This window comes from Cornus florida, unplaced genomic scaffold (genome assembly GCF_030987335.1).
Source record: "Cornus florida cultivar Cherokee Brave unplaced genomic scaffold, ASM3098733v1 CherokeeBrave_3.0.0_Hap2_Chr02, whole genome shotgun sequence".
NCBI lineage: Eukaryota > Viridiplantae > Streptophyta > Magnoliopsida > Cornales > Cornaceae > Cornus > Cornus florida.
Genome location: NW_026775572.1, coordinates 70,168,742 through 70,240,830, shown reverse-complemented (window position 1 = coordinate 70,240,830; position 72,089 = coordinate 70,168,742). Strand labels below are relative to the sequence as shown.

Genomic DNA, 72,089 nt, shown 5'->3' with positions numbered 1-72,089 from the left:
CAACAACTACCAGTGAAGTTTAATAAACAAAAATGTATAAAAACTCTCCCTTAAGTAAATATTCAAAATCAAAATTTCATCAAAATGTCATTTCATCTCCACCTTAACATCATATTTAGTTTGGGTTTATCTTCCCTTTTTTGTAACAAATTGACAAAACGTAGAGATAAATAATAGAACAGGTAAGTCCAATCCAAAGAAGTTAAGTAAAGCACATTCTAGATAAGCATATTGAAGTTTTTGAAAGCATATTCCAGGAATATCCAAAAACATAGACAAGTTGTGCAATAATTAAACAAAACATGATGTCATGATGCATGAGAAATGATAAGCACTGAAAAGTGCGCATTTAAACCCCTTAAGATTAGGTATTCTAGGACCTTTATCTATCTTATTTTTCCGTCTTAGACTAATTTCATATTATTACCCTTTTTAGGCACTTATCCCAAAAAATAAGCTAATTCAGCCAAATAAGAGCTTAAAAGAAGCATCTCAAGCTGAATGGAAGAAAGAAGCAAAGTGGTGGAAAAGCAGCAAGTTCGATTGATCTCAACAATTATTTGATCGATCTGGAGGTGATCGATCTAGACATTTCAAGATGGGTCCAAGCCTTTGTCCTTATCCAAAAGATTCCACCACCTTCGATCGATCCAACTTTCCTCAGATCGATCGAAATTGATTGATCTTATCCTCACCTACCACCCCACCTATCACTTTTGTCTTTTTCCCAAACTATCTTAAAATATCTTAGAGATATGTCTTTATTCAAAAAGGCGCTGCCAAGGATGATCGATCTCTACAGCATTCGATGGATCTCACCTAAGTTCGATCGATCTCACCACAGTTCAATCGATCGAACCTCCTCAAGTCCGAAATAAAACAAATTTCAGCTCACTAAAAGTTGGCTCGTGGTGCAATCATTGCAAAGACCCTAGTGCACGAGTCCAGACCATAGGGGGTGACACTTGAGCCTCCTATATAAGGATTTGGAGCCATTTTAAGAGCAACATTCATCATACTTACACATCTCATATCACATATCTTGGAAAGGAGGCTAGAGACTAGAGAGAGCTTCACACATTTTGGGAGTTCTTCCATTCTTCTAGGGTTTCCATCAAGAAGGAGGTCATTCCTACCATGGAGATAGCCCTGAGGGTTGGATGACTACTTCAATGAGTGGCTAGACATCTACTTGGGGCTAGAGTATCCCATAAGTTTGCTTCCTTGACCTAGTGCTTTAAATATCTTTTGGGATTTACTTGTAACAAATGTTTTGATCTTGGATTTATATATATATATCATGTGGTTTCTACTTAATGTGTATGGATTAATGTTTTCAATTGATTATCTATTTCTAATAATATATCTATGTGTGCTAGAATGGATGATTCATATGCTTTTTTCTAGATTTAATGGAATTTATGCATGTCTATGTGTATATCTAGTGATGATCAAACATAGTGCTTAATTGAACACTCTTGTAACTTATTTGATGGTTCATACTTGTTTTTTGATGGATTGTGCCACACCTTTAGCTTACTTAGTTTAATTTCCATGTCTTTAGTGTAGATGTAGTGTAGTTACTTTAGATTCATAGATAGGTGGACAATCTATTCTTGTTCCTTGGTGTTCCATACTTATGAATGCAAAGGTGTATGTTTCTAGATAGTTATGTGTGCATAAATTGTGGTTTCATTGAATGGATTTTGGTCTCATTTGATAGGTTGTGATTTTCATTTGAATTGGCTAGAGAATCTACACTTATTTTCCATCCATGCCTAGTTTCAATTAATGTCACACACACACACATGTTACTATTCAATTTCCCCATTGATATACAATTGCCAGCGTCTAGTATAGTCAAGCTTAGTGGTGAGCTCTAGTACCCCAAGTCCTCTCCTCTATATCTTTTTCCCTACTTTCTAAATTGTTACCTTTTACTTGTTTTAATTTCAATTGCATTGTAGTTTAATCAACCAAACAAACCATCTTTTGATCACTCGACTTACTAATCCTATATATTGTTTCCATTGCAAACATGCCCACAATCCCTTGGGATGATCCCTACTCACCTTAGCTATATTTTTAGTTAGAGGTAGTAGTGGCATTTATAAATTTAAAACTTGACCACATTGCACATTCACATTCTTAATACATTTTTAGGCTTGGTCCGACGACACACCAAGAAATTAACATTAAAAGAAGCACCATGTCTCCTCAACCACTCAGAGATAAGAAACATCATCTCTAGTCTGCACCACTCTCCCCCTCATCCTCATCTTCCTCATCCGTATCTGTATTCTCATCCTCATCCTCATCATCTTCCTCATCTTCAGCTCTCAGAGATGGATCTGAAGGTATAGGCCTATAAACATCCTCATCCGAAACTCCTGAGGATTGTCCTATAAGCTGAGTCATCTGGAGATTGAGATCACGGATCTCAACCATCATCTTGGCAAACAATGAATTCTGATGCTGAAGTAGATGAGAATACATGATATTGGCATCGACTTTCATGAAAGTCCCTTTTGGAGTAACTAACTGAGTAATCTCTGAAACTTGTGACGGCCCCTCATCAACAGATCTCCTTGCCTTTCTAGCATTCTCCCGAGCAGTCTTTAATTTGTTCAAAGCGTGAGGATCCAATTCAGTCATGATAGGCTTATGATTAGCTCTTAGAGGAATCGATACATTCTTCTTTTTCAGAATTTCCATGATGATCATTAGAAATGGAGAAGAATATTTGCGAGAATTTTTCTTATAATGAGCTATTATAAGCTGCACAATAGAGTGGTCAAGCAAAATATTCTTATTGTTTGCAAGAAAATACAGCACTTGTGCTCGCTCAAGAGATAATTCATCCTTCTTCCCAAAGTAGCCCAGATTAGCTATAGCAAATAAGTTGAAGAAAGCAGCTTCATCTGTCAGAAATCGAGCTGGGATACTATATTGGTTCACAGAGGAGTTCGGCACACATATCTTTAGAACAATCCAGGAAAAAGCAGAGCCCATAACTGTCAAAGGCAGAGTATGTCCCGACAACTGACGATTTTCCAGAAGGCCAAGGAAAGTCGTAATATCCTGCTCATCAACTGTATAATCAACTCCAAACAAAGAAACAATGAAGTAGGAGTCATGAACCTCACGGATATTAGTCTAGAAATAGCTAATCATATTCGGACAATAAACGCCTTTGCCAAGCTTAGTGAAGAAAAGCCAATTATGTGACTTGATGTAGTTCACTAGTGCTTATCCTGTAATGTCTTGAAGTTTCTGAAGATTAACATTCCTCTCTGTCTTTATTGGCCCATCCTTGTAAACAAAGAGATATACCTTCCTAGTTTCTTCATTGTAAAAATGCGACTCAGTAAATTCAATCCTTCCAGTGCTAGAAACTGAAGGATATCTCATTAAAGCCATGCTAGGTGCTTGTGAACCATTTTGGGGTTCTTGAATGGAGATACCGGTTCAGGATCTTTTTGGTGGTCTAGGATTAGCAATTCCTTCCCCTTTGTTTCCCTAGTCAATTTGGGAACCATGTCCTTTAGAAAAAATTTCACTTTGAAGCTTGTAACTCTTTCAGGAAATTTATCAAACATTTGGTGTGCAACCCCAAAAGTGTTTATAGAAAAGCTTGTTTTGATCTTCCATCCTCCCCAAAGTCAACAAATAATGTTATGTAATCCCAACAAACAACTAAGAAGCTTCAATCTCTTCAATCAACCAAGAACTTAACCAATCCTCTTAGATTTAAACCCAAACTCCACAAAACTCATTGAAACCCATTTTTTGTTTTTCAACTTCAATCCTCACAATCTTCAATTCTGGTCTTCAATCTTATATAAACTATGTAATGATAAATTATATATCATGGATGAATGACAAGAAATTGATATGATGCATATGGATATGTATATGCGAGATATAAAGTGAGAGAGAGCAAGAGAGTTAAAGTAATGTTGCAAACAAATGAGGCCTGAAGCAATTTTAAACCCAAAACCCGTGCTCTTGAACCGGTTTAACCTACTTGAACCAGTTCAAGAAGGACAGTGTGCAATATACACAAAACCTTGAACCTGTTCACCCATCTTGAACCGCTTCAAGATGGACAGTCTCTTGAGACATGGCCAAATGACATGCTTGAACCGGTTCACCCCTATTGAACCAGTTCAAGACCCCCAGACTTGAATCAACAGTGTATTTTTGAAAAAATTAAAAAAAAAAAAAATAACTTTTCTAATGAATTTCCAGAATCTTTTAATACATCAGTGATTAAAATTATCAACAAAAACAAATTAAAACCAAAAAATCAAAATCTTTTTGAATTTTCCAAATTTTTCAATTTTTTTTTCTTGTTTTTTTTTTTTTTTTTTTTTTCCCCAGTAAACCTAAAACCTAAATCACCAATCATTAAAATCATCCAGTCAACACACGATTCAAAACCCTTTAAGAGAACTTTAAAAATATCTCATAGAACAAATATTTGACTCCACATATTCTTCAAATAATTTCAAATCTCAGAAAGTAATCACAACATGAAATCAAACTTGCAAATTTTACTGAAAAGTTTAGAAATTAATCTAGCAAGTTCATGTGTGTTTGTGAAATTCAATCTAATCCATCTTCAGTTGAATTTCAACAGATCATTATTTAAACCTTATTGATCGAAAAACATCAAAATAAAATTGTTTTGAGCAATTTTTCTAAGTAAAGCGGCTTTCACTCTAAAGAGTAGTAAGCAATTCCCCAACTCAACTTATCTTCACTTTTCGCTTCAATTCACAGTTTAATGGGAGCTTTCAATCAAATCTCAATAGGTAGCCTTTTCCTTAGCAAAGTATTCAGCAAATTTTTTTTTCTTTTCAGGCTGAATATTTTTCAATTTTTTTTTTTTAAGCTCCTATTTTTTTTTAGACAATAACCTTTATACCTTTTGTGAACAATAAACCCTAGTCAACAAATCAAAAGATTTTCAACCAAATTTGTCAGAGATGGACTAGTGCACAAAAGTCTATGAACTTAAGAGTTGCAAATCTAAAAATCCTTTAAACAATGCAAATCATCTTTCAATGTATAGATTACAGACCAAGAATCTATTTTTATTCAAATTATCATATGTCTCAATTTGCATTCAAGGATAGACCATAAATTCATTAAAAGAATTTTCACATGTATAACAAGAAGATTATGATCAGAAATTTAAAACCCTAACCAAACCCTAACAAGTAATCCAATGGCAACAAAATTTTCTTTTAAACACAAGCCATGATCATTGAATTTTGGAGGACTCAATTTGAAGGTGAAGGCCTTTTGGAAACTAGTTCCACAGACTCAACAAGCACATAATTGATCAAATCAGACTTTTTGATCCACATAGCTTTCACTCTCACTTCCTGAAATTCTCTTTCATTCTTTACCTCTTTTTTAGGCAAATTTTCAGCTTTAGAAAACTTAGGTGACACAAAAACCTTTTTCTTTTTAGAAAACATTTTTTTCTTTACATGAATATCATGAGAATGAAAATCAGAAAAATCTTTCTTTTTCCAGTGTGAATTCCTTTTAGCACGAAAATTTCTATGTTAATTCCAATTTTGCTTCCTAGCATGAAACCTATTTTGTGTAAAGGAATTATAACCATGAAAATCATAAAAAGAATTATCTCTTTTCTTTGTATAACAATAATGTTGACTATGTCTAGTTCTACCACAATAAGAACAATAAAGCACATTGGACATATTCTTAGCATGCATAGGCTCAACAAAAACTTTAGGCTTAATAATAGGCACATTCAAGTTCATAGGTTTAACAAAAACAGTTTGTCCCTTTTTTTCTACATGAATCCTCATTAAAACCTAATCCAGTTTTATCACTTACATGCTTACCAACACTAATCATCTTATCAAGCTTAATCAGCCCAGAAGTAAAAGCAATTAATTTCTCTTGAGATTTTTTCAATTCAAGTTCAATAAAATTAAATTTGGCAATAAAAGATTCTCTAGCAGAATTAGCTTAACTTACCTCACTCTCAAGGAATTTTACCTTGTCATGAAGATTTTGAATTTCAGATTTGTTCTCCTCAAGTAATTTCTGCTTTAGCTCATTCTCCTTTTTTAAGGAATCATTCTCCATCTTCAAGATATCTCTTTCCTTTTTCAAGGCATCATTCATGCTTTCTATTTCTCTCAACTTCTTAGATTACTCATTGACATCCTTGCTCAATAACTCAAGTTGGGAAAGATTTCCTACACACAAAGAAGAATTATTAGCAGTATCATTACCAACATGCGCAATAAAAGCAATAGAAACATCTTTATTATTTTCCTTATCTTTCAATTTAAAAGGATCCCCTTTATTACAATTTATATTCTTTATAGTTTAAAGGAACCTTCTAGAATTTTTAGACATGATGAAACAATTTTTGATAAAAAAAAAAAAAAAAAAAAAAACGAATCAAAACTTTCAACAAGGATCAACTCAATGTGTAGAGATTGGCTCTAATACTAAATTGTGAGTCGTACGCAGTGGAATGTGTTTTAGGAAAGTATTAGATTTTGTGAAATAGATCAGTGTCGTTACTAACTTTACTTATTGTAACAATTAAACAGTTAATCACATGCAAATAAAATAAAGCAAAATATAAAGTTAGAGATGACACCAAGATTTTAGCGAGGAAACCCCAGTTGATAAAGTACGTCAACTGTTATAGGAAAAACCTCGTGGACTTATGTAGTCCAAAGGAAACCAATCCACTATTCTTGAAACAAAGTATACCGAACTTTGACTCTGACTCACACCCTATCGCTCTACCCAACACTAACCGCTGACGATCATCTGGCTTTGTAACTCCCCGTCCAACAGCAACTTGACCTCAAGCTTACACTTAATATTCGTATAAGAGTAGCAAGTAGATCAGATAGCACTCCGCGAATGCTCCAACCCATCTAAAGTGTGACTGCGTTTACTTCTGTTCTTCAACCGTCTGAATGATGTAGAAGAAGATATACTTAGTCTGATCGATGTTAATACGTCTGTATAATCACGATCAGGATTCGAATACCACAACTCTAACTATGTGTTTATGTGTATGTGTTCTAGAAAGATATCAGAAAAAATAACTTTGATTTTCTGCAAAAATAATATTTCTAAGGTTTTGAATAATATCTAAATAATAATGCAAAAGCTGTGAATAAACTAATGTATATGACATGGTTTATATAGAGTTTAGAATGACCTAATCCCTCTGAAAATAAGGTAAATTTCGTAAATAGGATTTGGTACAATTCTAGACCAACTGGGAAACAATTCAGAATAAGGAAACTAAAATTTTATAGCAATCAGGACATCTTGAACCGGTTCAAGGAAGCTGAACCGGTTCAAGTTTGGCAGTGACTCAAACTTGAGCTTCTTGAACTAGTTCAAGGAAGCTGAACCGGTTCAAGGTTGGCAGACCTGAATATTTGGATTCCTTTAGCCTAGTTTCATTCTACAGTGATTTTCGACCAATATGGTAAGTGTATAATGTGTCCAACCTTGTTTAGATTCCTTCCTAAAGTGGTGTTCTTACCCTTTTCTTCACAAACTCTTCAAGTATGGTAAGTTTGAACTCCTTCCCAGTTCTGTAGTCCCTGTCGAACTTGATGACTTGTAGAACAAGTAATTTAAATTACGACTCAAACTTAGACTTGTTATATCTACGATAATTGCCAAAAATAAATTAATATCTCACATTATTCATTAAGAATAATCTTTGAAAATTTTGGAAAGCTAAATCAAATTTGTCAAGATGCTAAAAAAAAAACAAAAAAAAGGTGCTGATTTTTCAATTTGTTGTAACTTTTTTCTTTGGTTCAATTGTCCATGTATATTTCTATCTGAAAATATATATTCAATGTGCGTATAGTTTTAGTCATCTCTAATGAGATGAAGTTGGTACGTGCCCTTTTTGTGCAAGGTATTTATTTTTTCGCAAAAATAAGATACTAGTATTTACAACAATTACACCCGCAGCAATTGCTCTCTTTTTGGCACATAATGTCTACCATGAAATGATAAAACCACTGTTTTATGTACACATATCTCAATTAATCTAAATTTAAAAGAGCTTACCAGAATGCCACCTAATTATAAAAATTTCTAAGCAGACATATCTTACCGAGAGGAGTTGAACAAGAGAGAATACATCCACGGAACTATAAGGGCAAAAATGGATAGCTTCAAGAGATACTTACAAATGTTTGAGATTTATAATTCTTATAAATGTATAGCTTCAGGATATACATACAATCTTGGAAGATTTTGAAAGTTGTTAATGTTTCTTTTCATAGTGTTAGCCCCAAAGTTTCATCCCGATGGTAATTAAGTAATTTTGACTATAACAAACTGTTGTCTAGACAATGACTCAAGGGGAGGGGGTTGAATAGAGTCTTTAGGCTAGTTATAGAAGTTTTTGGTTGTACCCACCCCATTTCGCCTCCCCTTTTTTAGGCCAAATCGGTGGAGACCGACACCTCTGAACACCACTCAGGAAAATCAATCCATCGATTAAAGAGCTAACTTCACCATGACATCTAAGAATATTTCAAAACTTTTAGATTAAACTAGAGATGCTCTCACATAGCAACTCTTGGCATTTGATCATCAAATCATAAAGAAATTACAAAATTGTAATTATGCCTTCCGCACAATCCGACTTCACCATTACACGTGAGAAGTCTAAAAACTCCCAAATCCACCTTAGGATGCTAAGATAGGGCACAATGGCAAAATCATAATTTTGCATTGTCTCTCAATCCGGCAGTTGCATTGAGAAGGGTTGAAAACCTTCAAATTCATCATAAGCATGAGTCTTTCTCATAAAAGGCTGAAATCGAGAATAGTGGCAAAATCATAATTTTGTGTCACTAAAAATCCAACCCTCGGATCGGAAATCCAACTACACCATGCACCATTCTTTCCAAATCGCCTAAAAACCATGGACTAGACCTACCCATAGGTTTAATCCATATATGGGATGCATTTTTTAGGCATAAAAGTAATGGTCATTTAGTTGGATCATAAATGCGACTACACTAGAGTGCTCAGGACATCTAAATTTTTTAAGATAGTGACACAGATCTTAAAAAATTTACAGTGGAATTTTCAATGGTCAAATGATCTATGCCTGGGCGATGCCACATAGGCACCACGCAATCAATACACATGTCTCACGGTCAATGTTGCCTTTGAAAAGTAGATAATCAGTCAAAATTAGCAATTCTAGTGTCACGTTGACTCCCTGCAGTCAATTTGAGTGCCACATCAAGTCAATGGTCAAAGATAGCAAGTCAAAATTGATGTTGGTCAAAAGTAGTCTAATTAGCATATCATCATCACTCTCGTCAGGATGCCTCAAAATTAGCTTCATTTGTCACTCTGGTCACTTTCCTGAGGACACCTCAAAATTAGCCTACTTTGTCACTTTGATCACCCTGATAAGGACATCTCAAAATTAGCCTAATTAGTGAGTGTCATCACTACCCTGATAAAAATATTTAAGCCTATTTTTGAGTTGTCCTCATCTGATGAGGACACAATTCTCATAAGACACAAAAAGACACTTAGAGGGAGGTGTCTACATTACCCTGCCCCCCCCCCCCAATGCAGACACACTAATGTCATTAATGGCCTTTTGATCATTTTGCAGTCACCCCTTAAATGTCCTTAAGTAGTTCTCAATTCTCTCATTCATAAATCATCCGTTATATCTCTATGATAAGTGGATGGCGTTTGCACTTTGCAAAGATCTTCATCATAAAAAGAGATTTGTAAGCTCCATATTCTGTTATAAACCACACTAACATCCCCAACTCTTCTTAACTTGTGGGCCTGTCGCAATCGTGATTGAAGGGTGTTCTCGAACTCATCCTCCCTTCTATTCTACCATAGATCGCATGAATAAACCGAACAGGTTGGGTATTTTGATGCCCCTCTAAGGATTTGGAATTGGATCGTTTCGCTTCTCCTGATCCCTGTTAGCTAAGTATTATGTAAACTCACCCTTAGCCAACAGGGCCTTAACCTACCTCTTAAGGTTCCTGCAGTCATTCATAATTCCTAAAGTCGTTGTGGATGGCACAATGTTTGTTTCGATCCCTCTGTTCAATCAGCTGCTTTATTGGGGTGGAATACAAAAGATTTATTTTCCTTTCTTCTCCTAATATACCTTGGTCAATGTTGTTTTGAGCGGTGTAACCTTTTTCTCTAGTCTTTATCTCTTTTCTGGTGGCTTGCTCGTTGATGATTTTGGAATCCTCTGGGCTTTTTAGTTATTTACTAGCTCCTGCATTTGGTTTTCAATGGTAATCAACATTGACCTTTGTTACAGAATAGTCCCATCTTCCTCCAACCTCAAGTAACCCTACGCCCTTGAATTCAGGGACAATATTAGGTGGGGCTTTCTTTACAAGAGATGTATAAAACTTCATACCCTGGGTCATTACCATATTGAAAACTTCCACTGCTATGACTTGATCGCTCCCCTTCTACCATAGACATCTCCACATTTAACCTCGAGAGGAATGCTTATAGCATTTCTCATTTCTATTACCTTATCGTAAAGAAACTTAAGATGGTGTTCTTCTACCTCTGGTTACTAAAGTTTTACGTTATAAAAGATTCACATAATTGTTGAAATCTTGTAATTGATCTCGGTGGCTATTGCCTAAACTAGAAGAGGGTAGTCCAGTCAAGCTTGTGGGGATCACCTTAAATATCAAGTGTTTGTCTCTTATGTCTAATGCTATCTTTTGATTTACGTGGTAGATATGCTCCATTAGATGCTTAGTTCCAACAAAGAAGGTAAAGACTGGTATAACGAACTTCTTCGGATTTTTTGCTTAGACAATGTCGGCTATGAATGGGAACTTGATCATTTTGGATGATACCTTAGCGACAAGGTCGGTGGGCATTAACGTCTTCAGATCTTTCATCTATTCACCAACTTCCTTCTGAACTTGGGCTATGATACCCGAAGCTGGGTTTTCTTTGAACATATAGTCCCAAGAGATCCTCTGATCGTGTGATGGCTCGACTCCACTCTTTTTTCTTAGTTTTCCGAAATGCTCTTGCGACCATTCTCCTCTCAATTCTCTTAATTGTTAGGTTGTCCCGACGGATCAAGTTATCCCCTATCTCGTGGTTGATCATATTGGCTAGATTCTATGCGCCCCTCTCTTGGTGGACCTTGTGTTCTCTGGCTTTTGGCAATCTCAACCTTGCTCAAAGTTTTACGTTCTCCTGGCGAAGGGTGTCAAGTTGTTATTGAAATTTTTCCCCTGGCTTTCTACAGACCTCTTCCTATCGCCACGGGGTCCTTCGCGAATAGGGCCTCAACCTGCCTCCTTTGAAAGATCTATTTGTCGTTGTTCTCCTAATATAGCTTGGCCAACGTTTTTCTTTGCGATGTACCTTTCTTCTCTAACCTCTGTTTATTTTCTAGTTGCTTACTCACCGATGATGATGGACTCCTCTGGCTCTCTAGTTGTTTACGTGTTCCCTGTGCCTTAGAATTTAGGGTGCCCATATCAGGTGGGATTTTCTTTACTAGAGATGTATGAAACTTCGTGCCTTGGGTCATTGCCATCTTAAAAAGCTTCCACTGCTACGGTCTGATCACACCCGTCTACCATGGACATCTCTACATTAAACCTCGAGAGGAACGCTTGTAACATTTCTTCTTTCTATTGCCTCATCATAAAGAGACTTGAGACGATATTCTTCTGCCTCTAATTACCAAAGTACTACGCGATAAATAGTTCGCACAATTGCTGAAAACTTACAATCGATCCCGATTGCTGTTGCTTAAGCCAGGGGAGGGTCGATCGGTCCGGTCAGGCTTGTTGGGAACACCTTACATATCAAATGTTAATCTCCTATGTTTAATGCCATCTTTTGCTGAACATGGTAGATATGCTCCATCGGATCCTTAGTTCCATCAAAGAGGGTAAAGACTGACATAACAAACTTCTTCAGCTTTTCAGCTCAGAGGATGTCCTCCATAAATGGGGACTTGATCATTTTGGACGACACCTGAGCGGCTAGGTCGGTAGGCGTTATCGCCTTCAAATCTTTCATTTGTTTGCTTACTTTCTTCTAAACTGGGGCTATGATATCCAGAGTGGGGTCTGTTCCAAACATATAGTTCATAAGACATCCTCTGATGGTGTGATGGCTCAATTCCATTATTTCTTCTTGATTTTCCAAAGGGTTCCTGTAAATGTGTTCCTTTTGGTTCTCCCGATTGTTAAGTTGTCCCAGCGCATCGAGTTGTCCCCTATCTCGTGGTTGATTATGGTGGCTAGATTCTACGCGCCTCTCTCTTGGTGGGCCTCGTGTTCTCTAGATTTCGGCATGCTTAACCTTGCTCGGAGTTCTATGTTCTCCTGATGAATGGCGTCAAGTTGTATTTACATGACCTCATCTTATCGCCACAAATGCTCTTGTCCAGTAACCATCCCGAAACGCAGTTGAACCAGCAACTAAATGAGAAAACTTGTCACTTCCCATAGACAGAGCCAAAGTGTAGGTGCAAGAAATTCCGTTGACCAAAAATGGTCAAACACAATCTCAACAATCAACACTCACAAATAATAATGGAGAAAAGAACAAAAGCCAAGAAGAAGAGAGAGTTCTCAAAGAGAAGTTATTGGAGTCTCTGCATTTATTTTTACAAGTAAAACCCTAAGAGAGTTAGTTTCAGACTCTTTTCTTGTCATATAAGGTTCCCTTATTTCTCTCCTTCCTTATCTTGTTGAATCTTTCCCTTACTAGGATGTGGAATCCAGTTGGGCTCAGTGGGCCCTCTTATTGTTATTTATGATCTTACAGCCCATAGTCTTAGGCTAAATTTGTGTTTGTTGAGGCCCTTAGCCCATCTTCATGAAACGGCCTTCTTTATGGGCTTCCGATGTGAATACATATCTAGCTGTGATTAGTGCTTCTCTTTTATATATGTCATACTCTGGTTGGTGGGGAGTTTTTTCCTCTATATTGTTGTACCAATCTTTCAAACTAAGCCAGCTTAAGCAATGGCATTGGCTAATTTATCCCTTTAGGTTGAGGTTGTCTATTTCCCCTATCACTGATAGTGATTTTAGTGATTTGTTGAGCTTATGAGCTCACTCCTTTATATCATTTTAGAAATTAATTAATTGGCACTCAACAGATAGGCACATGATAAACAAAAGCTCTATTCCAATTATTTTTTTAATATTTTTTTTAGTTAGCCAGTCAATTTTATTTGAGTGGATTTTGTTGCGAGGATAACCATGTATCAAATATGAGGTCTTTTATTTAGTTGATGTTAGTATATATCGTGGACATGTTTCATTGGACTTGTGATTTTCATTGATGACATAGTCTATTAGGTTTGATTCTAGATGGTTATTGAGATTGGATTTAGAGTAATACACTAAATTTAAATATAGGACAAAAAAAAAAACCCCAATGCGTAAAATTTGGAGGCTTGACACTTGGTGTTGCAGAATAAAGCCCCTACTCTTACCAATTTTCAAAGAAAAGGTATCAGCCTAGCACCTTTCTGTTGTGACTGGATGAAAACTGAGTTGATCTTTAAATAATGTGGAAATGGTTATTTTGGGTTGTTTCAATGTAATTGGGGTCATTTGATCAGTTGGTTCAATGGTTTACCACGCACTTCAGCCATAACTATAGTAGAATCAAGCTATTTATGCAGCTCTTTACATCTTCAATTTGGAATTTGTGAAGGGTTAGAAATCAGAATCTTTATGAGTGAACATATCAGAGTATTCAATGGTTATTTGGAACTCCTTGATGCTTTGGCTTCATGACCTAACACACACACACACACTTCCCAGGACTAACTAAACCCCTCTACTGGCAAACCCAGTTTGGCTTCACTCAGATAGAGATATGCCTTTGTACACATAAATTTTGCAGTTTGTAAATAAGAAACAAAATTGAGAGCAAATATAATATTTTATTAATTTATAAAGATTGAGTACAATCCTCTGTAGTAATCTTTACAAAGAATAAGGTCCTCTGATTCGATCTTCTTTTTTGTTGGTTGGATCCAAGGGCTGCACGAGCTTGATCTTGAATCACCGTGGAATTTGGATGAAGAACGGCACGATTTGATGTGCTTGGTGTTCTTCGCTTTTGGGCAGAGTTTCTATATTTCTCTCTGGACTTCTGGATTCTGGATTCTGGATTTCTGGCCCTCTAAATTTCTGGACCTTTTGGATTTTTGAGTCTCTAGATTTCTGGACTCTGAAGTTGTGTCCCTGCCTTCTTCCTTCAGGCCTCTATTTATAGGCTTCTTGGATTAATAGGATGATGACACGTGTCATCTCCTGATAAGGATAAAATAATAACTAGGCCGGGCCAATTATATTATGATAATTATCCCTAAAAATAATTATTCCAAATATATTTTATTAAGAATAATTATCTTTTTATTTAACCATCTGGGCTGGGCTAATTAAATAATTTAAGTGGACCAAGCTTGGGCCAATTAAATTAACTTAATTAAACATTAGGCCCATATTTAATGGGTCATTTGTCAAACCAAAGCCCACTAAAATTTTAGTGTCTACAAATTGCCCACACTTTGAGTCCCAAGTTTGACAAGACTTGTCTCCTTTTTTAAATGGGACTTGAAGTATCCAACTTTCCTTTTTTTATTTTTTTTTTTATTTTTTTCCTTTCCTTTCCAACTTTGGATTGTAAAATTTCCTCTTTTGCTTGTCTATCCAACTTTGGATTAGAATTTTACTTTCCTATTTGAACTGAATTATACAAATCCTAATACAAATAGGAGGTATTTTGTTACCTATATATACCCCCAATATGATAAGGTTTGACATCAATTCCAATATTCTCTGAAGACTTGTCAAATTACAACCTCTGAAGACTGTGTTGGATTGTAGCCTTTACCTGAGCAACTAATCGGTATGAATTTTTTTTTTTTTTTTTCTTTCTCACTTTTTTTCACGCAAAATTTTTTTCATTATTTGTTTTTTTCCCCCCCCCCCCCCCCCCCCTCTCTCTCTCTCTTTTCACGTAACTTTTTTTTCCCTTTTTTTTTTTTTTTTTTTTTTTTTTTTTTGAAGGGCTTGATTGGGTATAGCAACTTGATTTTGCCAACCGTAGAAGAAATTGAAATCGTTCTTTTAGACAACACCGATAGAGCTTCAAATTTGTTTATTATTCCATCATGGTGGTATTCAAGTGTTTTATGAAACAAAAGATGACTATCTTAGAGAGTGAAAATAGTCGAAGAAGCCAAGGAACCACATTAAGCATATCCGACTCACTTCTCGGTCACAATGTCATTCTTATGCCTGATCCTAACAATGAACATTGTTCTTCTCATTGGACACGCATTCAATTGTCTGATCCTGACAATGAACACTATTAATCTCTTTGGACACGCATTCAATTGCCTAATCCTGACAATGAACACTGTTCTACTCTTTGGACACGCATTCAATTGCCTGATCAAACAATGAACATTGTTCTCCCTTTAGACACACATTCAATTGCTTGATCCTGACAATGAATACTGTTCTTCTCTTTGGACACGCATTTAATTGCCTGATCCTGACAATGAACATTGTTCTTCTCATTCGACACGCATTCAAATGCCTAATCCCGACAATGAACATTGTTCTTCTCATTGGACACGCAAGGCTATAGGCGACCTCACCAACTTTGGTCTTGATCAGATTAATGAAGAATCCATTGAACTTGATATTAAATTATTGACTTCATTGGACATGTAAAACCACTTGCGATTTCACCAACTTCGGTCTTGATCAGATTAATGAAGAACCTATCATCTCGGAAGCCTTGATACTAAATTCTTCACTTCATGAGAGAGTTGTTGAGGAAAACCAGTTTTCACTCTTGGGTCTCAATGTTCAAGCAAAGGAAGTATCATGGAGTATTCCCTGTATACTTTCTGCTGAATTGCCATACACCGAACTATATTGGGAGTGGTTAGAAGATGTCTTGACGCGTTACCATGACTTTCTTTCAAAACAACAACTATATGGTGTTATATTCGCCTCCATATTTTCATATGATCGCCATAAAGATATATTCAAAGCATTCCTCGAATGTTGGTGCCCAGCCACTAATATTCTTCATGGTTCTACCTGCTAGCTGTCTTTATATGATCGCCATGGAGATGTATTCAAAGCATTCCTCGAATGCTGGTACCCAGCCACTAATATTCTCTATGGTTCCATTAACAATGCCTTGTCTATCCCCCCTTTTGGGTTATGACAAAACAATGAATTTGAACAAAGATGTTGTCATTGTTTGTTTGTTTAGTCGTTCACAATTTATACTCTTACGGGCCAGGAGTATACAAAGATTTTTTTTTTCTTTTTTTGTCTTTTTTTTTTTTTTTTTTTTTTGGGCTGTACATAGTTTTAGCTCATGCGGGCCAGGAGCATAGTGCAATTTAAACTCATACGACCAGGAATATCTTCTCTAGCACCATGATCTTGGCTGCAACTTGATCCACCTTCTGATAGAAAGATCTAAATAGAACCATTCTTAGATAAGAAAGTGATGATGAAGCCGATAAACCGCAATTTGTCAACACAACTATCAAAAGGAAGCACACGGTGGTAATCGATCCATGATACTTGGGCCACAAGCACCACAACGAGAAGTTGTTGCAGATGTTGTAAGGATGTGACAAACGAAGCTTGCATGCCTATGCCTCCGTGTGGTGATTTGTTTTTACTTCAGCAATATCTTGGCGACGCCGTGAATTTTCCTTTACGCAATACCTCAATAGAAAACCAAATTTCTCTTTCAGCAACACCTTAGCGGCAAGCAAATTTTTTTCAGTGACTCCTCGACGATGAGTCAAAACTTTGTTGCAGCAACATTTGGATTCTTCAGCGACGCCTTGACGACAAGTCAAATTTTATTTATTTCTTCCAGCCACACCTCGATGACGAACAAATTTTTTTTTCTTTAACGATAGCTCAACGAAAATCTTTTCCAGCAATACCTCGACGGCGAGCAGAATTTTTTCTTGGCACCTACAGTCTGGCGACGAACCAATTTATTTCTTCACAACTACACTTTGCCGGATCAAAATTTCCTTTGTAGCTACAATTATGGCGACGGACCAAAATTCTTCTTTGCAGCTATATTTTGGCGGTGGGCCAAATTTCTTCCTTGCAGCTACAATTTGGCGACAGACCAAAATTTTCTTTGCAACTACACTTTGGTGGAATACCAAGTTGACAGGTGCGACGAGCACTTTTGATATCGCATGATGAATGACAACATCTTGAGAGCGAGCCAAGTTGAAAATTTGTGACGAGCGACAACAATATCTTGACAGTAAGCCAAGTTGATTAATTGCGACTAGTCCTTTTGATATCTTGTGACTAGCACACTTTGCCATTTTGCATACTCTGAGGATTTTTTTTTTTTTTTTTTAGCGTCATACTAAACTTAAAATAAAATTCTAAACTGCCTACGTACCCTCAAAAGAGGGATCAAGTCATCATGTAGTTCAATAGAGACATGAGTTTTTCCGAAAAAGTTTATACTAGTGTCAAAGAGTTTTTTTTTTTTTTTTTTCAAATAGTTTATATTCATATCAAAGAGTTCTTGATTTTTTTTTCTAGGTAGACAGTTTAAGCTCGTGTCAAGGAGTGCTTGATTTTTTTTTCTTCAAATAGACAGTTTAAACTCATGTCAAGGAGTGTTATTTTTTTTATTTTTTTGGGAGATAGTTTAAACTCATATCAAGGAGTTCTTGATTTTTTTTTTCAGGTAGACAGTTTAAACTCGTGTTAAGGAGTGTCATTTTTTATTTGAGAGAGTTTAAACTCGTATCAAGGAGTTCTTGAAAAAAAAAATTCCCAGGTAAATAGTTTAAACTCATGTCAAGGAATGTCATCGACAGTTTAGACTCGTATTTGGGAGCACTTCAACTTTAATAATTTTCTTCAACTTTGCAAGAATCAGACGACAATCCAAGCTTATACTGGAGGGCATGGACTATCTCGTCGTCACTTTGAGGATTTTCTTATTGGTTTCCTTGACTTAATGCCCCCTATGATTTTGCACTTTTGATTGAAGTCATTGTTGTAGCATGGTGCATTTCTTGATGCAAGTCTCTCGAGTTGATGCTTAGAATGAAAGATGATGCTACTTCGTCATCCGAGTTAGGAAGTATATCGTCTTCTTCTTCGGACTCACTTCCCTCATCTTCTTGAAGGTTGTCTGGTATATCTGAAACATCTTTCCTAGCACCATGATTTTTCATGCTAAGCTCCATGTTGTGGGCTCGAGTAACAAGCTCTTCAAATGTGCGAGGCTTAATCCCTTGTAGGATGTAAAGAAGTTCCGCGCATACCTTGCATACATGCTTCAACTGCAGAAATTTCAGACAAACGATCCTTGCAGTCAAGACTTAGAGCTCGCCAACAGTTGATGTAGTTAACCACGGGTTCACCCTTCATCTGTTTTGTATTTATAAGCTCCAGCATACTTACAATATGACGAGTGCTGTAGAAACCGTTGAGAAATTCTCGTTCCATCTGCTCCCAACTGTCAATACCTCTAGCTTTGAGGTCTGTGTACCAATCAAATGCATTCCCTTTGAGGGAACGAACGAATTGCTTGACAAGGAGATTTCCATTTGTACCAGCATTGCCGCAAGTTTCTACAAAGTGTGCAACATGTTGTTTGGGATTGCTTTTTCCGTCAAATTATTGAAGCTTTGGAGGTTGATACCCAACCAGTACTTTTAAGATGTCAATTCTTTCTGTGTAAAGCTTTGAGTACATGCAATCACTTTAAGGAACGCCACTGTATTGTTCTCTTATGCAATTCACTATCATATCTTGAAGTTGTTGGACAGAAAGTAAGGTGACGGAGGCAGCATCAATTGTTGGATTGGCGGACACGTCATTTTGATCATCAATTGGAGTGTTCTCTGGCATGGAATTAGAAGAGAAATTCGGCCTTTGCTTGACTCAGCATTGTCGTCACGCAATTTTAACTTTTCTGTCAGCGAGACAATTTTCAGATCTTGCTCCTTGAAAGAGTGTTGTAATCTTTCAATTGCATAGGCCATAGTCGTCAATTGCTCTTCGTACGAGGTAGTACTCGTCATCATGACTGACATAATGATGGAGTCAGAAAAAATCTTTGGCCATGAGTAGACCAGCCTTGAATTTAAACTTGTGACTAGAGCAACCTTTGAGGTTGTAGGAACCTTCCTCCTTGCCCCCAGCAAGGTGGAACTTGAACTTGTGACTGCAGCAACCTTTGAGGTTGTAGAAACCTTCCTCCTCAAAGTGAAGGCGGTATGAGTTTGAGTTTTTACTTTGACAGATTTGGCAGAATTAACTCTCATCGCATTGTGCAGTCTTTTGGCAAGAACGGATAATTTGACCATGATCCACATCATTGAACTTACAGAGGTGTTTGTACCACTTGACGAAGTTGCAACCTTCTTGCCACCTTTTGTGATGGTATTGATGTTATCCGTCATGACCGCGATGTCTTTGGTGGTATTCTTGCTCTTCGCCTGAATCTTTTTGGAAGTCATAGAATCTGACGATGAATTTGTTGAGAATTTGATGTAGGAGAGAGATGAGAGGCAGAGGATGTCCCACCGGGCGTGCCAGAAATTTGTACACACAAATTTTATAGTCTGTAAATAAAAAACAAAATTGGGAACAAATATAATATTTTATTAATTTATAAAGATTGAGTACAATCCTCTGTAGTATTCTTTACAAAGAATAAGATCCTTTGATTCGATCTCCTTTTTTGTTGGTTGGATCCAAGGGCTGCACGAGCTTGATCTTGAATCACCATGGAATTTGGATGAAGAACGGCACGATTTGATGTGCTTGTTGTTGATCACCGTGGAATTTGATGAAGAATGACACAATTTAATGTACTTGTTGTTAATCACCATAAAATTTAAATGAAGAACGGCACGATTTGATGTGCTTAGTGTTCTTTGCTTTTGGACAGTTTCTGTATTTCTCTCTGAAATTTTGGATTCTGAATTTGTCTACCCTCTTGATTTCTGGCCCTTTGAATTTCTAGACCTTCTGGATTTCTGGACTCCGAATTTGTATCATTGCCTTCTTCTTTCATGCTTCTATTTATGGGCTTCTTGAATTAGTAGGATGATGACACATGTCATTTCCTAATAAAGATAAAATAATAACTGAGTCGAACCGATTATATTATGATAATTATCTTTAAAAATAATTATTCCAAATATATTTTATAGGAATAATTATCTTTTTATTTAACCATCTGAACTAGACTAATTAAATAATCTGAACTGGACTAATTAAATAATTTAAGTGAACCAAACTTGGACCAATTAAATTAACTTAATTAAACATTAAACTCATATTTAATGAGTCCATTTGTCAAAACCAAAGCCCACTAAAATTTTAGTGTCTACAGCCTTGATCACTAAACTTGACATCTGATATCCTTATGCCACTTAAAAAAATAAATAAATAAATAAAAAATACAGAGATTTCTTTTTATGATTTGAACTATCAGTGGATCTATCTATCAATACGTACTAGCATTATTGACCAAATATGTCATTAGGTAACTAAATGTAGATCATTGTACTATTGCATCATACAATCATACAAGCATCATAAGCTAATCTAATAATACCAAGCACCAAAAGTGAAAACCTATCTAGTCCGTAGTAAAATCTATGCATACCCAGTCATTCCAACAGTTGAGTTTGCACGATTTGTTTTATGTGGTGCCTGAGTAGTAGTAGCCTTGGTGAAGTACATGTAGTAGTATACGTTGAGGATCATTGTTGCAACCACGAACACTGCTCCTGCAATGAAAACACCCTTCCGCAATGTTTCACAAGAGAAGTCGTGCGCGTAAATCGCATCCCGGTACTTGGTGTGGTAAGCATTCTTCTTTGCACCAGCAACTAGACATGCTTCTGCCACGAGAAAAGTCATCCTGCAGATACAAAAATGTAACAAGTTTTGAAGTTGGAACAACTTGCAATTGGGAATAGATGAATAGATATCTTGTCATCTATATCATTTTATTCAACTTAGTGCTGAGTGTATCAAAAGTTAACTATATTTTATTTTTATTTTCTCCCTGGATTATGAATGTAATGTTGCTGACCATAGCTGATCGCAGATGTAATGTTGTCATCAGTCAAACCCTAGATTCAGAGACTTGCAATAGATTGGCAATTGCAACAATGTGAAGCCCAGCAAGAAAAAGCATGTACAGTAGCAAAAAAAATCAAAATTTCTTGTTTCATTAACAAAATAAAAATGGTAATAGGAAGATGTAAATCAGACAAATCAAACCAATCAAACATCATACGGACTTCTATTAGAAGAAGATGATTCCGTAAAGTGTCTTACATTTGGCATAAAGATTCATAATATGGCAACGTGTTCCGTTGTCATCTAATTATGGTTGGATAAAGAATATGCACAAGGCATCAGAATACTCACCATGATGATACAAAATATATAATGGTCCAAGCACGATTCCCTCCAGGCGCTAATGGTCTCCCAAAACACATGCACTTTGTCACACCCATAACCAGCGATTCACTTGAGAGAAGAAACAAGAAAGCACCTGCCCCATATCCAGTTGCAACATCTGAACTGTAAACACAGTATGTAGCATTGGTATTGGAATTGTCAATCTCATGTAAAGTACCCTGTCATGCAGAAAAAGATCTTTCAATACAAACAAATAATGAATTGAATGTTAGTATGAAGTATTACAATCCAGCACAAAAGCTTCACTAAATGTCAAACAGAACTTTAATTATGCGCGAGTCCCCACGCAGGGCTGTACTACTGCAAGAAATAAAATTGTAGCTTTCAGTTAATTTGTTCAAGATGCCTTGCCAAACTCAGAAAAGGAGCTTGCATAGCATGCCAATGCATAGAACAATTCTAGTTTATCATTGGCCTGGTCAGGATACACAAATGCAAGTATGGAATGAAATCATCGGCAAGTGCGTGCCTGTTTATGCTTCCTGCATCATTGGGTATCAGTATTTCCCAGGAGCAGATAGCTGCCAGCAGCTTTTGTTGCATAAATTGAATCATAAGTTTGTATACAATTATATTACCTTTACAGAATCGAAAGTAGAGAAGATTTGTTACCCAGACACCACAAGGCCACACCTCATTCACAGAGGCAAACATGCCCAGGCATAACTGAATGCCTAGAATATACCACTAGCTATTGAAACTCAGACCATAATAAAATACCCACCCTTTAAACTGGGATCCTTTTTTATTGCTTTAGCCTTTAAATTCCTTTAAATTATTTTACTTAAATATAAACTTCTAGATGGTGTAATTCATAAATGACACCTAGCATCAACAGGCTTGCCAAAGCATCTGCTACTACCACAATGACCTAATGAAACTGCGTAACATGCATTACCTTTGATGTGTCTGTTGAAAGGATAACTAATCCTATCAGAACATCCAATTCACCAATGACATATTACAGTACATCTAATGTTATTGTTGGAAAATGGATCTAAAGCGGAAGCAAAAATCGAACCCCATCAATGCTTGTAAAGATCATATTCAAGACTAAATATGTGATTAAATTGATTATCTAGAGATATAGAGCCTTATACGTTTGGGGAATTGGTAGATTCCCAACTAAGAGAACACTCGTCTCCTTCTCCAAGCTCCTAGATCTTCCCTTCTTGGCTCCTTGCGCCCAAATGCTTCACTCCTATAGCGTCCTCTTGAAAACCGCAAGCTAAGAGTGGTGGGACTCTTGGAAGTATAGTAGGAACACTAGGAGACCTAGTTGTTAAAGGCTCAAGGCGCACCAAGGCGCCAAGGTCCCCTGGAGCCTGAGGCGCAAGGCGAGGCGCGCGCCCGAGTGAAGTGAGACGCAAGTTGAGAAAAAATTAAAAATGACATCTAATAAAGAGGCAATAGTAAATATAAAGATGCAAAATCACGTAAACCAAAAACTTGAATCAACATACTAACAAAAAAATGCAAAAGGGAACTACGTTCAATAGTAACAAACATACTAATATAAAGATGCAAAAGTCAACTAATTAAATAAAACCAAAACAAACATAGAAATGTTCACTCCTTCCTAAACTCCTAAGAAGACAACACCAAAGGATCTAAACATCATCATCATCATCAATAAACATATCACAATCTTGATCATCACTTAAAATGTGTGTGTGGGTTTATGTTTTTTGCAATTGGTCATACACAGAAGGCCTAACCTTCAACTACAGCCTACAGGGAAAAAGGCAAGTACAGAGATTTAAGAAGAAAAAAACAAACCATGCTAATAGTGCTGTGATTTCAGAAAAACAAAATAATCAGAACAGAGATTTCTTCTTCTCTCTTCTGGACTCGACTGTGGAAACTGAGGAGGAGAAGAGTAGCAGCCAAAACAAAAAAAAAAAAAAAAAAAAGACACAGATTTCAGAAAAGGAAGAAGTAGAAACAGATTTTTGAAAGATCAAAAAAAAAGAAGTTCAGACTTCAGAGAAACAGATTTGTTAAAAAAGAAAAACAGAGCTTCCAGTTCCAGACTTCCAGCTGAAGAAGAAGAAGAGTAACACCAACGGATTTCAGAAAAATAAGAGGTGCAGAGAAACAGATTTAAAAAAAAAAAATAGGGAGTTCAGTTGAAGACTGATAGCAGCCAGAAAGAACCACAACAAAAAAAAAAAAAAATAGATTTTCCAAAAAGAAGAAGAATAGTAATAAGAAAAAAACAAAATAACCATAGATTTCAGAAAAAAAAGGAGAAGAAGATAAGAGAAACAAACCAAAAAAATGAAGCGCAACTGCGCAACTTAAGAAAAAAAGATTTCAGCAATTCAGTCGATGAAGAAGAAGAGAGAGAAAAGAAGAGAGAAGAAGAGAGAAGATGAAGAGAGCTTACCTGATTCCTTCAATTCGACCAGATGAGATTATGAGAGCGAGCCCTAGTCTTCTTTCTCTTTTCATTCACTCTCTTTCTCTTTCTGATTCACTTTCCTTTTTGTTTTTATTTATTTTCCTTTTTGTTTTGGGTCAAGTTGGTCAAAAGTTGACTTCCACAGCCTGTATTAACTCTTATAAGGTATATAAACCTTTTTCCTTTTATAACCTGCAAGTTAAAAGACATTTAAAAAGAATTAATCAGGCGCGCCTGCCTTGCACCTCGAGATCCTCGCCTATGTAGAAAAGGCACACGCCTTCTTTAAGCCATACGCCTTAAGGCCTTCTTTAAGCCATACGCCTTAAGGCACTAAAGGAGCCTCAGGCGCGCGCCTCCGGTGCCTTTAACAACTATGCTAGGAGAGCAATGTATTGTGTAGAGAGAGAATATCTCAGATTGCTCCTAGCACTTCTTGCTCCCCAAGACTTAATAATCTAACTCCCTTACTTGAATATCAAACTTGGGCTAGGAAATAAGGATCTAGTTGGACCAATTCTCCTCTTGGCTCCAATGGGTTATTTAAAAGACCTAGTCATCTCATGACCCAATTAAATAAACCTGTTAACCAAACTTAACTCCACTATATAAGAATGGTTGCACTCTAGTAGAGAAAAATAAAGACACCATATTAATTTACGAGATCACCCCACTACACATAATTAGCCGTCATAAAATATAAGGCCATCAATCTAATTACCAATTAAACCTCTCTCTGACTAACGATTAATCCACTTGATCACATAAAAGCTTTTACCTTTGATAAAATAATACTCTATCTATCCCATATTAGTTGTCCTTCTTGGGGAGTAGGGCCTTTTAAGAAGACATGCAATTAATGCATTGTCCACTTTTAAAATTAATAAGTTATCCTTTTAAATTTGAATATATAAAGTTGATTTTATAAAAAAAAAAATTCAAGGGTATTTATGAAAAAATGCAAAATAACTTATTTGAACTTTTTTAGTGGAACAAGTATTTTGGGACAACCCAAAAAAGAGAGATGAAGAACTAAATTGGGACGAAGGGAGTATATTTAATAAATAAATATATAATAAAACCATTTTATCAAAAACACCGAGGGCCTAGGTTTCTGTGATCAAGCTAATCAAATCAAAGTAGATATCCTAGCATAGCTGCAATCTTGAGAGTATACGTTCCAATGCCCGTAATCAATGATTACCCAAAATACTCAGATCTTAGGTCCTAGGGTCCACCAAAATAAATCAAACCCACCACTAATAAAAAAACAGGAGTCCATTCCTCTCTCATGCTTGAGAGTCACTCGCCATAATAATGATAAGAGTAATTGTTATGACGGTTATCGCAAGCATCTCAACATATCCTTGATCCAGTTCAATGTGTCCAACACATCAACATGCATGGTTTTGAACTACGAAGGGAAGAGGGGGGGAGGCAAAGCGCAGAGGAGAGAGAGAGGAGGGGAACTTAATTGCGTGCTCATGAAGTTCCGCATTGTTTCATGGAATGTCTGTGTGGTCTCAATGACAAAGACAATAGAAAGGTGGTGAAGTTGGCGGTGCAAAAGTGACGTGCTCAATTGGTGTGCTTGCAGGAGACAAAATTGTCCTCTACTTCGGATAGGTTGGTTATGAGCCTTTAGGGTGGAAGATTTGTGTAATGGGAGGTGTTGGATGCTTCAAGAGGCATTCTTGTGTTGTGGGACAGGAGATGGTTGTCCAAGGAAGACTCGATGGGAAGGTTTTCCATATCTTGTGCTCTTACCTTGCAGGAGGACAGATTCCAATAGGTGTTCTCCGGTGTATATGGTCTTGTAAAGAACGGGGAGAGGCAATTGTTGTGGGAGGAGCTTGGCTCTATCCAAAGGAGATGGTCCCTCCCGTGGTGTTTTGGTGGGGTAATGAATATTGTCCATTCCCCACAAGGGAGGTCTACGAGGGGTAAGTGGACTTCGGCCATTTTCAAGCTACATTGATGATCTTCAAATTGATTTTCCATTGAAGGGAGTGTCTTTCACTTGGTCCAGTGGCAGATAGTCTCCTACCTTGTCTTGTCTGGATAGGTTCCTTTTATCTAGAGATCGGGAGGAGAAATATCCGGATGTGGTTAAGACAGCTTTGGCTAGACCCACTTCACACCATATTCCCTTGGTTTTGGATTGTGTTGGTTTGCGGAAGAGTAGTTCTCCCTTTGATTTGAGAACATGTGGCTTCGGACGGAGGGCTTCAAGGAGAGGGTGCAAGCTTGGTGGGCGGGATATGGGGTGGGTGGCACTCCGCGCTTCATCCTTACTGGTAAACTCAGGCTCTTGAAGGAAGATATCAAAAGGTGGAACAGGGAGGTGTTTGGGAATCTAGAATGGAGGAAGGATTAAGGCTCTTTCTGAGATAGCAGAGATGGATCGTATGGAGGGATTGGGTGGTTTGGACGAGCTCATGAGGCGTAAGAGGGAGGAGTGTCCCATTTCAGAGATCTCATGGCAGCAAAAATCTCGTGCTTTGTCGCTTAAAGAGGGTGATAGGAACACAGGGTTCTTTCATAGGCTCGCTAATGCTCATCGGCGGAGTAACCACACTAGGAAGATTCGGGTTGACAGGGAGTTGTAAAGCAAGGAGGAAGAGGTGTGTAGGGAGATTGCTGCTTTCTATCAGAGGTTGTACACAGAGACCTACAGCTGGAGGCCATTGCTAGTGGTGTTGCATTTTGATCCTATCCCCAATTCTGGTAGAGGTTGGTTAGAGAATCCATTTAGTGAAGACGGAGTACTTATGACGTTGAAGAGCTGTAACGCGGATAAAGTCCCGGATCCAAACGGTTTCACCATAAGATTCCTCCTTGAGAGTTGGAAGTTGGTTAGGGGAGAGGTGATGTGAACTTTTCATACATTTCATTCTCAAGGTCAGTTTGAAAAATGTTTGGGTGCCTCTTTTATTGCTTTCATTCCCAAGATGGGGGTAGCGTCCGATGTTAGGGATTTTAGACCTATTAGTTTGGTGGGTTGCATCTACAAACTAATAGTTAAGGTCCTAGCTTTGAGATTGAGGGCTGTTTGAGACGAGTTATCTCGAAATCCCAAAATGCTTTTGCGGGAGGCCAACAAATTTTGGATTCAGTTGTCATTGCTAGTGATTGCGTGGATTCCAGGGATGAGGAGTGGGGTTCCAGGTATCCTTTGCAAGTTCTATATTGAGAAGAGAAGAAATACAAAAGAAGAAATGCAAGATAGAACGAACAGAATAGCAAAGGCTTGAATGAGATTAATAATATCTAAAGGCTTGAATGAGATTAATAAAATATAAAGGCTTGAATGAAGCTTAATCACTCATTCACAGCTCTAGTAGTTATATACTAAAAAGAACGTATGTTATCATTACAAACTACATGTACAAACAAGCAATTCTTAAATCCACTTCGGATATGGCCCAGCGGTGTACTCGCTGGACTTTGGAGCTTAGCAAGCCCAAGGTCTGGAGTTCAAGTCCCGCTAGGTGTTCTTTGTGGTTAGCCTCCGTTACCCCTGCAGTGACTTACCCGACCCGGGTGGGGAGACGCCCTTCCGGGTCCTCGGGGATTAGTCGGGTTGTTGAAGGGACCTAAGGATTTGTGCCATCCCAGACACCCCGGGTTAATAAAAAAAAAAAAAGTAATTCTTAAAATAGACAAAGAGAACAAGCCTATAGCATACACAAATATATATATATTATAAAACTATTGAACATGCATGTATGCACAGAATAATCATGTTTCACTCAATTTTTCAAATAAAAGGATAATACATTTTTTATAAAACTAGCTTCTTCATTTCACTAATCATTGAAGTTTTAGAAATTTTATTAGCAAATTTCAGTTGTATATCAATCCCTTTCTAGTAAGTGTTCAGATTCTCTAGATTGCAAGGGTGCTTCCATCACACTCCAAAATTGGCCTCCTAATTGAAGAGAGGACTGGCATCGTAGACTCTGATACATTAGAGTATGCCAACTCCCTAACTAGACCTAGAGGGAGGGGGGAAAATATAGGTCTTTCAAGACTTTAACTAGATAACCGAATTTTAGAATCTATAACTATAATAAGCAATAATAATCAATAACAGTGAAATAACCTAAATTTAAATAAATGCAATCAAACACATACCCCATAACAGAAAAATCACCAGCCCTTAAGCTAGGCATACAATATCCAAGGGCTAGGAATATAAATCCACCATAGAAAAGGTAATTCAAAAGCTTTGCTTGTGTGATTTTGGAGTTGATCACCTTCGAAGCTCTTGAGGTTTGACAAGTTAACCCTAAAAAATAATACTCACCATCTAATGCAATATCCTTAGATGTTCTGGAGTGATGTCGATCAATCAAGATATTCGGGAAGGCAATTTCTAAGGTTTTAAACTCTGCAAAAATCCCAATCTTACTACAACTAGGTTGCCTGTATATAACTAAAGCTAGGGCAGACCTACACACCTCTGATATACAGCATAAATCTCCCATCCATACAGAGAATACATGATTGAGCATTGAGTTTTATGAGAATACACCAGTCAATCCACAGTTTTTTTTTTTTTTTTTTTCCGATAAGTAAGATTGTATTAAAGCACCCAAAAGGGGGATGCATCCCACAAAAGAAACACAAGGCCAAATGGGGCCTCTACACACTCAAAGAGCCCAAAATATCAACAATTTCGTCTCAGTTCAATCCACAGATTGACGCCTGAACAACTAGCAGCTAAGATTGATTCACTAGAGAAGCAAATTTGTGGGACGGATTCAGTTGACAAGAGAAAACACTGACTGGCGACTTTTCGCGGGAAAGTTTGGAGTCTTCTATATCAATGAGGTACCTAGGGTTTCGAGGGTCACTAAATTGTTAATCTAGGTTGTAATCCTTCTTTCTTGATAGTGGATTAGTTTGTGCAGATGGTCCCGTGAATAAGTGGACCTTGCGCAATGCTTTATCAGAGCTTTGAGTTCTAGTGCTTACTCTCTAGTACTATCAATGCTATTTTTCTCTTCTAATCATTTTTAATTTTATTTTGTAGGCATAAGAATGTTTAAATAGGCTTTTCATGAAAGACAATTAGGGTTTCTAGTGTTTAAAACAAATTATGAAACTGTTTTTTTCATTGTTCAATCAATCAGACTCACACAAAAGGGAATTGATTGGTCAATCATTTGAAAGCCCTAATGCTTTTCTTTTCTTTTCTTTCTGATAAGTAAAATTGTATTAGAAAGTGTTCAAAAGTGGAACGCCTCCCAACTACACAAGTCCAAAGAGCCACTAAACTCTCAAAGTGTCCAAAAAACAACCATCTCCCCATGGATTTACAATTTCTCCCCAAAACCCACAAAAAAATAAAAATAATAATAATAATAATAATAATAATAATAATAATAAATAAAATAAAATAGAGAACTTAAGCCTCCAATAGAACTCTCCTTGCCAACCAAAGATCTCTTATTCCTTTTTGTCCATAAACACCACCAAACACAAACACACAGAGGCATTACCCTCCAAAAGTCACGGGCTTGGACATCCACAGTACATCCTCTCCAAGTCTCACACTCCCCGGAGGACCTAGGCATAACCCAATGGACCCCAAACAAACTCAAAAAAAGACACCAACTGTCTTGGGCAACAGGACTAGGGGTGCACACGGTTCGGTTTGATACAGTTCTGTCAGGAACCGGAACCGGAACCGGTCACAACGGTTCCTTAAAAATGGAACCGGAACTGTTACATATGAAACTGAACCGGAACCAAACCGTGAATACCAGTTCGGTTCGGTTCCACAGTTCCAGAAAGTTTTTGACTGACCAGAAGCTTAATCAGTTTTGAAAGCATAGCAGAAGTTATGAAATTACATTTCTCAGCAAAATAAGAATCATAACAATTGACTTCATTGTATTTGTAGTCACCTTGACAATATGCATGCATAGCAGCAACCATAATGGACCTAGCTGGCAGGACTAAAATGGTAAATAACCATTTGTGACAACAATCCCTTATTCATCTCCCCTACGCTGGTCATATCGAACTCCTCACAACCCTTGTCAAGATAATCATCATTCAAAAGCTTCACCACAATTATACTAAAACAAACATCCTTAAAATTCGTAGTTTGATATGAGTTATCCTTCATAAATCCAGTCACTCCTTCCACAGTCATAGGGTAATTCTTCAGAGTTATGTCTAGAGAACTGAAATCAACCCAATCTGGTTCCTTAGTATTAAGAAGTGCTAAACTTTTCTCAGATGCAGAATATTTTCTCTTGCTTTCAAAGACTTTTAGGATCAAAGGATTGAAGCCTCAAAGGCTTATATAACTTATCTTGTAAATATGTATATATATATATATACGGTTTGGTTCGGTTCCCAACGGTTCCCACGGGTCTAGAACCGAAACCGAACCGTAAGCCCATAGTTCCAGATTTTCAAAACCGGAACCGTGAGAACCGGAACCGAAGCCCCAGTTCGGTTCGGTTTGGTTCCACGGTTTTTTTGTGCACCCCTGCACGGGACAGTGCAGCAAAAGATGATCTTGTCTCCTCATCTCTCTTGCACATGTAACACCAATTAACCACAATTTGTTTCCCCTCCTCAGGTTGTCCAGAGTAATAATCTTTCCTGCAACAACCGTCCAGGTAAAAACAGCCACCTTGAGGGGGGCCTAGGACCGCCACACAGCCTTCCACGGAAAAGAGGCCCTACACCATCCTTGAGGCATCTATAAAGCGACCGCACAGCAAATCTCCCCTACACGAAGAAGGAACCCAAATGTAGGAATCACAACCCTCTCCCACAATCTCCTAATGGTAAAGCAACTCCAAGAACCCTCCTGCAACTCCCAATCCTGAAAGTGCCTTGAAAAACAATGAGTGATACGGATACTTAAAATAAAACACTAGTTAAAAAGTTAGGTATGTGAAGTGTGAATTTTCCTTTTCACCTTGTCATAATTTTCAAATTTTCATCTTCAAAGTCCTTGGATCATGATGTAATATTTGGCCATAACTAACTTAACTAACATTCATAGATAAAAAATAAATTAAATTAAATGTACCGACTCCTGCTTTTGTTACGACATTTGCCAACATTAAATCCTAATAATGTAACACTAACGGCAATTATTTCCCTATTTTTTTCCCAATCGAATCCTCTCCCACTTGGCAAATATAAGATTTAAACTCTTAGGTAAAAGTAAGAGGACTATTACAATGAAGGAAACTTTGTTATAACCTTTCCGTAAAGACAAAAACTACAGTAATGAGGTATAGAGTGACAAACTGTTGGGATTGAGTGTGCCCTTCAAGCCAATGCATCTTTGTATTTGACATTTTATTATTAATAGAATCTGTTTTACATGCTTTACAGGTGAATGATTTGTATTGGTTGACAATAGAGGTGAGTCAAAGTTGTCCTTTGATTATGTGATTTGATTTATGTGCATTTCTACTTAAGATATGCATGAGAGATATAAATCATAGAAATCACATCTTCATAAATTAGTTCACATTCATGATAGAATTGGACACTCTATCTGTAAGAATGTAACATGTGAATTCCCATTTACAAAAAGGACTTATCTCAGTCATTACAAATAAAAAAATTGTACATGTTGATGTATACGACACGTTGCATAGGATCGAGTTTAAGTTGTAGAAATTACAATAGCTGTCATTGTAATTTCTCCTTATATGCGTTATACCAAGTCACTCTTAAGTCTGAGAGAGTGATGGACTTGTGTTTTGATTAGTGCTTACTTTGATTTATCATAGTGTGCCCTAGGGTCTAAATCTGGATACTTGGGGTAATCATTAATTTAGGCATGGAAACACTTATTCTTAAGATGACATCTATTCTAGCATCATTTATTATTGCCTAGATTAATTTTGATCACGAAATCTGGCACCGGTTGTTTTGATTAAATGTTTTATTATTTATTAAATATATTATTTTTTCAAAATAAATGTATAATGTGATCAAATAGAGTTAATCAAGAAGTCAATAATAAAGGATTAATTAGTGATTGGATTGATGGCTTTATATATCCAATATCCTAATTATGCATAGAGGGGTATTCTAGTCCTTCAAGAAGTTCATTACAATCCAAGTATTGAAAAAGCCCATCTAGATCCCACTCTATGATTACAACATGAGTGGTTGGATAAGACTAAAAGAGAGAGATTGTATGGAACTAAGAGAGAGGGGTGGCCACCTTAAGGGAGCGGCCCACTCTCTCTCTCTCCTCCCATAAATATATGGTTGTATTTATGTTGTTCATATACACTTGTCTACATACACATTTCTCGATGATATCAAATCAGCGAAGAGGAGAAGACTTGTTTTTGTTCTCCTTCTACATCATCTTTGATTATGACCAGAGAGATGTGACAGCGTCTGCAGAAACGTCAACCTGTTCACCACAGAGAGAGGGAAAGAAAGAGCTGTGGGTGTGGCTGAGATGATGAAATCAGAAGAGAGTAGGAACTTAGGATTAAGAAATGAAATTACAAAAAAAAATATTTTCCAATTTCTATTGGATATATTATATAATATATAAAATATTATATATATATATATAATAAATGATTTGGTTCGATTTAGTCCGGTCCGGTTTGGTCTTGTAGGACCTCAAACTGGAATCGAACCATAATTTTATGGTACCATTATTTTGAAACCATGACAAAACGAACCGTTAGGGTCAGTTTGGTGCAATGGAAAAGGGAGGAAAGGAAAGGAAAGGTGATGGAGGGTGATTAAAAAATTGTGTTTGGCGTAAATGGTTGGAAGGAAAGGAAAGGAAAGGAAAGGGATGGTTTTGGAAGGATATCACAAGGCTTAAATAGTAACTTTCTAATACATCAAGCCTCTCCTTCTCTTTCCTTCCGTTTCCTCCCAAAAATGGGACGAAATGTAATGGGAGGAAACGGAAGGAAAGAGAAGGAGAGGCTTGATGTATTATTTTTGATGCCAAATTTACCCTTACACAAAATCAAGATTACACTTGATTTTAGGATTTAGTTTGCAAAACAAGAATTACAAACTTTGATTAGTTGATTTAGAAAAAAAAAAATTAAAACAAAACCCATACATACAAGTTAGCAGTTGCAGAGAGAGAGGGGGGGGGAAGCTTGAGAGTTGAGAGACAATGGGCCAGCGGCTGAAGATTGCGAACGACGAACCCAAACTGGAACAGCGGGCTATGGAAACTGAAAGATATGGGTTTTGATTTTTTGAACAATCTGAAATGATGTGCCGATATGGGTTTTGATTTAGGTAATAGGTTTTGAACTTTTGATTCTTGCAGACAGATAGATAAACTGAAATATAAGGGTTTTGAAGATTTTGTAGTTTGCAATTGGAGAGAGAGAGAGAGAGAGAGAGGGCAAGTTCAGATTTTGAGAACGAGAATAGAGATGGAGGCGATTGGGGAGGCTGAAATGATTTGCCCTAAAAAAAAATTTTTTTTTCTTGTGGCCCATCATCCATGAGCCTATAAATTTTGAGGCCCCATAAATTTATCTTTTAAAATATAAAAGGGCATAATAGTAAATTTATTAAAATAGAAATTTATTAAAATACTTTCCTTTCCGTTCTTTTCCCAAACATGATTATTATCCTCCTTTCTTTTCCTTCATTAATCAACCAAACACGATAGGGGGTTAAAATTATCCTTCCCTTCCCTTCCCTTTCCTTTCCCTTATAACTAATGTTATCCTTTCTTTTCTTTCCCACCGTACCAAACAAAGCCTTAGAAAACCGAACCGAATTGTCCAGTCCAATTTGGTTTGCAACCCTAATTGGAAAGGAAGAGCTTGAAGATTTATAAAGATTTCTCATAGTTGGCAATCTACAAGTTGCCCAAAGGCATAAATCTTGTTTCTTCTCTTTAGGATTGATTCACAATGACTAATGGGGGGTTTTTAAGCTTCCACAAAATAGACCTGCTTTCCAACACGAACCTTCTTCAAATTATGAAATAAAGGCAAAATATTTGTTTTTATTTTATTTTATGCAATTTAGCCCATATATAGGGTTATGATTAGCTACATGTCCAAGATGTAGGTATTTTTTTAAGCATCAAGTTTATCAAATCCTCAAATCCAAAGGCGGCATAGGGATACTACTAAAATTCATATTATGTAATATTTTGTTTTATTTCCTAGAGTAAAATTTTTTTTTCTAAGAATCAACACAAGTACTTCATCTCCTTTTGAAGCAATAATGTAACAAAGAAACATAATAAGAATGTACTATGTACATTTATATATGAACTTGAATTATTAGATAGACTTCTTAGGTGCAAGTCCAGCCAATCATGTTGGATACATATCTTATACTCATGTCACATGTGTTTTAGAGAGTTCATGTAAGGAGAGAATTAGAAAAGAGTACAAAGAATTATTTATCAAAAAAAGAAAAGAGAACAAAGAATTGAAGGAGAGAACTTTATATCAGCCCCACAGAACTAGAGCTAAGTCATATAATATCCTGGAGACATAAACCCCAAGACATCCAAGACTTCCCACAAAATACATTTAACTAACTCATTGGACTCTCTATATTTGAATTATGCAGCCTTTCATTCCTTTCTGTTAGGGATTGGGGTCTGTTGTAGGGGTACGCCACTACTTATTCTTTGTACTATAATTTTCGTATTAATATGCTTTCCTTCATTTAGGAGGAAAAAAAAAACTTTACATTAGCCCATCTTATGTGTGAAGGGGGAAACAACATCCAGGTTGTCTAATACAGCCACTTGAAAGGTCCTTTCATTGGAAATGCATAAAAAAAAAAAAAAAGGGAAAGAATGGTTATTCCATTAACGAAGCAATTTCTTCCAGGGATTTATTCCTCCACTAGCGTGTAACCAGGGCCTAGTACCCAGAAGTTCACATTGCACTAGCCAAAGGACAATTTAGACTTCTGACTAAGAAACAAACGTGTAAGGTGTCCAAAATAAGTAGTTGTCTTATGAATCATAACTAGTACATGCAATTAGATGACTCATTTATCAAATTTAAGAGCAAAGTGACTAAGAAACAACCATGTGAGGTCTTCAAAAATAAGTAGTTTAGCTCTTATGTATCATAACTAGTATATGCAATGACTTATCATCTTCTTCTTCTTTTAGTAATTCTTAATTTTTGGTTTTAAAAGTAAAGCTTCAAAAGAGTGGTTAATTTATCTAGGACTAGAAAAGGAATAAATATGAATAACAAGGAAGCAATTTCGGACAGGTGGCAACTAAAAGAATTTCAAACTATATCCTTGTCATTCCTTTTCAAATGTCACAGAGGTTAATAGAAGGGAAAGAAAAAAAAAAACATATTGATTATAAAAGTGCACTGCATTACACAAAAATAGTAGTCTCTGGTCTTCTGCATTCACAACAGCAAGAAAGTTCCTTCATTGCAATAATCTCATAAGGGAAAAAAAAATTATCTCATTTTCCACTTTATCTAGATTGTTGCTGAAAGCTTCCATCCCACAACTGGGACTTGGAAGAACAAACAAAGAAATTACATTGAACAATGCTAATGATGGCTTTTTATTTGTTATATGAAGTATTCCAACCATTTGAACCTTGTATGCCTAAATTCTAAATACCTATACCTTTTCCACTACAGAAGGTAAACATATATTGCAACTTGAATTGTACTTCTAATCAATCTAGTAGATCAGTATGTAAGTCCATGTAGACCATAAGTTTGACAATGTTACCGACGGCTTCTTTTTCAAAAAATTTGACTGTGTAAGATGTATACTTCTTTCAGTATATCCTCAGCCCTTCTCACCAGCAATTTTGCTGGGCAAGTAAAACTAAAAAGGGCAAACAAGAAACATATGGAAACTTATAACTGAGACATTCCAATCATAATTGCCAAACGTAAGACCACCTTTTGATATGTCCTCAGCAATTCTAATCATCATTATTCATCTTTTATAAAATGTTAACCCCAAGCAGTTCCATTAAACAATTCCAACGACTTCTTCCAGTCACATTAAAATCAAGGTAGGTAAAACAAATAGTTACAGGAATCTCCTTTTGCTAATTAGACAATAACAAAACCGAAAACACCCATAATCAAAGGGCCATGAAAATACAAAGTCCTTCATAACACCAGAATTCCGGAAAGATGAAGAAGCAAGAATGGAAACCATCAATACCTTAAATTTCAGTATAAAACAAAGAATAGAACTACCGAAATACTTATTATCAGTGATTTTTGAGCTTTAGAGTCCTTTGCGTAGCACTATTTGGCATAATTCAAACCTACTTCTCAGTTACACAGTCAATAAATCACAGTAAAACTTGATAACACAACCAATCCAAATACACCAAAAAAGAGATCAAATCTTAGTACACCCCAAACCAAAGAACAATTTCGCTCACAATTCGGACACAACCATAAATTATGCATACTATAAACCCAACAACCAAAACAATCAAAGCCAAAACTGATAAACTTGACATTCAGATCCAAAAACCCTAATCTTACCGATAACAAACACAACAAAGCTACTGATTCAACACGGCTAATCCCAAGAAAAAGAAAACTACTCTAGAAGAAGAAGATCATAAATCAATTAAGAATAATAAAATGTGATATACAAAACCCTAAAATTTCCATTACAGTCGAAACAGTATATAAAGAGAGAGAGGATTTACAGTGCTTCTACGGCGCTCAGCAGCAATAGAGAATCCGAAAGCGACTAAGCTAAGAATGACCACCAGTAGATGAACTAAAGTCGACCCCTTTCCTTCCCCCATCTATTCCGTCTAGAGAGAGAGAGAGAGAGAAATGGGCTGCCGGAGGTGAAAAAGTGGTACACTCAGTGAGTGTGTTGGCGTTTGTTGTTTTTTGTACGCAGTAGAGTGGGAAAAGCAGTGTGAAAGCTTTGGGGAAAGTGGAATCTCAAAAGACCCACACGACTTAACCGAGCGTCCGTAACACGCAGTGGTCAAAGAACTACTTTCGGTTTTAGTCTCTTTTTTAAGAACGTTGTACTATTCAAATTGCAGCAAGTGTTATCATACAGGTTTGGTACTTCTGTTTCGAAGTTTCGCTGTAACATACGAAGCTAAAATATTCGAAGTTTCGCTGTAACATATGAAGCTAAAATAGTTGCCAAACAGTAAGTGTTAATTCGTATTCGTGGGTCATAATCGTGTCGTCGTGTTGATATAAACGTAATAATCGTATTAAAAACTCTCAATACTAATTCAACCAGTTTATTAAATGAGTAAACGTGTTAATCTATTTAATGACTTATTTATCACAATGAGACATTTAAATTTAATCAAATAATAAATAATAATAATAAATTATCACAATTAACCTAAATATTCAAAATAAGAAAAAAATTATAAAGTATAGATAAGGTTTATGTTGAAATGATTTATCTATTTATAGTAATTGAATTTGAACAGGTAACATATTACATATGTAATATTTATGATTATAATATGTTGAGTTAAACAGGTCATAAATGGGTTGAACCATTCAATCTTAATCCGATACGATTAAATAAATGAGTTAATCGTGTCAACCCGTTTATGACTTGAATCAGTTTAAAGTCAATCCCAACTTACTTATACCATATCGTGTTCAAATCGCGTTGGCGGATCATGTCGTAATTTGCCACTCCTACCAAACAGACTTTCATTTAAAAAATTAATTCTCCGAAATTAGGGATGGCAATGGGGCGGGGCGGGGTGGGGATCTCATTCCCCATCCCCATCCCCATCCCCGCTTAAAATTTCACCACCACCTCCATACTTGCCCCCGCCCCCGACCCCTTATCCCCGTCCCCACCCCCATCCCCGGCCCCTACCCCAATTAACATATATTATTTTTTATAAAAAAAAACGTATTTTTTTTTATTTTCATATATATACTAAATCTAATTTAGTAATAAATTATTAAATATAATGGTATATTAGTAATTTAACCTTTAATCAGGGCAGGGCGAGACGGGTTTACCCCATCCCCGCCCCCGGTGGATTTTCAAAACTTATCCCCATCCCCAACCCCGTTTACATAAAAGGATCCCCATCCCTGCTATAAACGGGGCAGGGCGGGACAGAGACCCGACGGGAATGAGAAATTTGCTATCCCTATCCGAAATTTACTTACAATTTTTTACAGAATAAATTACATTGACATTACTTTCCAAAAAAAGAAAAATTACATAGACATTCCCTCAGGGTCGTGAATATACACTTTGTTTGCCAAATGAGATTTGTACGAAAAAAACCAGAGTTCCTCTCTTTTGCTAACGGTCAACAATAAAAAATATTAGTCAACAATTTTGCAACAATCAAATTCCAATACTACCATTAGAAGACATCTTTATTATACTAAAATACATTACATATATATAAAGACAGAAAAGTAATTACAAACTCAACAAGTCAAATCAGTGTAATTTATCCTTTTTTATACACTTGTAATTAATTTTCCAAATTTCTATGTATAAAAATAATCCAACCACTACATAAACCAAGGTTAACCCAAGCCTAATGTTTCCAGTCCTAACTTAACCTGACCCCGCCCGAGTTGCATTCCTCTTCGGAATCAATTATGACCATCGGTTCCATCAAACATTGTCTAGGAAGAAGAATCACTATTCAACAGCCTGTTTGATATGAAAGAGAGAAGGAAGGAAAAGCCTTCTCAATTGTTTGACAGAGAAAAAGAGGGAAAAGAAAGGAAAGATGAGCCACCAAATTACTCAGTCCCAAAAAGTGTGAGGACAATATTACATTTTTTCTCTTTCAAGAATCTCTTTAATCATGACACCATGCTTTCCTCATTACCCTTCTACAAAACCAAATATTAGAAGGGAAAGAGGGATTTTCTTTCCCTTGGGAAGCCTCTTTGATCCTCCCGCCTTCACTTCGAATTTCGATTCGTCCTGCCAAACAGGGCATCATATTTGAAGGGAACTACTCTATAAAAATACATGGAAGACACCAGTGCAAGAATTTAACTTCTGGAAGGAAAAAATGTCCCTGAAATATCTGGATATGCTACTTTACATCTTGCAAAACAACAACATTTGAATCGAGTGGCTGACAAATGTGGCTCAAGCTTGAGGAGAGTCATCTGACACAGCTGCAGCTCTTTTCTTGGCGAAGTACTCTTCGGCACGCGAAAGGTTCTTAGCAACTGACGGCTTCACCCATTTCTTTCGGCCAGGTAGAACGGTCAAGGAACAACCAGCAGCCTCAAGCTTCTCTTTTGCCGCTGCTGAGAAGGCTCGGGCCTTGAAGTTTAGCTTCACCCTTAGTTGGCCATCACCTAGAATCTAAAACAAGGAGATGAATGTATAAGCAAGTTTCCATAAGTAAACATGAAATGTTCATATAATCATCTTCAGTTCCCATGTCATGTCAACACACTTTCAAATAAATACATAACCAATTTCAGGTTCTCATCTGACGTTAATCTTTCTTCTATAGTATCTAAAGCTGTGGCAGTTAAGTGGACGGGCCACGGATGTGTTTTACACTCTGAGGTGTGACTACAGATGGCTTTCACAGGGCTTCTTTACGATCTGTCATCAACAGAACCCATGGCATAACATTCATGATTGCATTCAAACTACAAATGTTACTGGGCTTTTCAAACCCCTTTCCATGAAAATCATTAGGTATGAATATGTTCGAACCCTGTGACAATTAGTACAACATAAAACTAAAAAATACAAAAACAAACCAAAAGGGGAGGAAAAAAAAATAAAAATTCAAAGGTTATTGCTTTAAAACACTTTGGTTACTTCCAGTCTTTCAAGTGGGATATCCAATCAGCTGCTTTAAATGGCTGTAAAAAAGATTGCACATCTGTGGAGACACTATCAACTACCAAAAACTAAGTTGAAATTAATGAAATCAGGTAACAAAAGTGACTTCTGAAAAGCCTAGCTGTGACTTCTACCTTTGAATTGTGAAAAATAAAATAAGTCAAGATTAAATTGTGAAAACAACAACAAATCTAAATTAGTTATAGAAATACCTACTCTAAAGCACAAAACTGTTCACCAACCAATAGAAGGACTGGATTAAGGTCTAGTGGAGAACTGTCTGGGTCCTGGGTCGAGTGACACTATTACAGGTACTTAGGAAATCTTAAGAACTTTAAGAAGAACAAATATGTTCACAAGTTTTTTATTTCAACCATTATATACAAAAATCTGTTTATAGGTTTCAGACCTCAGAAGAATTGGAGCAAGTCTTGTTCTGTACTAGATGTTTGATTTAGCAATAAACAAATCAAGATATGTTTACAGCTTAAAATCAGACCAATATTCATCAACTTATATGTGTGATTTCAAAATGACCAAATCAAGGACTGTTACACTCTAGATCTCAAATTAATCAAAGGCATGCTTACTAGCCACCCGTACTGAGTTGAAGAATATGGAAAAACATAAAGATGCTGAAGCAGAAAGTTTACTCAAAGCTCCAAATCGATTAATTGATCACCACTTGCCAGGGGCAGTTCATAAGATAATAAATTGCTGCTGCTGCTACTACGACTAGTGCTGCTATTGTTATTATTACTACAGTCTACAACTACTATTACTAGTGCAATATTACTATAATACTACTACAACTACTACTCCTAGTGTGATTATACACATTCACATTGAAAGAGCTGCTCTCCACAAAAATAGTTCTAGGATTTGAAAAACAATAGGCATACTGATTGTCAAGATGGTTCAACTGTTTGTTCTAGTTTGGGATTTCAGAACAATGATAACACTATTTTTGTAAGAACAAGACACTTTCCACAGAAAAAATAAATAAATAAAAGGTATCACTGGACCAAAAATAAAAAAGGATCAATATATTTTGTGCATATATATGAAGCTATCCATCCACATTTAATTGCTTTGGAGCTTACCATTAAGGTTCACTTAAGTAGTTTGATTGGGAAAACTTGTTAACAGTGCTACGATTCAATATGGATGTACCTAACAAACCTTTGGCCAAAATTAAAATCATAATGTTCGTTTACATCTTTGTTTTCAAGCCTCGCTGATTTAACCATTGCTCAAATCAAAAGGACTGCTAGTGTGCCTCTTGGTTCAAATATAGCCTATTGGTTTGGCAACACCTATCTTCATGGACTTGCTAAAAAAAATAATAATAACAAATATATATATATATAAGAAAATAAAATTCTTCTACCTTCATGGAGTAGAATGTTACACCAAAAAGTTGGGGACCTTGAATAACAAGGTGGATAGAAATCTCAAAGTGACACTGTGTAAGCAGATTATGAAAATGTTTTTGGTAGCCGGTGAAGATTGAATTTTAATGTTACTACAAGTTCATCTGACAATCACCAGCAGCACGGGCTGCAAGTAACCAGGTAACAATGTCTGGCCACCTTCGGATAATTTCTCCAGAAATTTAACAGTTTATAAATCTAGTAACCATTGTCAGATCGCATCTTTGAAGGAGAGGTCAACAATTGTTATTTCAAATCAGCTTTCGAGTATTATAATATTTTACGCCAAACTATAGTGAAGGGACAAAAAAATACTGGTGCATCTACTTCATATAATGGTGGTCAGATGCGAGTCAATTATGTCTAAATTGAAAATGGTGAGAGGCCAACAATGACGCATTTTTTGTAATCAACAATATTACAACAGATATTATTTTTGATGGGTTATAAATACTCGTATGAAGTTCTGCTGGCAGCAAAATATTAAGTTACAATAACATCTATAAAATTCCTAATTAATAATAGTCTTCTCTGTGCACTCTCTATTACATCTGATCAAGCTATTCTTGAAAGAAGAAAGAGTGATGCTCATGTAATTTTCTTCTCTAGATAACAATACAAGGATCCTATGCTTTCTCTTATGTCAATCTCGAATTAATTAAATGATACAGTTATTGCAGCATAATAAAGGGCCTTTTCTGCTTGTATGTTATCTTCAACTGGCAACAAGCATATGAAGCTGACTTTGTACTGGGAACAAGGTATTATACAAAATGAAATTATCATAATTCTTTTTCTTTTCTTTTTTTTCTTTTTTTTTTTTGATAAGTGAAATTATTATAATTCTACTACAATAGAAAGATGTAAGAAAATAATTATACTAGTAAGCATTTGATTTGAAAAGAAAGACGGTTATTGTCAATGCAAGCTACAAATCCATAACGTGATGTTCAGCTGAAAAAGGATAATTTTACAAGATGAATTGACTCAAAATAACTTTTTCACTGGATTTTTTCATACAATAACATGCAATCAGAAAGTTGCGGTTCGACTTCATTTATTACTTATCAGCAAATTTATCATTTGCGCGTGCACACACATATTTGTATCATTTTCAACTATTCTTTACTGTGTTCTATTTTATATGTGCATGTTGAAGTAGATACAAGTGTAATACCCTGTTTTGCAACTTTAATCCAACATATATGAACCATCAATTTGTGATGGTGGCAAATCAAGATTTATTTGGGGATTACTGATGTCCATTTATAACCTATGATAGTTGGGCAAAAATTCCATAAAATAATATTAACCTGACATGAAATGTATGATTTCACCTCCCTACATATGTTTGTAATATACAAATACAAGTGTCATTATTACCTTTAAAGGGAGTTTCCTTTCTCTTCCTGATGGATTTATTAAACCCATCTTCTTCAGTGTCTCCAATGATACCTCTTCTCCTTCTTTAAATCCTGCAGCTTCTATGTCTTTTAAGTTAACCGGGACATACTTTGGTAAACCAGCATGCATACCTTGCATCAAAAACAAACAAACCAAAAAAAAAATACAAAAACAAAAACTAATAAGTTATCATGTAAAATAGGAAAACTGATAAAAAATATATATATATAAAAAATAAAAATAAATAAAAAAAAAAAAAAAAAAAAGCCCGTGGTAGAAAAGTGGGCAAAAAAGAAAAAACATATATAAAGGCAGAATACAAGTTTAAATTTCAAGAAAACTACTTAAGAATGACAACTTAACACAAAAATACATGAATTTTGAAAAAAGGAATTATATCATATAGCATATATAAGATGATTGTGGCGTCTCACATCGGGAGAGAGGTTGTTGGCACTTATATGTGTGGACATCTCCTACTGTGTAGACATGTTTTGAAAACCGTGAGCACAGAGAGTGTGTAAAGCGAACAATATCTACACAACGGGGCGGGTCGTACAGTGATACAGTTGGACTTCAAGATTATAATAGTTAAAAGTTTATAAAAGCTGCATATAACTTATACGAGCCACTTTATGGGAAGCACAGAAGACAATAGATACAATCAGAGGTCTGGGAGAGGATTAACATGAAAGAAATTGTTTGCGGAAATCACTCATATTGAGTAGTAGGTCATTGGTATTGCGAGATGCAGCTATGACTTAGCAGCATTCAACCTAGATAGAGCTTAACAGCAAAAGGGATCATGCAGCTGACCACGTACAGTGAAAAGCTTAATTCATTTTAGCTGACTTATGCCAACTTTAAACACAATGATTGACCACTTCAACAATCATAGTAAGTGCTGAGGTAGAAAAATTGTAAATCAGAGAATCTAGCACATTAGAATTCCACTGGCATCCAAATTTGAGAAGCACATTTAATGAGGTCAATATTGTCTAACGAGCTAGTTATGCCTAAGATGATTAGATTTCATATATGGCATCAAATTAAGTATGTAAGAAATGAGAATTTCTGTAAGATATAATGTCCTTAAGTGGTGCAGTCTATAAGAAATTTAGTTGATTGCATGATGCAATTCTAACAATAATTGTGATGCCTAAGGAGATCTAGGTAAAACGCCAAACTTCTTTTATGTTTCTTCTTTCTTTTAATTTTGCTACACCTTTTAAACCTGCAATACAAAAAACCTAGAACTGTTTAACGACATTCCCACCCTAAAAGATCCTATTAGAAAAGCCAAACTTTTCCCCTTTTCCCGACCATTTAACATTATCGAACAAAAGAATGTAAACCACCCTAGAACTAATTATAAGGAACCTTAAAATGCCGTTTATAGCGCTACTCTACATTAGTGTTAGTAATAGATCATGCAGGAGAGTATATTGGCACTCATCCTATATCATCATGTCTCAACCCAATCACTTCCATAAGGCTATTATCATAATCACTAAATTTGTAGGGACAATGACTGTATCTAGTGGAGCTAACTATCAACAAGTGAGAAGATAAGGCCATGTCAAAAATCTTATTAAAAGAAACAAAGATTTATCTATTCAAAGTGTTCTCCAAACTTCAAAGAACAAACTTCAGGTAAAAACAACCTGATAGGTCGAATGATATGGTATCAAGAATAGAAATTGAGACAAATTTAGACACAAAGTGGTAAGCATGCACAAATATTTATGCACAAGGAGTTTCTGATCCCTACCAATTAATATTCATACATTTGCATTTATTCTTAAAAGCAATAAAAGAGAAATAATTTATGATAGAAAAGAATGGAAAAGGCAAATCCATGTGGCTGAAGGAGAAGGATTCTCCCCTTTACTTATTCTCTCTGCCACTCTGCTTAATTTTAGAGTAATGCAACGAATACGATGCCTGAATTGGTTTTTAAAGTTTTTAGTTCAACGATTGACACATCAATTTGTAATAAAAACCGATCGGGACTTGTATCATTTTCTTTATTTTATAGTTTAGACTGCCCCAAGTGAGCTAATAAACTCTTGTTTTATTTTATAGTTCAGACTACCACGCTTTTAGTTTCAAAATCAGTTTTATATTAACCATATAGCACATTTTTACAAACATGTAGAATACAACAATTCTAAACAAATAAATTTCACCTTCCAACAAATACTGTACAATTTAGTGATTACCTCCCGCAATTCCTCTCAATTTGGGGACTCTACGGTAAAGCGGCATCTGCCCACCCTCGAAGCCCCTGCGAACCCCGGGACCAGACCTTGATTTCTGACCCCTCATTCCAAACCCACAACTCGCACCTTGACCCGCCGAAATACCCCGACCCTTTCTCTTTGCCTTCTTCCGGGAACCCTTTTGGGGTCCGAGATTGTCTAGCCGAAACCGAACACTAGCCATTGTTGCAGAGACAGGCGTTGCAGAAGAAGCTTGGTTGACAAAAACTAGTGGCCTTCCTGATTTGCTCCTCCTGCTGTGGTTAAGTTTGAGACATGGAAATAATCGACTTGGATTCGCCTTGAGATTACTCAAATTCCCCTGTAATTGAGAAATGCGATTGTAATCATTCATGATGAATAACACAATACTGAAATATACATTATATATACATATAAATAAATGTATATTGAAGAAACGATGAGAATTCACCTTGAATGAAGAAGGTTGATGAAGAACCACTGATGTTCTAGTCAGGGTGGTAGAGGGGAGAGAGAGAAGAGAAGCCATGGTGAAGGAGTGAGTGACTGTGTGTTCACTAATTGTTCTTGAACGGATAGGGATAGCTTTTTCTGACGTCGCCCTCAGTCGCGATGAATTCTCTAAAATTACAGTATTTACAATTTTACCAGGTTTCTATTTATATATATATATATATATATATATATATATAGTGTATAATTTTTTTTTTGGGCAAAGGGTAAATTGAAGTTTTATTTGCAACCCATATCTGACGTGGATGAAAATATAAATAGGTGGGTATGCAACATTATTTAATAATTTAAATTTTTACATAAATGGACATATGACGACCTTGTGGGCGGGTGTGTGTGAGCGTGTGCAGGTAATACCAGTAGGCTATCACACTGGGCGAGTTACAAGTGCATAATCCCACATAACCTAGGTGTGAAAGGGGCAAGTACTATATGTAAATTTAACACTCTTCTATGGCACAACGCGTTTTAAAACCGGGATGTCTGTGAACTTATCAAAACTCCGATCCGACGTTAAACGTGCTTAACCTGGAGTAATACTAAGATGGGTGACTCCTAGGGAAGTCTACGGTCCGAGGACCGTGATCTCCGTGAATCTACCAGAACTCTGGATTTAAGCGTGCTTAACGTGGAGTAGTACCATACCCCCTGGGAAGTTTTTGGTCCGAGTGAGCAAAAAGCGGACGATATTGTGTCTGCACAGGGTGAGGGGTGGTTACAAATATATCAAAGCCTAACCCAGCCGCAAGTGTGGCCAATGAGGACGTTGGGCCCAAAGGGGGGTGAGGTGGCAAGGATACAGTTGTCCTTTTACAGTGAGAATGTTAGAACTGTCCTTTTACAATCACTGGCTAATGGTGATAGCTATACACTTTGTGTGAAGGAGCCAAGTATTTATGTTGCTCTATATATAAGCTGCTATAGATTTTTTAGGTTTAAGGCTAATACTAAAAATCCCAAAAAGCAACCTGCATTGCAATTCTCTCGAAACCTTCCTATGAACCAAGTTTTATGAGCTTATTGATGATGATTCAAACCAAAAAAACCTATTAGATCAAACCTTGCTTATGTCTGTACTATGGAGACTATGCTGCTATCAAGGCTGCTAGTGCAAGGGTTGGACTAACGTGTGAAACTGAGCTCAAGGCAACTGTGGTGCCAAATGAAGTCTAACTCAGGTATATTTGAGCTTCTTACACTTGTTTAGCACATGTTATTGAACATCTATATGTTGCAAATGAATTTGGTCTACAAGGGCTGTTGTTTAACTTGTTTTATAGTTTAGTTTTGTGATTCAAGTATAGATTGGTTATGTCTTGCTATTCCATGTTTGATTTATATGCTAGCAAGTCTACATTGATTGATTAAGAGTGTAGAAGTTAGGTTTTGGACTGAACTGTGGTCTGCCTTGGTTTTAACTGACCAAAACCCTAAGGCTCTTCTGTGAACTGTGATGTGTCGTAAATATTTCAATAATAAAATATTACTCGCAATAGAACGAATCCTTTGGAGGATAAGGCTACTTAGAGGGTGTCGAACCTCAAGGACTATGATGGTTTATCAAGTCTTTAATTAATACTATTTTAATTTAGAAATAGAGTTTGTTTGTTGTGTTGTGATTCAATAAAATAAACAAAATTAAGATCAGAGAGAGAAAATCTTAGGGATTGACTTCACCACGAGTTTCATACTATAGTCAATTGTTCAACCTTAGGATTTTAACACTTGCGTATAATATGGAATTAAACTCAATAACATTCGTTTAATTTAGATTTAAAGAAAGATGTTTCATGAATTTCAGTTAATAATAACCTATCTTTGGTTGGCACAAATTATCTACCTACCTACTTCTAACTAATTTTGTAATATAATTCGTCTTCCCTAGGCATAGACTATGAAAATATTCATTCACAAAATACGTTTGAACACCATTGCATGATCTCTATTCTTATTGTCCAAGAAGCCCTTAGCCACCAATCTCGTACACTAAGAATAGGTTGAATATAATTTATGAAAAATTAAATCCAAAATAAGGTATTAATTTCTCAAAAACTAATATATTTCATTAAAATCCCAATTGCTTAGAATATCTAAGTCAATTGCTCAAAATCATACAATCAAAATATATAAACAGTCAAAATCCCAAAGTATAGAACAATCAAACCATAGTAATCAAATTAGGGTTATATCAATGCCCTAAGAGATGAATTAACTATTCATGACGATGAAAGATATCATCTGTGTTGTTGTGAACTTCATCATTATGGACTGCACTTCTCTTTTGAGAATCTTCACCTTCAATGCTTCATAGAAAACCAAAAAAACCCTAAAAGCCGCCACTAGATCTAGAATTATTTGCAATAGAGAAGAGAGAGAGAGAGAGATTTTCTGTGGCCTTGTGCATCCTTTTATATAAGCAACTGACTTCTAACAAGGATTGGATGGACTTTAGGTTTTCTGGGGTCTATGTAACGACCCACTCCACCACATGGTATGATATTGTCCGCTTTGGGTCTGAACCCGCACGGTTATGCTCTTGGGCTTTACCCTAAAAGGCCTCATAGCAATTGGAGATGACACACTTACATATAAGCACTTTACCTTTCCTCTACCCAGGCGATGTGGGACTGTGCACCCGTAGCTCGCCAGTGTGGTAGCCTATCAGTATCTCTCGCACTCGCCCACGGCACACCAGCCCATAGGGTCCTCACAATCCACCCCCCTTGGAGGCCCGACGTCCCCGTCGGCACACTTCCGGCTGGGTTAGGCTCTGATACCATTTGTAACGACCCACTCCACCATATGGTATGATATTGTCCGTTTTGAGCTTGAGCCCGCAAGGTTTTGCTCTTGGGCTTTACCCCAAAAGGCCTCATACCAATTGGAGATGACACACTTACATATAAGCGCTTCACCTTTCCTCTACCTAGGCGATGTGGGACTGTGCACCCGTCGCTAGCCAGTGTGGTAGCCTGTCGGTATCTCTCGCACCCGCCCACAGCACACTCGCCCGCAAGGTCCTCACAGTCCATCTGGCCAGTCTGGGATGAATTAGGACTTAATTAGAATTAATCCCGCAACTTAGAAATCTGACTTAACAGGAAAGGCTTGAGTAGAGAAGCTTCTGCTCGAGCTTTTTGACTGGTGTTCAAGCCTTTTGACTTGTGCTCAAGCACGAATTCCATACTTAGCCATTTTTCTTCAATTTATTTTCAAAGCGTTTTTTTCATCAACACTTAGAATATTTTGGGACTTTTTCTTCACAGTGCTCGATCACCTTGGCTTGGGTGCTCGAGCCTTTGGCATTCTGTTCGAGCTTTTTAGGTTTTGCTCAAGCCTTTTGATCTTTGCTCGAGCTCTAGTAACATGAACTTCCGAGGTGTCTTTTTATATTCTGATGGGAGTTAATGCTCGAGCCCTTTTGTAAAGGATCGAGCACCTTAAATCTCTGCTCGAGCAAGAATACATCTACTTGAGCCTTTTGGCATTTGTTGCTTTTCTTGCCTCAGTTGACTTCGTGCTCTAGTTAGGGAACTTGTGCTCGAGCTTTTGCATTTTAACTTCTCCAAAATCACCATTTTGACTCCAAGCTTTCTTCAAATGATCAGGAACAATTCTATAAGCTTCAGTATCAGTCTTTCAGTCTCAGAATCCCAGTTTTATCCTTTTCTTTGGGAAAGTACCTACAAAAGCAGAATAAACTAAAATCAATTTAAAACTAGATAGAAGTACTACTTAAGGTCTTAACATACGCACGTTGAGGGGCTCAAATATACAATATTCAGTGCTTATCAAACTGTTGTTGTGAGGCCTCTTTGTGATCATTGTGATATACTCATGTTGTAATCTATCTGTTTAGCATCTGAGCATGTGTGATATACTGATACAAGGTCGTGGAAGTGATTTCTGAATTATTGAGACTTGAATTTCCATATTTGACCCTCAAACCCTAACTTCTGTAGAAAGGGTATCTGAGGTAGTGAAGTGGATTGTTGAGGTGTCTAACTTATCCCACTATAGGTGAAGACTTGTGTTTCATTGATTTACATTTGTTACAATGTATTTGGTGAGCTGTGAGAGCTTGCAAGGTCCAAGCAAGGGTGCTTAGGACATGAGGAATGTAGTGTGCACATTGTTAAGCTTGTGTGTGTATAGAGGCTGTGAAAACTAGTGTTTAATCTTGTACAAGGGTGTGTGCAGAGAGAGACAACTGAGTGTGTAACTACTTGCATATAGCTAGTGGATGATTTATTGGCTGAGGCCAAGAACCAAGGTTTTCCTTATTTGAGAGGGTTTCCTTGTACTTCCTGCGTTATACGCCTTGTGAGTTGTTGTTGAGCTATCTGTCATCCAAGAAAGGATTTTAAACTGACCAATTCACCCCCCTCTTGGTCTAATAATAATAATAATAATAATGTAATTATAGTTAAAAAGGGTATAAACAAAGTAACCATCAAACTAGTTACATGGTCATCACTCCGAGCCAAACAAAAAGGAACAATAATAAAATAAATAAAGGAAAAGGCAAGAAAATAATTATATAATAATCATACTAATATATATTTCATGAGCCAATTCTTGGCTTAGTGTCAGGAACCCATTAAATGGCTCGTGGCAGCAAGCCATGAACCACACAATATATATATATATTTTAAAGTGGGATGACGAGTGTAGATTTAGGAATATTTGTCGTTATTCTTCTCAACCTCGTGCAAAAATAATAAAAATGTACAAATACTTAATAAAAATAATATAGTAATAAGCAGGGTTGAACCACTCTGAAGTTAGATTCCGAACATAAATTCAAAACATCAATTAAAAGCGATGGAAAAAGAATTTTTTAAAAAACAATTTTTGAATGTTTAAATAATGATATTAAAACTAGAATTGAAGATTTATAATCAAATAATGGTAAAAAATCTCAAAGGAAAGAATCCACCACCACAGATCCATATAAACAAATTTCTTTTATTCTTATCAATTTTCTTTTGGACAATACTTACCTACTCACCGGTGAGTAAAAAACTTATACTCACCATATATGTGGCGCAATACTAAATTGACAAGTGTTCTTATACTTAAAATAATTAAAAATAAATAATTTGATAGTTATATGGGTTAAACCCAAATGGATTCGAATCAAATTCAAATTCTCTCTCCTCTTAGCATTCTCACGCTTCTATCTGGTGGAAGCCCTAATCTCATCTGTTCTGTTCATCTCCCTTTCTCTCTCTTACGCTCATACTACTATTAATCGTGATGATGATCAAAGGATTCTTCTTTACTACCTCACCAGTTTCAGGGTTAGGAGGAAAAATTACACATGACTGTCCTCGGTTACGTGGTCATCAAGGACTGTATTCTCATTTCAGTTGAAGATACAAATTAAAGTCCGCTTGATCGCAAAACTCAATTATATTGTTATAGAGTCGGGAGTACGAATTCAATGGAGGAGTGGCAGCTCGTCAAAAAGGACAACAAGGATGATGTATATTACTACTTGGATGGAAAGGCTGAATATGTTAATGGTTGGATATACACTTCTGTAAATAAATATAATCTTCTCTTGATTGCATATCGTGTCCGATTTTCTGATGATGGTATCATTCAATCTCTACTATTCCACTGCTATCATATCCTCAAACTCTATAAAAATATAAGCGAAAGAGAAGGGGAGAGGAATAAAACGGATGAGATTAGGGCTTCCACGTGATAGAAGCGTGAGAAAGAGGAAGAGGAGAGAGAATTAGAATCTCAAAATAATCACAAAATCAGGATGATGTGGACCACAAATGCAAGCAAGATATCAATCTTTCAAAAAATTTACTCCTAAATGGCATCCACAAGGCATACAAGGAGTATTGGGCTCTCAAGTCAAGCAATTTTAAAATTTTAAGCAATATAGTCCTTAAAAGATCAAAACCATAGCTAGTCATGGACCAATCATAGAAAATCCCTCAAATACACAAGTCATACTCAAAATTTTGAATTAAAAACAAACACTGCAATTAACACCCATTACCCCCAAACTTAAACGGCACACTGTCCTCAATGTGCAAAGAGAACAAAAAGAAAGAGTATACTAGTGCAGCTAAGGCAAAGAATGGCTGGGACACAAGTATCCGAAGTGGGTGGTACAACCCCCCCAAACTTGGGATTGACTATGGTCCTGAAAAGATGGCACTGGGATAAAAGTTGATCAGATAACAAAGGGGATAATAACAATATACAATGGACATGCAAGTATAAATGGGATAATAAATGAACGAAGGAGAGAGCAATAAGGATGGTCCTGAAAAAAAATTTGGGCAGCACTCTCGCACTGAAGTCACTGGGATGTACCTGATAATGGAGTCAATCACATATAAATATATCAATATAATAACTTGACATCCAAAAATAGCACGCATATGATAAAGAAAATAGAAGCAGTATAAGGTACAACATAGGATCTGGCCAACAAATTGGCTGCAAAAATATAGTAACAATGTCAAAGTAATAATCAAATAGCACAGATATATAAAATGAGGGTAGAGAGATAGAGATCAAGCAGAGGAGGTCGGTCTGGCAGGTATAATCCCTGGATATCTCTGGAAATGCCCTGCAGCGCAATCAAAACATCTGTGCGGAGAGTAGTCACGTCTGCTCGGAGAGAGACAACCACATCCTCCAAGGTCTGGATACGCTCTCCTAGGCTAGGTGTCTGAACTGGAGTGTCAGGGATGACTGGATCATGAAACTGAGGTATATCCTGAGTCTGCTCCTGAGAATGTACTGGTGACCCTACCGGAGAGTGATGTGGTGACTCTGCTGGAGGCTCCCGCTCCAGGTCTATATCCATATACGCATCCGCAGCCACCGATGGGTCTGCTGGATCATCTGCTGCTGCTGCCTATTCCATCTCTGCTAACTCTGCCTCCTCAACTGCCAAGGCGACCTCATCCTCTAAACTCCGAATAAGATTGTAGCTCTTATTCCAGTCCTTTTTGCCATAACGGCAAGCCCCTGGCTCAGTATGCTCTGCCGCGTGAAAGGGATAATACTGATCCCAAAAAATCTGGGTAATCAGATGTACGAAGGGAAGGAAGGTGGCATGCCCGGGCTTGGCCTTGCTGATGAAGCTCGCATACAATCTCATCATAACATTCTAGTAGAGTGCAGGAATAGAAAACCAATGGCCTGTATAGAAGGCATAGAGGGTAGTAAGAAAATTTGAACGCCACTGGATCTTATGGCCTACCATAAATACATTTCGGTAAATGGTGCGACCGAGCGTGTGCACGAAATAATGCACACCACTTTAGGTTTAGAAATAATGTCAAGTGGACACCATATTTTAAAATTTATAAAACCATTAAACAATTATACTATGGAGTATGAAGTGAGCAGGGATCGTCCCAAGAGATCTAAACACTAAATAATGTCCAGAATTGAATTCTACTTTAGTGCTTATGTGATTGCTAAAAAGGTTTGGTTTTGTAATTAGACTAATTTTAAGCTAAATGATTGCAATAAAATAATGGAGTTTAAAAGATTGGAAAGAGACTTAGGGTGTAGGATTCACCACTAAGCACATTCCCTAACTCACTAACTTTCAACTAATTGGGGAAAAATTAAATGTAATTCTAATGTAGCTAATACTTGCAAAGAAAAGTATGAAGCATCAATTTCAAGCTTGAATTGCCTACCTAATGACAAATAAACTAAGTGTAGTGCAATTCACCAATCCAAAGAATCGTCCATCAATTCAAGTTACAATGGTAGCCTACATTAATCTAGAGGACAATGCAATTGTGGCAAAAAGTATGGGATTCAAACATAAGTCTGGATGGTCTACTTACCTAATAATTAAATTGTAATTAAATTAATTAAACTTAAATTAAACTAATTAAACATAAATTTAAAACTAATTAGACAATAAATTAACCTAAACATGTAGTGCCATCCATCAAATAAAAGTAATTTTCCATCAATTTAAACGCGATTACAACTAATTAATATCATGCATAGCCATCACAAGAAGAATCCAAGTGTAGAACTTGCTTAACAATCAAACATACATAAGACAACATGATATTGACATGGATAATCAAATGGAAGAATTTATTCATAAACATTCAAGGCTATACACTAATTACACAAATTCATCCCCAAAAAGTGAAAAGAAAGAGATTAGGTTACATGCTTAAGGTTTATCCAACCCTAAGTAGAAAAAATAAGCCACTCATGATTGACGGATTTGAAGACAGAACAATCTCCATCATCTGTTTCATCATCTCTGAGCTTCTTCTTCCAAACCTTAGCCTCTTCTTCGTTTCTCCTCTTTCCAGAAAGAATGTAATATCATGATACAGAAAAATAAAAACTTTTTCTCCAAATAATAATATTCACTAAAACTAATGAAAAACTAACCCTAAAAATAATAGGCTTGTTTCCGTTAAATAATAAACTCTATTAAAGCCTATAAGTTACAAAAAAATAAGCCCAAAAGACAAAATCCTGTAATGCTGCCAAGGGCTGGGGGATCGATCCCCTAGCCTTGGGGATCGATCCCCCAAGGGCATTTTTAGTTCTGTGAATAGTGGGGGATCAATCCCCCAGAGTTGGAATTTCCTTTTATACCTTATTTAGCTCCATTTTGGCCCTGGGATAATTGGTTTGCTTTTTCACCTTTGGAAATATCATCAAAGGCCCAAGAAAGGTAGAATTGACCGCCTTTTGAAGAATAAGCACACTATATGAGCAATGGGCTGCGACCTCTTTTCGCCATTTTCTGAACTTTTTCTGCATGTCTTTGCTTGACTCCAAAAAGGCTTTAGTAGACCAAAATTAGTCTATTTGAACCTTATTGACTTGAAATTAACAAAAACATAAATTAGAACTAAAACATGAAAATAAAATAGATACAAGGACTAAAATACCCTAGTTTAGGGCTGAAATGTGCAACATTTAAGCACTTATTAGTATAGTACAGAGTCAAAGAACTATAAGTCATCGGGCAAATAAGTCTGTTTGGTGAATGTCTCGCCATCACTGTAAGGGCCAGTTAGAGCAATGGCCATGTCTATGTCAGATGGCCTCCTCAGAATAGGATAATGAAGGTCAAGAGAGTAGACGTGTGGGCACTGAGAAAAGGTGGCCAATGTCTCGACTGTGATACGGATGAGATGGCCATCAATAGTGGTCCACAACTCTGATAGATTACTCGGGGCCGGCCGGAGGTTCTGGTAGAACAATCGAACGAACCGCGGGTAAACAGGGTTGGCTACCGGGGCCAATATAGCTGAAATGCCGCGCCGATCAATCTCATCAAAGGCTGCCTTAGTCAAAATCGACCGGGAGAAGAAAATAGTGTCAAAGACAGACTCATGTGCCACTGTAAGGTGTGAATATCTCTTGATAGGTCTATTTCGGACCTGGCTGGGCTGTGATGGAGGTGGTGAAGGAGATGGTATGTACTCAGCCTCATCTGTCGATGAGGAAGATGAAGATGCAGAAGCAGAAGCAGAAGAAGTAGAGCGCTTAGACTGAGTTGGAGCTGGCTCCTTATGCTCCTCAGGCTCCTCCACTCGCTGTCTCACTCGGCGCTGATACTGCCGGTGAGCACAACAGTCTTGACTTGAGCCATGGCCTGCAAAACAAGAAACACTTGCAATAGTGGTCAGTATAGAAAACAGTATACGAGATATAGAATTGAAAACACATAAATAGAAACATGCTTGTCAAGTTAGGATAGACAACTCAGAACAAATCACATGAATCTATGCAAGTGATAATGCAGCCAATGATAGATATTAAATGTTCAAATAAGTGAAACATGCTAAACATTATAAGTATGAAATGCATTTAATGTGGAAAACACAGGCATTGGGCATAAATAAACTAGCTTGAACACTATGGAGGGTGCAGGGGTATGAATATGCAAAGTAGTGAAATTCGATCGATCAAGAAAAAGATGAGATCGATCCAAGTTGGATCGATCAGGACATGGTTGAGATTGATCTTGCTCTGATCGATCTGAGCAAAGTGTGATCGATCGAACTCTGCAAAAAACATGAACAGTCACAGATTTGTGACGTGGACAACACGAGGGCACCCGAATGTGTTCAAGGGCGTCTCTACACTTCAACAAGTCAAAAATAGTCACTTAACTAGGCACGTGACCCCTAATTCAAAATTGGAACAAAATATATACATATATATATATATACACATATGCTTCAAAGCTTCAAAAATAGAATAAAAATTCATGGAAAGCTTAGATCTAAATATGGAAAACATGGATAACTCGAGATTGAAGCTCAAAATTAAAAATAGAACCCAAAACTTACCAAATCAAATGAGAGAAGTGGACTGAGAGAGATGAGATCGGGATCAAGGGTGAGAGAGAGTTTTGAAACTTGGGATGTCACCGGAGGTTCGCCGGAGGTAGGGAAGAAGATGGAATAGTGGTGGGAGAGAAGGAGGGTCTAAGATCAATGTTGAAATTGATCCAAACGGCCCTTGGGTCATATTTTTAAAAATGATCTCCGACGAGTTCGATCGATCACTTGGGAATTAGATTGATCGAACTCCAATCGATCATGAAGGAACTCAGATCGATCGAACCCACAAAACGACAAAGTATTTTTGAAATTTTTTTCTTTTAAAATAAATAGGAAATTAAAAATATTTTTGAATTTTTGAAAATTAAAACAAAAAATTTTTAGTCACTAATTGACTCTAGAGGGAGGGGAGTGAATAGAGTCAATAGCCAATGTTTGTAATTTAAAATTTTATTTCCAACTAAATATAATGCAATACACAATAGAAATATTCAAGCAATATAAGCACAAGTAAAGAGAATAGAGATAGGGAATTGTAAACAGTGACTAGGCGATTTAGCGAGGTTCGGAAGCTCCTACTCCTCGGCTCAAGGTTCTCCCTTGAGACTTTCCAAAATCACTAAAGCTCCTCCTTAATGGTGGAGAGCAAACCGTTAATTGAAGCAAGACTTTGCTTCTCTTCCTTGCTTGGAGAACACATTTCTCCTAAGTTTTGCTTTTGGGTCACACCAACCCTTACAAGATAGTAGAGATATATAGATGAAGATTACAATATTGTTTCTCTCTCTCTCTCTAGAAGATATTACAAGAATAACTCTCACACTAGAGTAAGTGGATGAAATAAATGAAGCTCTAGTCTCTGAACTGATATGAGAGAGGAAAATGAGAAGTAAATGCTTAGATCAGAATTTCAGGCTCTTTGAATGCTCTTGAATGATGTTCTTGAATGTTCTTACCAGGAAGACCTTTTGTTTGTGGACCAACCTTCTGTATTTGTAGAGATTTCGAGACTAATAGAGCTGTTACAGGTGGTTGGGGGCATTAAATGAAATTGTAGCCGTTACAAATTTGAATATGCAGACCTGCGACCAAACCAGTCGACATGTGGAATAAACCGGTTGATGTATGCTGTAAACCGGTCGACGTATGATGCAAACCAGTCGACGTATATGAGCTCCTCTCTGAATTTTGCTTCTGCCTAGATGACGATCGACGTATACATCAAACCAGTCGACGTAAATGATATGTTCCTAAGATTTCAGTACTGCCTAGATACCGGTCGGCATGAAGCTAGAATCGGTCGACGTATATGATTGACCATGCTGTTTTGAACCCCTTCTTGTTGTACTTTGACAAACACCATAATTTGATATTTTGAACTTTGTTAAGTATCTTTCTTCTTGAAGCTTTTAGATGCTCTTGAACACTTTGTAGAATATTTGAAACTTCTTGATGCTTTAAATGGCCATATGATGACATGAAGTTTCGTTCTTCCTTTCTATAATGAAGCATTCATTGTCCTTGAATTTAAACTCAGTTGAACCATTAGTATATAAAACTTCTTTAATTGATTTGTTATCATCAAAACAAATGGATTAGGGCTTTTGATCAACAATCTCCCCCTTTTTGATGATGATAAATCAAACATGTGATCTTAAAATAATATAGGGTTGTATTTGAAAAATACTCCCCCTGTCAATTTGCACATAGTGTATTTAATGATCATGCTTGATGGATTAAAAATTTTAGGCAGGCATGACTGAATACATTTTGCAAGCAAGTATTTAAATTTGGAGATGTTATCTCCCCCTGACTAAATGTTTCAAAAAGTATAGGTAATATTAAAGTTTAGTGAAGTAAAAAAGAATAGTCATTTCACACTTTTCATGAAGTTCATCAATGACTAATTGTAACTGGAATGCAACATTTCATGACTCAACTAAACTGAATATCCATGACTTAACTAAGTTTAATTGCATAGATTATCATAAACCAATTTGCAAAAGGTTATAGCAAAATATCATAGATAATCACTAAACCAAATAACAAAAGTCACAACAAAATATCATAGATAATAATTAAACCAAATAGCAAAAGTCACAGCAAAATATCATAGTTTTGTCAAATCAAAATAGCCCACATAGTAACCCAAGTGCAAATCAAATCAAAATAACCCAAGTGCAAAAAACCTAGATTCTAAATTATAGACCCTAGATCACATCTTCTCCCCCTTTGTCACATCAAAAAGAGGGGAAGGTTAAACAACTAGTGAGGTGGCTGATCGAGATTGGTGCACAATTCTTGGAGATCATCCTTCATGCTCCTCAGCTCTTCCCGTAGCATCATTACTTCTTCTTGAGTTTGACGAGACACAGCCAATTGCTGAAGGATTAGCTCGCGAAGAGATGGTTCTGCAGATGAACCAGCCTGCAAAGTGTCAAGAGGAATCTCAGTTTCCGTATTAGCTAGAGGGATTTCATTATTGCTTTGTTTGCCCCCTGTTTCTTCCTCATCTGATTCTTCAGATTCGCTTTCGGTTTGTGCACCACCTACAATTTTGGGATCAAACCAATTTCCATCATCATTTCTTTTTAACCTCATTCAAAGAAGTGCCGACTTGTCAAAGCGATGTTGAGATAGCAGCTTCATTTTAGGCTATCTAGTAAATAATACCCCTTTTGCTCGGAAGATCTTAGTGAGAGGCATTGCGTAGTCCAGCTGGCATTTCTCGCGGTTGACACAATCCATCATGTGATGATATATTAAGTGAGGCACATCAATTTTGCGTCCCTTAAGCACACACTAAGTCAGAAGAGCTTCCATGTAGGAAACGTCGGAATATCCGCCAGTTTTGGGAATGATGGAATGCACGATGACATGATAGATTAATTGGACTTCAATGGTGAGGTCACTGGATTTTATGATATCTATGTCCTCGGTAGTTTTGTCATGACTGATATCACGGATAGCTGTGAGAGGATCAAAGTCATCACCTTCAAACCAAGAATGAGTTTCATAATGGCGGAGACCACCCTCAGGAAGATTTAGAAGTACTCTTAAATCACTTTTGCGAAGAGAAATGTCAACGCCCTGGACGTATGACTGAAGGGTATTTGTTTCATTAATTTTCTTGAGATGGGTGTAGAAAAGGCGAACTAATTTTGGATAAAATGGAATTTCCATTGAGACGAATTCAGCCAAGCCTACAGCTTCGAAAAGATCATAGGTATTGAGATTGTTGGCAATACAATCTGGTTTTTTGAGAGTTTTCCCATAAGCGACTTTCTTTTGAAGAAATATGGTTTCGAATGTCTCCTTATCTTCAGGAGATTGGAAGAGGCTAAGATTGCGAGGAGGAGGTGGAATTGAAGCACTGGCTTCATGATCATGAGAGGCCTTGGATCTTTTCTCTCGGGTTTGGGAAGAACGGGGTGGGTTTCTCCAAGGACTCATTGATGTTTATAGTTTGATTCTAGGATAGTAAAGTTAATAGGTTAAAAGAGAATATATGGAACCAATATTGATTAGAAGGAATAAAACAACTAAACCCTAATTTAAAGCAACAGGAATCGATGCAGAGAAAGTAAAAAATCTTTAATGAACATATTTGTCATGAATTAAACAGGAATTGAAGATTGATGATTCGAAATATAAGAGAGAGTTTATCTTTGAACCCTAAATTAGTTTTACCAACAAGGATTATGACGGATTCTCTATATAAGATGAACATATAAATCATGAGACAAGTTGAATCATAAGGAGGATGACTTGGAAAATCTTATCTTGAATGATGCGGGAAGGAATGAGGCTTGAGAAACCCTAAATCGCCTTGAGGAGAGAAGAGAATGAGAATGAGAGGAAATAAGAAATGAAAAGTGAAAAGCAAAAAAAATATAACACGGGTTTGGGTCAAAAATAACCCGGAGAAAAATTGACCCATCACAGGAACCGGTCGATGTAAGCATTCCAGGCGTCGACTGGTTCACTTAATTCGGTTGATGTAAGGTATGGAAACGTCAACCGGTTTGAGCAAGTATGCTGAACCAAGCCTGTTGTCAAGTTTGAACCACTTCATTTTCACAAGCCATTCCTAAGTTCCTTCTAAGTGAACAAAAATGATCTTCTTGAATAGGTTTAGTGAAAATATCCGCTAATTGCTTTTCAGTGCTTATATATGTGAGCACGATATCTCCTTTTGACACATGATCCCTTAAAAAATGATATCTAATTTCAATATGCTTTGTTCTTGAATGTTGAATGGGATTTTTAGAAATACATATGGCACTTGTTTTATCGCACATAATTGGGCTATGATCAAGGAAAAGTCCAAAATCTTCAAGTTGTTGCTTGATATAAAGAGTTTGAGCACAACAATTTCCGGCTGCAATATATTCGGATTCGGCCGTTGATAGAGCCACTGTACTTTGTTTCTTGCAAGACCAAGACATTAGGGATTGTCCAAGAAAGTGACATGTCCCACTAGTGCTTTTTCTATTAACTTTGCATCCGCTAAAATCAGTATCCGAGTAACCAACAAGATCAAATAAGGTAAGCCTAGGATACCAAAGACCTAAATTTATGGTATTGCTCAAGTAACGAAAAATCTGTTTAATGGCACGTAGGTGAGATTCTTTAGGACAAGATTGAAAACGGGCATATAAACAAACACTAAATATGATGTCCGGTCTACTTGCAGTCAAATACAAAAGACTACCAATCATACCTCGATACTTTTTAATATCTACATTAACCCCCTTTTCATCTTTATCAAGTTTCAAAGATGAGCTCATAGGAGTATGGGCATGTTTGACTTCCTCCAAGCCAATTTTTTTTAGCAAATCTTTAACATACTTTAATTGGCAAATGAAAATGCCATCAAGTGTTTGTTTAATTTGCAATCCTAGAAAGAAAGTGAATTCACCCATCATGCTCATTACAAACTCATTTTGCATGCAAGAAGCAAACTTTTCACATAGCATTTCATCGGTTGATCCAAAGATAATATTATCAACATAAATTTGAACAATTAATAGGTTGCAATTAATAGTTTTAGTAAATAGGGTATTGCCAATTTTTCCTCTAGAAAAACCATTTTCAAGTAAGAAACCACTGAGCCTTTCATACCAAGCTCTTGAAACTTGTTTCAAACCGTACAAGGCTTTTGACAACTTAAAAACGTGGTTTGGACAATCATAACTTTCAAAGCCCGGTGGTTGTTCAACGAACACTTTTTCATCAATGAAGTCATTCAAGAAGGCACTTTTTACATCCATTGGATATAATTAAAATTCTTATGGGATGCAAAAGCAAGGAGCATTCGTATAGCTTCAAGTCTAGTAACGGGAGCAAATGTTTCCTCATAATCAATTTCTTCTTCTTGATTATAACCTTGAGCGATAAGTTTTGCCTTGTTTCTTACAATTGATCCTGATTCATCCTTTTTGTTTCTAAATACCCACTTTGTGCCAATTATGGTCTTGTTTCTAGGTCTTGGAATCAATTGCCAAACCTCATTTCTTTCAAATTGATTGTGTAATGACCCGGATTTTTCGGATAAATTTTTTCTGTTGTCTTTTCCCTTCTGAGTTTGGTTTCTTGTCGATTAGTGTCGTCTCGAGTGCTCTGGAGTGATTTCCGAGACTCTTTTCTTTGGATTGACAACTTCCTTTGAGGACCGAGTCATTTCCACATTTTTCGTATTTCGACACTATTCACTTTTCGTCTTTTTCCCTATTCCGTCTTTTTCCCTATTTCGTCTTTTCCTCGTTTGTCACCTTGTTTGCATAACCATACTTCTTGTGTTCGGAGTTGGTTTCTGACTTCACGTATCTTCATTCCCAATGATTTTTATGAGATACGTATCTTTACTTTCGTGAAAAAGTACTCTTGTTGCTCCCGGTGTCCATAGGGGCATAAATGCAAAGTTCTTTGGAAACTTTTTCTTTCTTGGGGTGTTTTTCATAAATATCTTTTGAAGATATTTTACTTCAGGGGTATCTAAGAAAATATCTTTTGGAAGATATTTTCATTCTGGGGCAGTTCCGCAATTTTCACTTTTTGGAGGGGTCATTGTGCAATTAATGAAAGTTATTGCTCAATGCCTTGTTTTGAGCCTGGATCCTCATACGGGATTCATTTTCACATTTTGTCGAGTCGTGGACTCTTAGAATTTCCTCCTGTACGATGTTTTCCAGTTTTAGGGTTTCTGGCCCCGGTTTGCGCCAAACTTGTTTTGGGCATAACTCTCTGCTCGGGACTCAGTTTTCGATGCTGTTTCTTCCGTTGTTCATATTTTCTCATTTGGAATCTTTTTCATTCATGGAGTTTTGCCATTTGAGCATGTCTACGTTAATTTCACTTTTCCGGACTCGACGGGGCCCGTTCAGGGCACTTTTTGAGTTTTTCTATAAATAGGAGGTCTTAGAAAGAAAAATCAGATTTTTCTCTCTCTCTCCTCTCTCATGGCCGGTCCAAGCTCCATCCATGGCTGCCATCTTCTCTCTCCTCTTTTGGACTTCTTCCCTTCATTAAAAAGTGGTGATGCCTTTGTGTTTATTGTTCCCCTCGGCGAGGCCTTCAATTCCAACCGATTGGAATCTCATTTTGGCCATTTCTTGAGTCTGGGTTTGAAGTCAAGTTGTGTTTTGGATGGGGCTTCCTTGGGATTCATGTTCGTGGTGTTGTCCCCGACAAAACCTAAGAGTTTCGTCGGATTCGGAGCCAATTTATTTTGGTGGGGATTTGAGATTTCATCTCAAATGGAGATAGGGAATGTTTTAGGCTTTTGTGTGTGTTGTATTGAGTGTTTAGCATGATTATACAACTTATATATGTGCCTTGTATCAAATCTAGAAAGTTAGTAATTTTTATTTCTTTGTATAAGATTTAAAATTCATGATGATACATAACTTTGATTTGAATTGTGGTATGGTAGAAACTCTTGTTTTAATATGTTGGTTAACATATATTAAATTGGAATTAATTAAATAAGAATTGCTCTTTTTAATTAATATTTATCTTTTGTGAAGGATTTAAGTTCATGGCCATACCTTGCATGGAATTGAGTTGTGTTATGCTTCTAAATTAAGTTTTGGCATGTTTGTTAACATACTTTAATTTGAGAGCATTTGGTTGAGTTTGGAAATCTAGAGACTTTAATTAAGGGAATTAATTAAAATCTATTTTGGTGGTTTTATGGGCCTAATTAAGCTTGTGTGTGAATATATGTAATGACCATGATATGTCTATTAACATATATTAAATTGGGGCCAATTGGAAATGATTTGAAATCTAGAGAGTTTAATTATTTTGATGTAATTAAATTCTATCTTGTGTATCCATGGATCTAATCATGTTTTAAAAGTTGTTTCTATTTTAAGAGCATGGATTTAGACTTATGATGTATTCACTAGATTGTGTTATATGCATTGAAGAGCATTATTGTTAAGTTTATATTCATGAGAGTATGTTTTTAATATGAATATATTATTGGCTTGTGATTTCATAGCATTATGGATATGAAATGCTTATTATGCACAATTGAGAGTTATATTATTAACTTGTTACTATGTAATAGTAATATGTATAAGTTATGAACTTATTTGGCTTATTTTGGAATCTTGGAACATTGTTGAGTTAAGATGGCTAGGGTTTGGCTCTAGTACGGGGATGTGAGTCCTCTAAGTCATTGAGATAGTGCGCACTTAGGGTGGTCTTCTCTGCGGGTTAGTGCTCGGAATAACCATTGAGGTCTTGGCAGAATTCCGAGCGTGATGTCCAAGTATTCTACTATTTATTTTCGCATTCAATTCCAAGTTGATAATCATGTTTACCTTGTTAACTTGTGGTTTTGGCTATTGGCGATTTTGATGTTGTTAAGTACATCCACACTAAATTGATATATTTAGTTGATTTCACACTTTAAGATTTCTAGTTGATGACCTAGAGAATCTATGTCTTAATGTGTGGTATTAGATATTTTAATTATGCTAAATTATTATATTTAGTTGATGTTGCATTTTAGACTTCAAGTTGATAACCTTGAGAATCTATATGTTGTTGCTTTGTGTAAGCATGCTCCTATGTTGTTGTTTTGTGTAAGTATGAACCTATGTTGCTAAAATTGCATGAATGAGGTGATTGATGCTAGAAATGATCTTAGGTAGCTAGGATGCTCCTTGAGTCTCACCTTTGACATAGACGTTAGGTGGAATGAACCACTATAATTAAATCATTCAAACTTGTAAAACGTAGGTCGATGCATGCTCATTTCCTACGAGTAGCTTTATGTTACTCACCCCTACAATACTGGGGCATATTTCAGGTACAAAAATCAAAGTTGAGGTCTTCATTATGCTTGGATGGTTTGTGGACTTGGAGACTTCCATTTTTGGTGAAGGTTGGCTTGGAATGCCAATTGTAGTCTTATATGTCAACATGTGTACATTTGATTCCATATATGTAATGTGTACATGAGTACACTCTTTACAATGTATTTGACATGTATGAGATGAGGCCGGAGGCCAATGCCATGTAATTTGTATCCTATGTAATTTTTGACTTCATGGAGTATTATGAAAGTATTGAAAAATATTGAGTTTTTGCTTCACCATGTTTGCATTAGGTGTGGGAATTCCATTTTGATTCTTCCATTAGCATTCATTCACCATGTATGAAGTGTGGCCAAGGGCTAAACGGCATTTTGAAACCATCTCATGATTTTAAATTCCAAGTTTTCGTATCAAACTTCATTTTTGGCATTTTGGCCGTTGGGGGGGTCATATTTTGTATCGACCATATTTTTGGGCCATGGACCATTATTGCACATCTTACTAGGTAAGTTACGTTTGCGTGCATGGTCGTTTCCGGGCAAAGCTTCTTATTTGGTGAAATGAGCCTCCTACGGACTCATTTTTCACTTTTGTTGCATATTCTGACCTAAGGGTATTTTGGGAATTTTCTTTGGTAAATAAATTCTGTTCTTCATATGGTTAAATAGAAAATATGATTTTAGGAGGGGTTTCTTTTTTGTGTTTTTCCAGAAAATGCCAACTTGGCATCGGAAATCGCATCCGAAGTTCAACTCTCAGTTTTAAAATTTAGCAGCTTTTTGGACCCTCTAGACCAGTTTTCTTGGGAGGGCATTTTGGGCATTTCACATTGCGTATTGTTTGATTTTTCTTGCATGTCATGTAGAAAACTAGATTTTGAGGGGGGTTTCTTCTTTGAGTTTTTCCAGAAAATGTCACCTTAGCCCTCAAATTTCCATTTTTCTCGGAAAAACTCCTGCTACTAGGTTTTTGGGTTGCACTTTACTGCCCTCTTCACATGTAAACGGTTACGAGGGGTTTCGTAACCGGTTACATGTGCTTGGGCAGTGTTTTGGTCGTGAATTTTGGCCTCCTAACCGGTTAGGAAGGTCTCCTAACCGGTTAGATGATCTAGGGTTTGCACTTTTGGACCGTTTTGCCCCTTCTTCTTCCGTTAGCCATATCTTCTTTATCCGGACTCTAAATCAAGCGATTTTTGAGTCTAAGTTCATTGATTTTTCATTGTCTTTCCAATGGTGTACTCGGTGGTACCCACTTTTAATCTAGAAATGATGATTTTTCCCCTAGGTTCATTCTTGTTCGTTTTTTAAACGTTGTTTCCCCATTTGATTCCTTTGGGTTCCGTGACCTCGTTGAGGGTCATAATGATGTCTTAGAGCCATGTTGTACCTCTAGAGACCATTGTTTTGTATTTTTCTTCTGCATTTCGGATCCGTTATCGGGTCATCTTTCGGTCCATCACTGGCGCACCGGGTTGAAAAACTTGGGTCGTCACAAGTGGTATCAGAGCTCCTTGGTTTGAAAACCTTAGGACGACGGGTTTTGGGTGCATATCATGCATTTGTTGCCATGCTCTATCTGTTTATATGCTTTATGATAACATGTTTATGGGCATACGTTCTACATGTTGTATGCCGTTTGTTTAACATTGTTTTATTCTAATGTAAAGAGCATGACATATGATGTATTCTAGATTAGAATTGCATATGCTTAACTGTGTTGCATATTCGGCATGACACGGGTTTGGTCATTGAAGCACGAGTTGAGGTTGATGGTGATTGTAGTCACAGTCTCGTGGTGATGTAGGTTGTTGTCGACCTAGTATTGGTTTTGAGGTTGGTGGATGGTCACCTTTTGTTTAGACTCTTGTGAGATGAGTCATTTAGCGTTACCGTAGTGGTGGATTTGTTGGTTTTAGGCCATGATGAGGTTATGGACCTCTTAGGATCCTTGGTTGATCAGGATGATTCCTCTGGGATTGCAATTTTCGTGGGCGGGTACGTTTGTGGGCGGGTGCATGGCACTGTCATGCTACCGTACTGTCTAGCTACAAACGCAGTTCAGATGGAATCAATGTTTGTTTTGTTTTGATAGGTGTTGTCCTTTTGATCGATGATGATGATGGTTATTTTGGAGATCAGTCGACATAGTGATTGATTTGGTTGTTATTAGTATGGTTGTAGTTGCCATTTTTCTTGAGGAGTTCTTGCGTGATGACACTTTTGGGATCAAGTCGATTGATTGAGGTGACGGATAGTGAGAGCACTACACTGTTAGTGTCAATTGTAGTGTCACCTTTAGATTCAGAGATGGATTGTTGGAGTCTTACCGTTGTGGTAAGGGCTCACGTTTGCTTTAAGATAGGTTATTGTCGCATTGGTTTTGGAGACAGTTTATGACTAGGAATTGTGCTTTCTTTTCTTAGACACTCTAGGACACGATGTCCATAGGGTTCATTGTTGCATCATGTTGTCTTATGCAGTTTCATTTACTACCATGTTAGTAGTATGATTTATGATATTCTGATGCATGAGTAAGTGGAGGTATATCCACATTTGCCTTCTTGTTGTATGGCATTAGCATGCCTTCTTTATATGCTTAGAGATGCCATGTTGTTACTGTATTTTACTGACATGATTTTTGTGCTTACATGGAGACGCGCCGCATGTATCTTTGGTTTTTTCCTATGCGAGTAGATTTTCTTTCTGGTAGTTGCATTCCTTGTCATATGCATGAATTTCAGGTTTGGTATTCCCTTTTGTTTTCCCTCAGTCGCACGTAGCGTGTATGCGGGTTTCCACAATGGTTTCGTGTTTGGTTCGTGTAAGGGACTTCACAAGGAGTGACTTTCTTCTCTTCGTTACATTATGCACAATTTTGGGGTTAGTTGGTCTGTGAGGATCACTATCGTTGTCTTGAGTCCTTGGTGAGGATTTGAGGTATTTTGGTCGGCTTACTTCCATGTAGGAGGTGAAGTCTTTGACCTTGTTGTCTTTCGTTTCAGAGATGGAGTTGTGGAGTTGTCTTTTTTAGGACTGGTGGTTCCCTTTCTTTTGTGTCTTCCCTTGGGGAGTTTCTGCCGTAGTTGTTGACGAAGTTGTAGTGCTCAGAGTGAGTTGATTGGTGTGAGATCATTTTGTGGGGACTTGTGTCTTTATCATTGAGGAATTGTTTAATTGTGAGGTGAGCTCGATGCTCTTTTGAGAACGTCTTTTGGAGACTTGTTTCAGTTTTGGAAATCTGGATGTGGTTAACTTTTAGGAAAAGTTTTGGAGGATTGCTGTTGGATATGTTTTGTTATGGAGTTTCTCGTCCTAGTTATGACTAGGCATGGTTTTGAGGAATCGTAGTTCTGATGATTGGTTGTGGATCAAAAATTGAGGAATTTTGATTTAACTTGGTGTTTCCAAGTACGGCTTTGAGAGATTCATCTTGTAACCTTAGTTGTTGGCATTTTGATGCGTGTGCCACTTGGTGGATTTGTATTTTGAGGATTTAGTTATCCGTGATAGGGATGTGGATCTGATGTTTGATCATAGTGATTGATCTTGTAGTTAATCTGTTTCAGGGAGATATGAAGAACTTTCAATGAAATGTCTTATTGTGAGGTTCGTTTTGATTTCTGTAGGCGTTGATTTACTTGTCAGGTTTTGGATTCCTGATTAATGTTGTTAATAGGGGTATTTTGAGACATTGGAGATGTTGGTTTTGCTGTATTGAGGATTTGTGGCCTTAAGCATAACTGTACCTATAGCATTGTTGTCAGAGTTTTGGGATTGGCCAGGATGGTCTGGCCAGACATCTTTGGACCATATCTCAACTCTCATAAAATGTTAGTCTCCGTAGTGCTTTTGGCAATGATCATTATTGACATTGATGTCATTTGTATCGAGAGGTTTCATGGGTAGACCTAGTAGGGGGCAGGTTATGAATTAGTGCCTTATACTGTCATGCTATCGTATAAGTTGTGTGTTGTAGGCGAGTACTAGTTGCTATCGATGCTACCTTACTGACGAGTAAGTGTGGGCGGGCACTAGATACTGTCATTGCTACCACACATTCGAGTACGTCGTGGGCGAGTTCTGGTCACTATTCGTACTGCCACGTTGTGTTTGTTCTGTACCCTGATTTGATATGTGGTTATCTTGGAGTTCTTTTGGTGGTTGTTTTTGGTTCCTTATGATGGTTTGTCAGGAGGGACGCTTACGGTTGCTGTTTTCCATTCTTTTGTCTGACCTTGGGCTCTCTGTGTGAGTTCAGACTTGTCGTGTGGCCATGTGGTCACTTTTCCCTTGAGGGGTTGTCTTGTCATGAGTACGCGGGTGCAATTGACAGTGGTTTGTGTGTTCCTTTCAGCTTCGAGGTCGCTGGTGTAGCGCGTTGTAAGGGATACTTGGAGATGTACTCTGTAGTTATCCTGGTTTCACTTTCTGTTTCGTTGGGCTGGATTTCGGGGACGAAATCCTTTTAAGGTGGGAAGGTTGAAATGACCCGGATTTTTCGGATAAATTTTTTCCGTTGTCTTTTCCCTTCTGAGTTTGGTTTCTTGTCGATTAGTGTCGTCTCGAGTGCTCTGGAGTGATTTCCGAGACTCTTTTATTTGGATTGACAACTTCCTTTGAGGACCGAGTCATTTCCACATTTTTCGTATTTCGACACTATTCACTTTTCGTCTTTTTCCCTATTCTGTCTTTTTCCCTATTTTGTCTTTTCCTCGTTTGGCACCTTGTTTGCGTAACCACACTTCTTGTGTTCGGAGTTGGTTTCTGATTTCACGTATCTTCATTCCCAATGATTTCTATGAGATACGTATCTTTACTTTCGTGAGAAAGTACTCTAGTTGCTCCCGGTATCCATAGGGGCATAAATGCAAAGTTCTTTCGAAATTTTTTCTTTTCTTGGGGTGTTTTTCATAAATATCTTTTGAAGATATTTTATTTCAGGGATATCTAAGAAAATATCTTTTAGAAGATATTTTCATTCTGGGGCAGTTCCGCAGTTTTTACTTTTTGGAGGGGTCATTGTGCAATTAATGAAAGTTATTGCTCAGTGCCTTGTTTTGAGCCTGGATCCTCGTACGAGATTTATTTTCACATTTCGTCGAGTTGTGGACTCTTAAGAATTTCCTCCTGGACGATGTTTTCCAGTTTCAGGGTTTCTGGCCCCGGTTTGGGCCAAACTTGTTTTGGGCATAACTCTCTGCTCAGGACTTGGTTTTCAACGTTGTTTCTTCTGTTATTCATATTTTCTCATTTGGAATCTTTTTCGTTCACGGAGTTTTGCCATTTGAGCGCGTCTACGTGAATTCCACTTTTCAGGACCCGGCGGGGCCCGTTCGGGGCACTTTTTGAGTTTTTCTATAAATAGGAGGTCTTAGAAAGAAAAATCAGATTTTTCTCTCTCTTTCCTCTCTCATGGCTGGTCCAAGCTTCATTCATGGCTGCCACCTTCTCTCTCCTTTTTTGGACTTCTTCCCTTCATTAAAAAGTGGTGATGCCTTTGTGTTTATTGTTCCCCTCGGCGAGGCCTTCAATTCCAACCGATTGGAATCTCATTTTGGCCATTTCTTGAGTCCGGGTTTGAAGTCAAGTTGTGTTTTTGATGGGGCTTCCTTGGGATTCATGTTCGTGGTGTTGTTCTCGACAAAACCTAGGAGTTTCGTCGGATTCGGAGCCGATTTATTTTGGTGGGGATTTGAGATTTCATCTCAAATGGAGGTAGGGAATGTTTTAGGCTTTTATGTGTGTTGTATTGAGTGTTTAGCATGATTATACAACTTATATATGTGCCTTGTATCAAATCTAGAAAGTTAATAATTTTTATTTCTTTGTATAAGATTTAAAATTCATGATGATATATAGCTTTGATTTGAATTGTGGCATGGTAGAAACTCTTGTTTTAATATGTTGGTTAACATATATTAAATTGGAAATAATTAAATAAGAATTGTTCTTTTTAATTAATATTTATCTTTTGTGAAAGATTTAAGTTCATGGCCATACCTTGCATGGAATTGAGTTGTGTTATGCTTCTAAATTAAGTTTTGGCATGTTTGTTAACATACTTTAATTTGAGAGCATTTGGTTGAGTTTGGTAATCTAGAGACTTTAATTAAGGGAATTAATTAAAATCTATTTTGGTGGTTTCATGGGCCTAATTAAGCTTGTGTGTGAATATATGTAATGACCATGATATGTCTATTAACATATATTAAATTGGGGCCAATTGGAAATGATTTGAAATCTAGAGAGTTTAATTATTTTGATATAATTAAATTCTATCTTGTGTATCCATGGATCTAATCATGTGTTAGAAGTTATTTCTATTTTAAGAGCATGTATTTAGACTTGTGATCTATTCACTAGATTGTGTTATATGCATTGAAGAGCATTGTTGTTAAGTTTATATTCATGAGAGTATGTTTCTAATATGAATATATTATTGGCTTGTGATTTCGTAGGATTATGGATATGAAATGCTTATTATGCACAATTGAGAGTTATATTGTTAACTTGTTACTATGTAATAGTAATATGTATAAGTTATGAACTTATTTGGCTTATTTTGGAATCTTGGAACATTGTTGAGTTAAGATGGCTAGGGTTTGGCTCTAGTACGGGGACGTGAGTCCTCTAAGTCATTGAGATAGTGCGCGCTTAAGGTGGTCTTCCCTGCGGGTTAGTGCCCGGAATAACTATTGAGGTCTCGGCAGAATTCCGAGCGTGATGTCCAAGTATTCCACTATTTGTTTTCGCATTCAATTCCAAGTTGACAATCATGTTTACCTTGTTAACTTGTGGTTTTGGCTATTGGCGATTTTGATGTTGTTAAGTACATCCATACTAAATTGATATATTTAGTTGATTTCACACTTTTAGATTTCTAGTTGATAACCTAGAGAATCTATGTCTTGATGTGTGGTATTAGATATTTTAATTATGCTAAATTGTTATATTTAGTTGATGTTGCATTTTAGACTTCAAGTTGATAACCTTAAGAATCTATATGTTGTTGCTTTGTGTAAGCATGCTCCTATGTTATTGTTTTATGTAAGCATGAACCTATGTTACTAAAATTGCATGAATGAGGTGATTGATGCTAGAAATGATCTTAGGTAGTTAGGATGCTCCTTGAGTCTCACCTTTGACATAGACGTTAGGTGGAATGAACCATTATAATTAAATCATGCAAACTTGTAAAACGTAGGTCGATGCATGCTCATTTCCTACGAGTAACTTTATGTTACTCACCCCTACAATATTGGGGCATATTTCAAGTACAAAAATCAAAGTTGAGGTCTTCATTATGCTTGGATGGTTTGTGGACTTGGAGACTTCCATTTTTGGTGAAGGTTGGCTTGGAATGCCAATTGTAGTCTTATATGTCAACATGTGTACATTTGATTCCATTTATGTAATGTGTACATGAGTACACTCTTTACAATGTATTTGACATGTATGAGATGAGGCCGGTGACCAATGCCATGTAATTTGTATCTTATGTAATTTTTGACTTCATGGAGTATTATGAAAGTATTGAAAAATATTGAGTTTTTGCTTCACCATGTTTGCATTGGGTGTGGGAATTCCATTTTGATTCTTCCACTAGCATTCATTCACCATGTATGAAGTGTGGCCAAGGGCTAAACGGCATTTTGAAACCATCTCATGATTTTAAATTCCAAGTTTTCGTATCAAACTTCATTTTTGGCATTTTGGCCGTTGGGGGGTCATATTTTTTATCGGCCATATTTTTGGGCCATGGACCATTATAGCACATCTTACTAGGTAAGTTACGTTTGCGTGCATGGTCGTTTCCGGGCAAAGCTTCTTATTTGGTGAAATGAGCCTCCTACGGACTCATTTTTCACTTTTGTTGCATATTCTGACCTAAGGGTATTTTGGGAATTTCTTTTGGTAAATAAATTCTATTCTTCACATGGTTGAATAGAAAATATGATTTTAGAGGGGGTTTTTTTTTGTGTTTTTCCAGAAAATGCCAACTTGGCATCGGAAATCGCATCGAAGTTCAACT

At 36.8% G+C, this 72,089-nt stretch overlaps 2 protein-coding genes across 2 annotated transcripts; both read right to left on the bottom strand.

Annotated features, from left to right (window-relative positions):
* Positions 1-20,492: 20,492 nt before the first annotated feature.
* On the bottom strand, positions 20,493-36,867 carry LOC132295291 (uncharacterized). Its single transcript, XM_059793490.1, has 3 exons — positions 36,671-36,867; positions 21,540-21,751; positions 20,493-21,024 (listed from the first exon to the last, which is right to left on the bottom strand). Exons 1-3 carry the CDS (start codon positions 36,770-36,772, stop codon positions 20,757-20,759), a joined length of 582 nt encoding a protein of 193 aa, XP_059649473.1. The 5' UTR covers positions 36,773-36,867; the 3' UTR covers positions 20,493-20,756.
* A 1,762-nt stretch (positions 36,868-38,629) lies between these two features.
* Positions 38,630-45,471, bottom strand: LOC132295290 (large ribosomal subunit protein uL15c). Its single transcript, XM_059793489.1, has 4 exons — positions 45,339-45,471; positions 44,867-45,227; positions 42,624-42,775; positions 38,630-39,312 (listed from the first exon to the last, which is right to left on the bottom strand). The coding sequence occupies exons 1-4, from the start codon at positions 45,414-45,416 to the stop codon at positions 39,091-39,093; spliced, it is 813 nt and encodes a 270-aa protein (XP_059649472.1). The 5' UTR covers positions 45,417-45,471; the 3' UTR covers positions 38,630-39,090.
* Between the last annotated feature and the right edge of the window lie 26,618 nt (positions 45,472-72,089).

What these genes read in the sequence shown, in the direction of transcription:
- LOC132295291 (XM_059793490.1), bottom strand. Translation starts at nt 36,772, where the DNA reads ATGGGGGAAGGAAAGGGGTCGACTTTAGTTCATCTACTGGTGGTCATT. An exon ending in CTGAGCGCCGTAGAAGCACT is followed by an intron (nt 21,752 to 36,670) that starts GTAAATCCTCTC and finishes TCTGCATGACAG; the next exon opens with GGTACTTTACATGAGATTGA. An exon ending in ATATATTTTGTATCATCATG is followed by an intron (nt 21,025 to 21,539) that starts GTGAGTATTCTG and finishes TTGTATCTGCAG; the next exon opens with GATGACTTTTCTCGTGGCAG.
- LOC132295290 (XM_059793489.1), bottom strand. Translation starts at nt 45,416, where the DNA reads ATGGCTTCTCTTCTCTCTCTCCCCTCTACCACCCTGACTAGAACATCA. An exon ending in ATCAACCTTCTTCATTCAAG is followed by an intron (nt 45,228 to 45,338) that starts GTGAATTCTCAT and finishes TCTCAATTACAG; the next exon opens with GGGAATTTGAGTAATCTCAA. An exon ending in AAAGGAAACTCCCTTTAAAG is followed by an intron (nt 39,313 to 42,623) that starts GTAATAATGACA and finishes TCCTTGTTTTAG; the next exon opens with ATTCTAGGTGATGGCCAACT.